At 41.6% G+C, this 66,136-nt stretch overlaps 1 protein-coding gene across 1 annotated transcript; it reads left to right on the plus strand.

Moving 5' to 3' along the window:
• Positions 1 to 2,060: 2,060 nt before the first annotated feature.
• Positions 2,061 to 17,236, plus strand: HHEX (hematopoietically expressed homeobox). Its single transcript, XM_034430435.3, has 4 exons — positions 2,061 to 2,522; positions 9,957 to 10,135; positions 11,788 to 11,838; positions 13,021 to 17,236. Exons 1-4 carry the CDS (start codon positions 2,171 to 2,173, stop codon positions 13,249 to 13,251), a joined length of 813 nt encoding a protein of 270 aa, XP_034286326.1. The 5' UTR covers positions 2,061 to 2,170; the 3' UTR covers positions 13,252 to 17,236.
• Positions 17,237 to 66,136: the final 48,900 nt, after the last annotated feature.

Below are 66,136 nucleotides of genomic sequence, written 5' to 3' on the forward strand. Positions count from 1 at the left end.
CCTAGCAAATCTCATTTTAATGAAGACTTTGAGATTCTGCTGAATTCTGCTAGAGAAATTCCCAAGCCAACATATGTACCTCTTAATTCCAAAGAAGAATTTGACTGACCCAACGGCATGCATTTTCTGACCTGGAGACCCTTCAGTTGTATAGGACTACAACATATCTAGCCTGCTAAAAACTAGAAGCCTGATATATGACCTCCAAGAGGTAAGTTTTCTGTCTGTCTTTGCTGCCATCCAGTGGTCATCTGGATTTTTACAGCCCACTTCTGGTAGGCCTAAATTCTGTCCCACCTATTGAGAAGGCTGCAATTGAGGAAGATTGGAAAAGAGGAAGCTGTGATTCCTGGATGTGTATTACCTATCAGACCATCTTTGCTGGATAGCATTATTGCCTGTTAGGGAATTAAACAACTCTGGATGAATTCAGGGATTAAAACCAAATTTTGAGGTCAAATTTCAAGTAAAAGAGAGACAGACATACAGACTGGTTTCATAAGGCACAATAACTGTGATCATACCCATATATTCACAGGTCAGTTAAAAACTGCCCAGAATCATTGAGAGTTATGCGGCATAACTTATAAGTTACCATCTTTTAGAAGATGCATTAGTACAACATGTTTAATTGGTGTTAACTTGTCTATAGATATTCCAGTGGTTTAGGGTGGTTTATAAATACATTTTGTTCGGGTATGGTTCAACATCCCCAGGGAATGGGTTAATACAGGAAACAAATTGAACCTTTTGTGTGAATGCAATTACTGAACAGAATTGTGTTCAACTGTATTTTAGCTTGTGAAAATCCAACCTTGTGTTTAGTTTAGTGAAAATTTAGAAATTTGGACCGGGTGAACCATGATTGATTTAACCACAATAATTGGGTTGTGAGAAAGAAGACTCCAGAGGTTTAAATTTAGGCTTACCAGAAAGCTACTCTATTGTCCTTCAGCCTTTGCCTCCAACTTATCAAATTAGACTTCCGAACTTGGGTGCCATTTGGATTTGTATAGGAACAGCTGCCACAATCCTGCTTTGTAAAGTGGGAACTGTGGACAGTTCAACAGGTCTAAATAAAGATGTTTGCCCTAGAAAAATGCATTCGAGAGAAACGGGAGACAAAAATCCTTGGTTTGTAGAGCTAAACGCATCCTACACGTGTCCAGAGCATCCCTACGTCTTGCGGGGACCGTCACACCTCCCTAGCTTGGAGATGGTTTTAAAACAGAGGTTAAGTAAATCGGCGGAGAGAATTGCAGGACCCAAGCACGTTCCTTTGCATTTAACCAAGGGGGCTTCACGCCTCCCCCTGTATTGCAGTGTTTCTCAACCTTGGAAGCTTGAAGATGGGTGGACTTCAACTCCCAGAATCCCCCAGCCAGCGTTGCTGGCTGGGGGATTCTGGGAATTGAAGTCCACCCATCTTCAAGCTACCAAGGTTGAGAAACACTGCTGTATTGTATTATCGAGGATGGGGGGGAAAGGGGGTGAAATAGGAAGAAGACTTCTTTTATTTTTGCAGGCAATCAAAACCAGTCCAGGAGTCTTTCAGGAGAAGAAGAATCGGGCAATCTGGCGGGGGAGTGCTCTTAACTCCCTCCCCCCTAGGGACCACTTCCCACTTTTAGAAACGACGGAGGATTCCCAAAAGAGGTTTTTGCCCGCATGGGTTATATTTACCGAGTTGAAACCGATGTATTGGCTACCCACCACTTCTCAAGATTATTGGGATTTTTTAATACTGTGTTATTTTTCAACATAGGCTTGCAAATGATTTTGATTTCGCCGCCCCCTCGCAGGGTCCACAGGGACATCCCCCCCCAAGAGTCCTAGGAATACACTTTAAGGAGCACAGCCGTGCCCCCCCACCCCACCCCATCCGGCGTTCCCTGCGGAGTCGTTCAGTCCGGGGCTGTGGATTGACGCCGCGGGACAGCAGAAAGTCGAGGGGGTGGGCGGGGCCTGTGGGCGTGGCCGGCTTCACCGCCGGCCGTCTCATTGGTTGGACTCGAGGCCCGGGGCAGGAAGCGGCGCTGCCCAGCGGAGCTCCCAGATTGAAACTTGCCGTGCGGGAGGCGGTTCGCCCTGCTGCGGTGGGGTCCCGGCAGAGGAAAGACGGGCCGGGGCCCGAAGCCCGAACGTGGAAAAAGCTCTGCCCAGACCAGCCATGCAATACCAGCCGTCGGGGTCGGCCTCTCTGCCCCCTCTCTACGCGCCCACCCCGATGCTGCAGCCGGTGCACCCCACGCCCTTTTACATCGAAGACATCCTGGGCAGGGGGGTGCCGGGGCCGCCTCCCCCCACCTTGCCGTCGCCCAATTCCTCCTTCACCAGCCTGGTGGCTTCCTACCGGACTCCCATCTACGAGCCGACGCCGATCCACCCGGCCTTCTCACACCCCCTGGCTGCAGCCACCTACGGGAGCGGCCCCTACGGCCCTGCGGCCGGGCCGCCCCTCTACCCGTTTCCCCGCGCAGTCGGCGATTACTCGCACGCCCTCCTCCGCCACGATCCCCTGGGTAAGTCTCGCGGCCCGGGGAATAGGAGGAGGGGTTTTTTTGGGGGGGGAGCCGCCGCCGCCGCCGCCGCCGCCTCCTGGCTCCGGCTGGCCTGCTCCGGGATTAGGGGAAAGGGGAGCGGCGTCCCCCCTCCCACTCCACCGTTTTGGCAGGATCCTGCCGGTTCGCCTGATTCCCGAGACGTCTTTGGCGCTCTGGAATCAGAGCTGATTTATGGGGCGATTCTCAGAGGGTCTTTAAGCCTTTAAATAAAAAAAAAAAAGGTGGCCCTATAAAAGAATCCCTCGGGAAGAGTTTTGCTGTGTTTTGAGTAGGAGAAACGAGCAACGCCCAGCCCAGCGGCTCCAGCGGTTTATCACTTTTCACTTTCGCGAATGAAGCGCCGTCTATAATTCCGGACCGATTTAACGGGGGTCGAATAAATAGGGCATCGTCCCAACTCGCGATTTGCGAGGTCGTCTGGAGTGGTTCCAACAGTGGCGGATGGAGGGGTGGGGGTGGGGAGGACAGCGGACGGAAATGGTCCTCTAACCACGGAAACTTCTAACAAGAGTCCGGTCTTGTTGCTGTCTACTAGGAAATTGTGTGCCAGGCTCTGCAGAGATCGCCTTGACATTTGCTTGCCTGTGGCTTCAACCGAGGGATACTACTGCGATCTCTGAGCTGGAGAAACTGCAGACCAACAAGTAGCGAGTCTTTTCAGGAGGTCTGAAGGCGGGTTAACTCGGACTGGTTTTGCTTCCGAGCCCTCTCTTCTTCCGAAGGCTTTCCTTAGAAGTCGGTTTAGTTGAATGAGTTGCCGCCGAGCACTTTCCCTATCTGGGTTTCCTCGGAAGCCAGCGTCATTGTGACGATCAATTAAGTTGCGCGCAAAGGTGGAAGGGGGCGATGGCTCGGCGGTGGCCGTAAATTGTGGGTGCGGTGGACCCGTGTCCGTAGAATTCATTTCTCCCCGGTATTCCCACCCCCAAATTAGGATACAATAATGGGGAACCCCTGGACAAATCGAAAATATTCCGAGGAGTGCATTTTATCACTTTTCGTATCTTGAACAACAGCAGCTAAAAACAGCCATCAATCAGATCATTTAATTACTAAATTTATCTTGCACAGTTCTACAATCCTAGGAAGGATGTGTGTGTGTGGGGGGGGCAAGCCATACCTATTGCCCCCGAATCCTGTACATCTCAACCTCTTTCCTTGATAAATATATAGTCTGGCTTTGAAAGGGTATATGTGTGTGTTTCCACCGTCTTCCCGCCGTTTCCTACGTCCCATTAAATTATAGGATATTCCTACTTTAGTCTACTTTGGTACAGATTCCAATTTAGGTTAACTTAGAAATCAGTGAGTCGGGCAAGGTCAGAAACTTGGCTTAATTGAGAAAAAGGCGTGCTTCTATTATTTGCGGATAAGCGTGCCTATTGGTAATGGACTACAATGCCCATGTCTTTAAGGATTTCTAGAAATTGGGATTCCAGAACTATTGGAAAAACCCAATCCGGATCTCTACGGATCTTTCGGTCCATCACCCGGTCCGGTTCGACCTCGCGTCTTTGCGAATCGCCGGCTTGGCGTAGGAGTCGGTTCGTGCCGTCTGAGCGAGGTTGGCTGACCCCTTTCCGTTCATACAGGATATCTTGAGCTCTTGATAGGAGCAAATCTGGTTTCAGAAGCTGTAAAGTATTTTCCTGGACGCCCGGAGCTGGCTCGTCTCCGGGAGCCGTGCACGCTGCTGATTATTTTATCGACATCCTCAATACAGACACATTCAGGAAACACTCGGCTTCTGATAGCCCGGATCCGTTTTTCTGATATTGTTCATTTCCTCTGTGTGGGATGGAGCTTTATGACAGCTAAAATAACTCGTTGCTTCCTTTCAAGAAAAGAAAAGAAAAAAAAGAAAAAGGCTGTTTGCACCGAAATTGCTGAATGCCTGACGCAAACAACAATGCTGCATTTTCAAAGGCGCGGAGACAGACAGAAAGCCAAACCGAAGCAGGGGGGGGGGGGCGAGTGGAGGGGAGGGGAGGGAGGCGAGGAGAGACAGACTCTTTGAAACGCGCCCGCTCGGCCTCCTGCCTTCTGGCGCGACCTCGGGATCCCGGACCTGCGTAGTCGGTTCCACCCACTCCAGGGAGACTTCCAAGAGGTGCCGAATTGTCGTTTGTTTCTGCGGCCACCTCAATGTCATTTTCCTCCCAGGAACATCTCAAGAGCTTCAGGCCTCCAAGAAATAAGGAGCGCCCCAAAGGCTACCAAGATTTTTTTTGGGGGGGGGGCACTACAAACGTTCTTGGCTTCCTGGCTGTTTTGGTGCTGGGTTCGAGTCGTAAACACAAATAGCAACCCATCATCGTCCAGACTCCTCAGCCCAGGGGGAATAAGTGCCACTGAAGTGGAAGTGCGTAATTGAAACTGCCCATCCCACTCCTACGGGAGAGAGTCCGCTGAAAAAGAGTGGATTGGGACCTGGAAAGTGGCACCCGATTCCATTCGCCGGATGGGACTGGTTTCTGACTTCTAGACTTCTATACAAATGTGGAAAAAAAAACAGAATGGCTGTTCACGAGACACAGATTAGGCAACCACATTTAGCCCAGGATTTTGGGAAACCCAGATGGGCGATCCATTAATTCAGGGCATCCTGGAAACCGCAACATTGTGTTGAGTGAATGGAGGTCAAGTTAATCAGAAGTGGGGTTTCCAGGGAATCTAAGCTCCGAAGACGTCTGCCTCGGGATTTCGGGGTTTTCTGAAGTTGTTTCCTGATTGTTCTCCCTTGCGGATTTAGTTTGAGAATAGTAATCTCCGTTTCCCTGAGAAGGCAGAAGCTCTCTTCAGAATAAACTCCACGTAAGCAACATAGGGGGAATGGCTGTTTCATATACAGAAAATGTGTGAATTCCCCCTATGGTAGAAGTGTGGGATTGTGGCTCATCTCAAAATTTATCGGGGCATGGGAACCTAAGTCAGCATCTTCTCTTTCCCAACCTTCCCCAGATTGAAACAGAAGCTGAATAGTAAGGATTTGCTCCCAGGTACCGCTCACTTTTTCACACACTGGTATTTTAGTTACCGGTATTTCTAAAGATAAATAAAACAACAAAGCACATCCATACATTTTAATGGGATTTTGTCCTTAAGTGTGTTTGAGTCCAAGGTTAAAATTTTTCAGCTTGCTTCCTTCTGTCTATTTTGTGTAGTTGAGGAGGATTGATTAACTTGGTTTGTTCTGAACAGAGATAATTTAACCAAGTTTCGTGGTATATCCATATGGGTTTTCTGGAGAAGACATTCTGTGAATTACATCTAATTACACACACATTTCTTTTCCTGAATCGATTTACATTCGCAAAAACAAATAATATATATTAAGTATTTGCAAATATAAAAGGTGGGTCTGAAAGTGTGTATTCTGCCTTTTCATTTGTAATTCCACTCATTGATTTATGTTTATACAAATGATCTATAAAAAGACTGGATATTTTTTGGATACTGAACATTCTGCAACAAATATTATTGCTCTGTATGGTTTTTATTGCTTTGTTGATTTACCTCCTGAATTACATTATTTGGAAATAAATCTCCTCCCTTCCTGTAAACCGGAAAACAAGAGCCCAGCTAATCCAATTCGTTTTTATTTGCATCCATAAGGCTTTCAACAAAGGACACACACTATAATTGTGATGTTTTAACCTGGCATTCAACTCACAAATCTCACAAATTCAAAAATAGATGTAACTGCTGAATAAATTGTGTAACTTTTTGCAGGGACATTTACAAAAATTTTAAGAGAATCGCTGAAGTCTCCACAAGGTTTTGACACAAAAACCAATTGCCAGAGGAAAAGGCGATGGGGAGCGATCCTATGCTTGCCTCTTGAGGCAACCAGCAAAGCGAGAAGGGAGGATATAGGATTGCTGTCTAAAGAGACGGAAAGCAGGAACCAGTTGGATATTCCTGGCGAAATAGCTGTTTCTGTAAGGAAATTAGGCAGTAAAACAGCAACAATGACGTTGCCGCACACTTTAAGTAAGGTCATCTAGAGATACAGTCCACAGGCCCTAAACCGGGTGATTTATAAGGTTCCTGTCCTCATGCGCATTATGGTGAAGTTCTGTGCCAATTCCAGGAAAAAAAAAGCCGTTTTCTTCTTGCCTCTTCGATCTTCGTTTGTCAATATCATTTTAAAAGGACAAAGAAAATATTTTATTTTTTACTTACATATATTGTAGTGGGCCGGTGTGTGGGGGGGAGAGAATAATTTTCAAATTAAAATTCGTTTATTTGGCTAGCGGGACCAAATACAATTAGGAGGGCGATTGTGGATTCCCTCCTCCCTTTTTATAATATAAGTCTAAACGGCGAAGTTTTGATCTCCGGTTTTGAACGGTTCCACGTCACTTGGGGCATAATTACTTTTAGAACTGAATTGGTGATCAGAGGTTTCGATGGCTTGAGTCGAGAGCCTGAAGCCGTCAGGTGGGATGTAAAATCCCTTTGGGGCCATTCGTTTAAAAATGGATCCTCCGGACAAGAGCCGCTAAAGTTTTCAACCAAATCGGGGGCACTACAGAATCTATCCGGGCAGGTTCAAAATCGCTTTCTCCCCTCTTGATGGCTGAGATCATGAAAGGACCCAGCCCCCCACTCCCACCCCGCAAACCCACCTGCTGGTTGATAGAACGAGACCTTATGCATGGGGGATAGACTTCTAGAAAGCTGTTAGCCGCGAGCGCATAACGAAACCTCCATGTTTAGGAGTAGTGTACCTCCGAGGACAAAGAATGAGAATAACTCGACAGAGTTCGGCAGAGGGCGATCAGCAGGCGGGCCTGACCCAAGAGGATCGGGCGCGAGATCTGGATCTGGTCTCTTCTGCGCGGGGAGGAAGCGGGGGCGCAATCTTTGCCTTCCAAATTGATGCCCGGGGTTTGTTTGAAGCCGTATTCGAGCTGCAGGGAGGAAGGCTCGGCTCTTTCTTCTCCTTTTGATGCACCAACAGGAAACACATTGACGGAAATGCTGCCCTCGCCTTCTGCGGCCTGCTTCCAGGATCCTCTGCCCCCCGGCGCACGTCAAAAGGCTGGCCCAAGAGAGAACCGCGCCGACTCGGTCCTGCCGCCCACCCAACTCCCGGCAGATTCGGACAACCAGCTGTCCCTTAAAGTCTAGTAGTCCGTCTGAATAGACAAGCCTGCATCTTAAACGGGTGGACTTCGGATTTTAGGAACTCTGGCTGAGTTGAAACCGATTGCCAGTTTTGTGTGCTGTGGTTTTCGACCCCTTGGACGCAACTGATTTGCATTACAACTCCCACGATCCCTTTCAAAGCTGCCTGATGGAAGCTGAAGCAGGTGGAGGGAAGTAGGTTGGGTCCCCCAATCTATAACAGACAGTCTCCTCCAGATGCCCCTACCCCAACCATAAGTTTAATATTTTTTTTATTTTATTTTTTTTATTTTGTCAAGCACGTATTAGATAACAGATATAGGTATAAACATGGTTATTAATACATGAAATGGATACGAATAAAAGAGGATATTAGGACAGGGACGGTAGGCACGCTTTGGCCTATTGTGTATCATCCTGTGCGATTTAGCTTCTGTGCGACCTTCACATCATACAGTTGGGTTGAGTACATGATGAGTAAAGTAATGTGGGATTGCGCGAACACACCCTCCTAATACAGATAGTCCTCGATTTACAACAATTCATTTAGTGACTGTTCAAAGTTACAATGGCACTGAAAAAAGTGACTTATTACCGTTTTTCACACTTATAACTGTTGCAGGATCCCCATGGTCACATGATGAAAATTCAGATGCTTGGCAGCTGGTTCATATTTATGACGACTGCAGTGTCCCAGGGTCATGTGATCAGCTTTTGCGACCTTCTGACAAGCAAAGTCAATGGGAAATCTAGATTCACTTAACAACCATGTTACTTACTTAACAAATGCGATGATTCACTTAACAATTGTGGCATGAAAAGTCGTAAAAAAATGGCAAACTCACTTAACAAATGTTTCACTTGGCAACATAAATTTTGGGCTCAATTGTGTTCGTAACTCAAGGGCTACCTGTAGATATTGCCAGAGTGGGGCTAGACATTCACGAAAACACCTGCACTAGGACCGTGGTTGGGCCCAAAGTGACTTTTAGAAAGCGGACTTCCAATTGTAAAGTTTGTTTCTACCAAAATATTGTGGGAATCTGACTGGGAAACAATCTAGGGCAGCAGCAAAATAAGCAATTTCCCTTCCCACAGTTCTGTCTGTAATCTTCAGGTCTCTCGCTTAATGACGCCTGTGGGCGTTTAAGGTACTGCTGGTGTACCAATTAAATATACCCATCGAAAAGAAGCTACAAATGGGAAATATTTGCTATCCATCTGCTGAGCTCAGACCAGGCCTTCCTCGGCGCGCAGGTGTTTCTTATGACACACCTATGGACAAGTGAGGATTTTTAATGCTGTTTAAAATGCCTTTGGAAAGAAACCCATCAAGTGAAGAAGAACGATCCAGAGAGGGATGTCTTTGCACTCCATACCATTCTCACCGAGTGATTTAAGAATGAAACGCTGGGCTCTTAGTTGAATGTTTTTTGATATGGGACACATTTTATCAATGGCTAGATAACAGGAACAGAAGTTAGAAAGGAGGAGATATAAATGGAGGAAATGGTATTGAGGAGAGTTGTTAAAGATGATGTTAAATGTTAAGTATTATTAAAGTTATTATTTTTGTTGTTAGTTGGGAAGTCAAGTCTGACCCATTGTGACCCCATGGACAATGTTCCTCCAGGCCTTCCTGTCTTCTACCATCCTCTGGAATCCATTTAAGCTCACGCCTATTTTTATATTTTTATATTAATATAATAATATTATATTATATTATAAATAATAATATAATATATTAATTATATTATTATATTATTAATACGATGGTGATGACAATAAAGATGTATAAACATGACTATTTAAACATAACTGTACCCAAAATACACTGTTTGATGAAAATTGAATGTTATATAAATAAAACATGAAAAAAAAAAAGGGATGAAACGCTGGGCTCTTAGCTGCTTCCTCGACGGTCACGTCGGGAGGGTCCGAAATTGCGGGGAGGGGAACCCTTTCCACCCTAAAATGCCTTGCTTTGCAGGGGTAACATGCGGAAGGCTGCCGCTTCCCCCATCTGGGCGGGAGGGAACCGGGACTGCCTCCTTGTTTGTCGGGACCAAAGATCAGTAGAATTACGAACAAGTGTTTTTTTTCCCCCTTGAGTTTAAGCAAGGGAAGGGTAAGTACTCCGAGTTGGAGAAAGCGGAGGAAAGCCAGCCAGGAAAGCGAGAGTCCGTGGCGGAGAAAGGGAGCTCCTGCCGCCCCTCCCTGGTGGTTCCTAACCCCCACCCCGTTTGGTGTCTCTTGCAGGGAAGCCGCTGCTGTGGAGCCCCTTCATGCAGAGGCCGCTGCACAAGCGGAAAGGAGGCCAAGTGCGCTTTTCCAACGACCAAACCATCGAGCTGGAGAAGAAGTTCGAGACGCAGAAATATCTCTCCCCGCCGGAACGGAAGCGCCTGGCGAAAGTGCTGCAGCTCAGCGAGAGGCAGGTGAGAAGGCCGCCAAAAACGTTTCCCGCCAAAACTGAATTCGGGGGTGGTGGTGAAACGGACTTCGCCGGCGGAGGCAGCCAAGTTAGTAGAAGGCTCCTTTTCCCGCGAAGAGCCGCCTTTGGTTTGCTTTGCCTTAAGAATGGAGGCTGGTGGAAGTCGCTGGGTCTCCAAAACCTTGAACCCTTTGGAGGCAACAGGCTCCAAAGTGGGATGCACCAGTTACAGGGCTGCACAATACAGGTAGTCCTCGACTTAACGACCGCGATGGAGCCCAGAATTTATCTTGCTAAGTGAAAAATTTGTTAATGTGAGTTTTGCCCCATTTTAAGACTTTTCTGGCCAAGTTTGTTAAAGCAAATCACTGCTAATATTAAACTAGGAACATGGTGGTTAAGTGAATCTGGCTTCCCCATTGACTTTGCTGGTCAGAAGGTAGCAAAAGGGGATCGGTTGTCAAGCGTCCTAATATAAATCACGTGACCATGGGGATGCTGCAGCAGTCATAAGTGTGAAAAACAGTCATAAGTCACTTTTTTCAGTGCCGTTGTAACTTTGGTCACTAAATGAACTGTTGTAAATCGAGGACTACCGATACAATATCCTGAAGTGTGGGAAAAAAATATGACAATGCCTGATTATATTTTATTTAAAGCAGTGAGTTCTCAAACATTTTGGTCGCTGGGGACCCGTATACGTTCTTAAACTATTGCAGACATTGATTTATGTGGGTTACATCAATCAATATGTACTGTATTAAAACAAATATTTGTTTGACTTTGAGGATCCTTGAAATGGGGTCCCCAGACTATACTTTGAGAACTGCAGATTTAAAGCACATCTAAAGAAAGAAGTTAAGCTGTACAAATAATTTATATTAAGTATAAACAATATGCCAAATATAATGTAATTGGTATGTATGTATATGTTAGTATAGTAATATTTAATTTATAAATAAGCATACATATGTTGAGGTGTGTGCTATTTTTTTTTTTAAACTGATAAGGTGTGAATCAGAAAAATGTGGAGAGGTTCCACTATGGATTACATTCAATCCACAGGTTGTTCATTTGAAAATTAAGTATCAGAAGAATTATTTCCAAATTCCACAAATCCTACCCACTAATCTCCTCTGCAGGCCTCATAAAAGCAAATTGATGTGCGTTTATTATTTGGAACATAGCTGTGCCCTCTCTGTGCAGGATCAATACAGTTAGATGTCTCTGTCATTCTGATAGGCTCTTTTTTTCTTGCTTGAGAAAGTCTCTGAATTTGGGAACAGGAAGGGGATGGGGTAAAGAGACTTTTAAGTGGATGTCATTGCTCTCAAATCTTCCCTTTCAGGGGCCTGAAAAAACAAGACAGTGGCTCCACTTCTCAGGTTGTTAAATACTATAGGCGTGTTTCACTTAACAGGGAGAACTTCCTGTAGACAGGTTAAATCAGAAGTCACATTTGAATTAGGTTCCTTCCTTACTCTGATACTATTAAAAATATCTAGTTTTTGAGTAGGCATTTACAGTATTGCAGTTCCTGATGAGTATCTCAGGCCTATCCATAGCAGATAAGTGTGTATTGGATTGTACTTTTTAGAGGGGTTTTTCCCTCATAATTTTCTCTCATGTAAACTTTTTTCTCCCCCCCCCAATTAGGTTAAAACATGGTTCCAAAACCGGCGAGCAAAATGGAGGCGTTTAAAGCAGGTAAGTGTAATGTTTCCTGCTCCTCAATCTTACTAGCTGTCCCCAGATTCCTGTATTTTAATTAGAGAGATCAGAATCATAGGGAGTGCTTAATTATTTCAGCTTACTTAAGAGGACAAGTGACATTCCGAAACATTACATTTGAAAAGCTCCTGAATCACAGCAACATGTTTGTTTTTACAAAAGTTGTGGCATGTTTAGATATTGTTGACAGTTTCTTGTGCTAAGCGGTACATGCCCTCTGTTCACATGCAGTTATTGAATCCTAATCAAATTAAACTCCTGATGAACACATTTCCTGGGTTCACACATTATCCTCGGCCATGATGTCTTGTTTTAACCATGCATTGATAAGTGAATCATAGTTCACACATTGTGATAAGCTGAAAAATGAACTTTGCAACTAGAAGAGTTATGCACAGATAATGTTTAATCGAAACCAAACCAAGCACATTATACAACATTGGTATGATTTCATTTTGGGATTCACACTTTAATTAAGATGCAGCTTCCTAACTTTGAAACTATATGTCTACTTGATTTCCCATGGAGCAGAACCAACCTAAAATGTAATTTGCCTAATTTTTATGGATTACCTTTCACCCTTTTACCTTTAACAATTCACCTCAGTCATTATTTCCAAATCCCAGTTTGATTTATAGTGCTATAGGTTTCTTAGTGTTTTCTCATACAGATATTAACAGGTCTAATTCTGCTTAGATTTCTGAGCTGAGCCAAGGTCAGGAAGATGTTGCTGACGTCTAGCCTAATGTCTAGCTACTATTTTACCCTAATGTCTAGCTACTATTTTTATTAAAGAGTGAGTGGCTCACTTAATTTTTTATTTTACTCACTATCAAGCGAGTCTAAGCGGATTAAAATCTCATAAATTACAGGGTAACAAATTGGAATGTTAATAACATAGTTAAAACTTAAAACATTAAAATTAACAACAAATTGAATAAAAAGGACTAATATATAAATGGGGTAGAGGTAAGATATTCTCCTAATCTTATAACTGCCTCCAGAATGGGACTGTCCTAAGCCAGTTGGCAGAACTAGGTTTTCAGAAAACTAGATTTCTGTAATGTCCAAAGGAAGCTTGAAATGTCCAATATTTTCCAAACTAGTTGTTTTCTCACCAAATAGTCTTGATTCCATGACTTCTGTGTTTGTTCTCAGGAGACCCCTCAACCCAACAAAAAAGAGTCAGAAAGTGGAGAAAGTCTTCAGACTTCCAAACAAGAAAATTGCTTGAGTCCTGAGATGGATAAGGGAGTTTCTCCACGTAGGCCACAATATACCCCTTCACCTGTCTCCCAAGAAGAGTTGGATTCGGACATCTCAGATGATTCAGATCAAGAGGTGGACATTGAGGGAGACAAAGGCTATTTCAACGGTCCCCATCTGTAGCACTTGAAGATGGACTTTCCCTCTATTTGCACTTTAAGAGGAACTGGCTTGACAAAAACAATCAGTGCTAAAAAAAAGGGGTTTTCTCTTCTCTTTCAGTTGGATGGAGAAAGAGGGAAGGAATAACAAACTCTGTAAATAATTGTCATTGTGTTTGTCGAGACAATCCATTTGATAAAGGAGTAGATCCTTTCATGACTGGAAGGGAATCCTATATTTGCGTTCCTCTATTTGTACTGGGATTGATTTTGTATCCTAGCCCAGAATGCTGCATTCTCCTCCATGAATTTAAACATCAAGATCCTTAGACCACAGGGAGAAAAAAGAACAATTACAACAGGGAACAACACGAAAAAGGAATTTTCTGATGTCTCAAGGAAAATTTTAGTTCTTTGGATGCATCCTTTTGCAGAGATCTCACAAATGTAATAGTATGCAGAATGAAATCAGTTTTGCATGGGTCATAAGAGTATCCTTCATGAAAGTACATATTCCATTAAAATAACCTTTCCTGAGGTATGGAAAATAATGTATGAGACATTTATTAGGTGTGTAGCAAGGTCTTAAATAATACAAATAATAGTAGGAAAATGAAAAGGAACTTTATTTTGGGTTGATTTGAGATATGAACAGTCTAAGGAACTTGATATTGGCCTATACTAACCATGCTCACTAGTCCAAGGTCGGAAGGGAGAAACTATGGTTATACATTCACTTATCATGTTTAGTCATAATATAGATTTTTGGTTTGTAGATCCTAGTTTGTGGTCTGTTTTTTAATCCAACTACTATAGCCTATTCAAGAACCCATGCCTAAAACCATGCCTTTGAATGAATTATGAATCCAGATTGTGTGAAATGATTCTACCTGTGTACAGTATCCTAGAACAAGGAAGAATCCTAAAAAGGCCTTATTCACTAAGATGTTATGTAGTTTGTTTTCTTTTAGCTTAGTGTGATCTATAAGTCAACTATAATGTTGTGTATGATGTAGATCATTAGAGCATGTTCAAAATCCTGGCTGGGTTCCCATTCTTTGTGGCTTAGAATCTTACATTGACACAGCCAGTGTGGTTTATTTAGCAGAGTTTACTTGTTGTATGATTTCAGTAAACAATGGCTAAAGAATACCAGAGACCAACAGATCAGAACGAAGAAGCTTCGTGAATGAGAAGTGAAACATTTTAAAGAAAAAACAAAGTCCAGTTGCCTTTTGAAAAAGCACCTTTGGGACAACTGTGACCTGGATGATTGAGAATCTCCATAAATATTTACCAGATACCTATAGACACTAACTTTGTTTTTTTCAAACTGTTACCCTCCAGATGTGTTGGGCTACAGCTATATCTGTTCCCAAACCACTTCTATAGCCCAATCCATCTGAATGGGAACCAGATTAATGAAGGCTGCAGAGGACAGCACAATGGAAATATTACTATGCACCTCCAAGCAGGTCTTTGTCTTTACAACTAACACTATTACATGTCCATTTAAATATAAGCCCCATTAATTCAGTGGGATTTATGTCCCAGATGTATATAAAATTGAAGGCTATTTTTAAAAATATTCAGTATATATTTCATTTATTTTAATACATTTTTAAAATGTTATATGTATGAGTACATATGTTTATATGTATGCTCTTAAAGATGGAGACTAAAACAAAACTAATGGATTTGGTTACTTGCCCTTTATGTTTTGCTAACTATTTTTATATAAGGATCTGTTGTGTTTAAGTAAAGCTTGCCTACACATTACATTCTGAGAGTCCAGAGAAGCCATGTACGCTAAGAAATGCCTACACAAAAACTTTAATGAGATTGTCTTTCTAAATGTGATAGTCTATTGCCTTTCTTTTGCTTGCACCTATTTGCTCTGCATTTTAAAGAGCCTGGCTCAAAAAGAAGGCATCCTCAATTTAAGCTTTATCTTGCTAACTGCACCCATGAAGGTTCGTAGGTAATCTTACTGAAATAATTTGCCATGCACTTCTTCTGGAACGATTTTTCAACTTCTGCCCAATAGTGATGGATTTCCAACCAGGCCACAAGCAAAATCCTTACCTAGTTGACGATTATGAAACTATCTGATGGATATAAGATGCTGAAAAGAAATTTTCAGCAAATGCATTTAGGGTTTGTCTAATACCAAGTCATACTGTTCAGCCATAAAACATGATCTACAGTATACAGTGGTAATTATGCCAATGAATTCTGGCATCTTGATCTGAGGGGACTGCAAAATGATTGCATATGGCCCTGGAACCAGAGTTTGCTGACTTGGTGAGTTGCTTGTACCACGGTTTTTAAAGTATATTTCTATGGCCAAGAAAACCTGCATCCTGAAACTGGCCACCACGTGGTTCATTCCATGTGGGTGGCCTAACACTCTTTTTGTAACTTCTTAATATCTTGAGGTTGCTGAAATATGGCAGAGTAGGAGTTTTCAGTGGTTCAGTTTTCCCTTCCCCAAAATATAGGATGTGAATAAAGTAGGAAGCAAACTTGTATTCATTTTCCCCATTAAAAAGTTCCAATCTATTAAATATTCTGATTAGATTATTTTGCTGCCAAACTTGGGTGACATAGTTTTGAGGAAGTGAGGGTAGCAGAAGCTAGAAACAAGATTTCTAGAGCCATTTTGATCTAGTGGTTAAGATACAGTACCAGGTTACAAAGCAAGAGATTGTGAGTTTAAGCCCAGCCTTAGCCATGAAAGCCAGCATGGATATGTTTGCTGCCTTGAGTTGTTTGTAAAAATAATAAAGACAGGATATAAATAAATGAACAAAAAAATAGAAATAAGAGTACATTGGCTTCCAGAGGTTGCCATTCCTATCCTTATTCCCCCCCACTCCACCAATTGGATAAAAACAGGCCATTCTTTTGTTTCAGGAGGTTTTAAGAGCAAGAATAGTTTGATTTTCAAATTTCTCTGTTCAATATTCCCATCTTTAAACAACCCTCCTAACAATCAAAAAGGGCTGAAAAAAATAATATTGTTACTGGTCAATGTCCTGCAGTCATCCAAAAAGTTGAGCAGCTGAGTGTGTCTCATTGCCCGCTGCTTATTCATGGCTTAACTCAGGAGTACACATCCTCCCTATCCCAAATATTACAGCTGCCTAAACACTGGTAAAAAAATCAGTCTTGTTTTACTGATAGATGAGAATATTTATAGCTCAGGGTTGAACTGTGGGATCCTTGGTGTTCTCTGAGCTTGGTGCTTTTTCTTTCCTAGTTTCATTATCAAATTAAGTAACAACATCAGTGCTAGAAGGGAGTGGGGGGAGGTTGCCTGTTACATGAAAAAAATCTATGTTGTGTCTTTGTACCTGTTGTACAATAAATAAAATCATAGAAGGGGATCTATCATAACCTATTATGCAGAACCAAAGGTATGGGCAAGAAACCAAAGTTACTGTGCACACTGTCATATTCTTCTGCTCTCTGGTAACCCCTATTTATCCGAGGCCATGTGTGTTCAGATTTAGAGTAGCCACAATTGTTGGTCTGCAAGAACTGGAATTGGAAATAAACTTGACATTCTAATTTCTGCAAACCAAGAACGTGTTGATTAATGAAAGATGAATTAAATCTTGCAACTGTGGGCAGTTGCAGGTGGCAAGGGACTTTGTGTGCATCACAATCTTATCAGACAAATGATGCACAAGACATAATTCGCATCATTTGCTCAAAGATGTGCTATCCATGACATCAAGACTTTTGACCACCTGTGCTTTCATCTTAAAGGACCACTTGCAATAGGGAGTAATTTTACAATGCATTTACTCTTTTAACTTGCTACAGAAATTTAGTTATATGACCATAGCCAAAGAGTAGGATGATAGATACTGTATTTTTATCCTTCCTGCTGCTATTTTTGTTGTGTAATTGTTTCATTTTTATGTTTAATCACAGAAAATTATAATATTGGAGACTTTTGGATTTACTTGTGAAATAAAACTTGGCCAGTGCCCATCCCAGGCAGTTAGTAATATTGTTTAAATAACCAGCCACATATTTCATGGATTATTTGTAATAGATTACTTCCAAATATATTTAAAAGAAAGTATGTATTACTGTATGTATGTGTAGCACAAATACTAGCACAAGTTTCTGGTCCTCCTAGTTTAACTCCTTATAAGTACTAAAGGTTAGAACACTTTGAAAATTTAGAGATGGCAAACTTTGGGCTCGGTAAATCAACATTCCTCAATTGTGTGTGTGTGTGCGTGTGCAGTCAAATCATTGTTTTCTTTTGGTGACTGGATGGATTAGTCCCTGCAGTTTTCTCAGGGACTTATTTTAAAAAGTGGTTTGCCCTTGTTTCATTCCTAGGGCAGATAGAAAGTGGCTGGCTCAAAAGTATCCAGATCACTTCATGCAAGGCAGAACTAGAACCCAGCTCTTCCAGTTTCTTCTGGTACTTTTAACCAAACAGGCTCTCTTCCTTAATTCAGTGGTCTTCAAAAACATCTGGACAGACCACAATAGAGATTACAATACAAGAACCTTCTTTAATTTAGCATTTAACATTTCTTTAAGTCCATGTTTTCAAAAGTTTGTAAGAAGACCATTTTTTCCCGAAACACTATTGTATTTGGGAGAAAACCTTAAGAGAGAGGAGACATGCATGACAAATGTTACAATGTGAGAATATTTAACTGGAAATGTACAGGAGGAAGAAACATCCATGATAGCCTTTGTCGACTTAGTGCCCCACAAAAATGTTAGATAACCAGCTTCCTAATTCCTAGACTCGATGGCAAGGGATTATGGGACTTGCTCTAGATAAGGACATGTTTCTTAGAAAGGTGGTGCTTTTCTGGAAAGGTTACTTTTACTGTATGAAAAGGTCTCTCAATAATCCTGGTCAGCAATGCATGTCAATTCTGCAGTATAGACCATTTGAAGTTACAATGGCACTGGAAAAAAAAAAGACAACCATCACAACATCCCTATAATTTGTGTACTTGGCAACTAGCAATTATTTATAATGGTTGCAGCATCCCAGGGTCACGTGACCATCATTAGTGACTTTTTCAGCTGGCTTCCAACAAAGTCAATGGGTGAGCCTGGATTCACTTAAGGACTGCCTGATTCACTTAAACAGTTGCAGTGATTCCCTTAACGACCATGGCAAAAAAAAAAAAAGGTCAAAATCAGGTGTGATTCTGTCAAGGAGTTGTGCAGCAAGTGTCCAAATGAAGTCGGAGACACTGACACAAACTTGTCGTTTTATATAAATAAAAATATTTAACGTTTTTATTTACAGCAGACAAGATAGTCAGGAACATCATGAGGTAAATCAAACAACATACAGAGTGCGCAGAAGAAAAAGGCGGGAAAAAAGGGAACCCCGCCCTTTACACCCACAGCAACCAATCACAGCGTAGATTGCCTCATGCATGAGCCAGCACTCTCCAATCAATCAACTACAATTGAGTGTTTTGGCCCGTTGTACACTTTACTGTTCCAGCTACTAAATTTAACATTCTAATTTAATTCACTTGATTTCTTTGCTTAGCAATGGAAATTCTGGACCCAATTGACAGAGATCTATGGGATGCATTTCCAAGTGAGGCTATGTAAAGATGCACTCTTGGAATGGATCATATGATTTATGACATCCAACACTCTCACTGTTCATTATTGGGACTGTGCAACCCCAATGTATCATTATACCAGGTTTTTTAATGTATTCAGCCCAGCAAATGAGACAAAACAGCAGTGTACTCCTCTTATGCTTCATGGGTGGCTAAGAGCTCCTATTCCAGGGAGTTCTTGTCTTGCTCACATCTCTGTTTTGAACTTCCAGTATGATGACCTGGTCAAGAGGTGGTTTTAATGCATTTAATTATGCTAACAGTTGACTTTCCACCACTCTGCTTCCTTCAAATTGGGATTCCCCCCTCCAAAATACATGAGGAATAGGAGAGGAGGATTTTTAATCGTTTCTTTTATATTCTGCTTGTGAAAAACGAAAAGATTTTTAGTGGGTTTTTTTTTTTTTTTGTAGGAACAATATGCCTGTTGCTAGATAAGGGACTCGTTTATCTGCCAGTTTAAAAGGATAGTAAGTGATCATTGATTAGCTGAGAGTTTTATCTGCTCAAATATTAGCCAAAAAGCAGCAAGTACTAATTAGCTGAAAGTTCTCTGCAAGCTCTAGCCCAGGGGTGTCAAACTTGTGTCGTCACGTTGTCGTCACGTGATGTATCAAATGAATTTATTTTGAGATAGCTTCGAAACCTGACATCATGACTTTTTCCCCCTTTGCTAAACTGGGTGTGGGTGTGCTTGTGACGCATCCAGCCCTAGGCTGGGAGTTTGACACCCCTGCTCTAGACTCATAACATAAATACACAGCCATGCTTATATTATTATGATGTTCTATAGGTATAGAAAGAGTCAAAGCAAATTGAATCCATGTTTTAAATTGAAAAAAGTTACAAGATCAACAGTCTGTCCAAACAATTTACTTCCCAGGAATTGGCAAAGCCACATGGGGGCGTGTCCCAACCAGTAGCTTTTGCATAACAAAGCTATTCCATGTTTGCTTCATTTTTATTCAGGATGGTAGGAAATATGGGGAAATCACTAATATAAGAAACTGGCATTCAATTTCCAAGCCAAATTCCATGAATATGGCAATGCATTTGCACAATAGAAAACCTGTCTGGAAACATCCTCCTCCTCCTCCTCCTTCCTTTCTAATGGGTATTTTTGTAATTCTTAGTAATAGTGATGTAACATTTCCATGCAGAGTAAATAATATTAGCATTTTTTAGCATTTCCTCCTACCTTCCTCAGATAAAGTTTTATGGAGAAGAAATAAACCTATCTTTTTGGAATTATGTTTTTCTTTTGAATAAGGTTGCAAACTGAAGAGCCCCTTAAGTACAGAATCATGGGGCTGGAAGGGACCTGGGAGGTCTTCCAGTCCAATCCCCTGCTCAAGGAAGAAAGCTTATATCATCCCAGCCAAATGGTTGTCCTATTTTTGAAAACCTCCAGTGATGAAGCACACACAACTCCAGGAGGAAGCTATTCCATTGATCGATTGAATTCTGCATATAAGAAGTGATGGTCTTGCAACTATCAAAATCCCTACTCTAATTTTTGCAGTTATACAGAGTTCTAGTCTTAGAGATAATTCTTTTAATTGATATGTAATGATAATGAGAAATAGATATCCTTGAATTGAACTTGCAAGCATATTCAACACAGAGACTAATAATGAACTAGACAAGGCAATGAATTGAGTTGGGTACAGATATGGAAAGTAACTGGCAAGGAAGTACAGTTGACTTTCACAACTTCTATTCAACTCACAGTTTAGAAGGCATCAACCCACAAACTAGAAATAGGTTCATGCTGCCTCCAACATCATATGATATATGATTTAGCCTCTTTGTTAAGCATCCATGCATACAACATGAACTCCTGCTAGGAGGGAGCATTCAGTTGCTATGTGATCCAGAATCCTGTACTTTCATGAAAAGACCCCTATTATAGCTCTACCTCCCCACTAAACCATCTCTTTTATAGCTCTGCCTCCCCACTAAACCATCTCTTCTATAGCTCTGCCTCCCCACTAAACCATCTCTATAAAGATAACTAACCTACTTCTCATTATATACAAGAATGATTAAATCTGTGTTTTAAAAAAATAAAGGACTTTCCCCCTCTTTTTTGAGTTTGGAATGTGAGCTGTCACATTGTCATAATAATCCATGCTTTGGGCCATCCTTCTTTATAAGTCAATGCTTCTTGCTCCCCAAGCGTCTGGAAATATTTTTAAAAATAAGCATTTTAATATGAACATAATTAATATGATAAACATTTATCATATAAATAAGTATGAAAGATCTAGTTCCAATATATAGGCAATCCTTGACTTACAACAGTCATTGGTCATTTGGTCATTTAGTGATCATTCAAAGTTACAACGGCACGGAAAAAAGTGACTTATGACCGTTTTTCACACTTATGACCTTTGTAGCAGCCCCTTGATCATGCGATCAAAATTCAGATGTTTGGCAACTGGTTCATACTTGTGACCATTGCTGTGTCCCAAGGTCATGTGATCACCTTTTTCAACCTTCTGACAAGCAAAGTCAAGGGGGAAGCCAGATTCATTTAACAACCATGTTACTAACATATCAACTGCAATGATTTACTTAACAACTATGGCAAGAAAGGTCGTAAAATGGGGCAAAACTCACTTAACAAATGTCTCACTTAACAACAGAAATTTTGGGTTGAGTTATGGTTGTAAGTTGAGGACTACGTGTATTTATAATATGAGGCTGGGTGAAAATTTGGCCTCTAATCACAAATGAATGACAATTCTCAGTCACCTCAGCCTAAGACTAATAGTATTAGATTTGGGAATTCTAGTTAAGCAGCATCCCATCTCTGGTTTATTTTTTTGTTCATTTCTACTGTATAACAAGTCACATGTAGGTCCCAGCCTGACTCTACTGTTTCTAACAAAACGTATGAAAGAGATTTAATCTTACTGAATCTATTGATTTTAATGTGAGTTAATCTTCTGCAGTCATTCAAACTAGAAGATCTGGAATTCCAGTTCTGCACCTAATCATCATCTATTTTTCTTAATGCTCTGCTTTGCTTTCTTAGGGGTGCATGCTGTTGCATTTTGATTGAATTGTCATTGACAGTCCTTAGGGTTATACTTCCCATCTTGTTGTGAAACATATTTAATCAGGAGATTCAACTTGAAAACGATTATCATTTGGCAGAAAAACAAACACGAAAGAACATTTTTGTAAGCGAAATGTTAATGATTGGAAGAATTGCACCAATTTCTGTTTGACAGTGTGTGATTAATCTTCTGGGTCAGGTACTTATATTTTTAGCCATTAGGTTCATTGTCCTTTGATAGTCAGAACTCTTTCTAGCCTAATAGGATATTGATTTTTTTGGATAGTGTACTTTGACTCCTTAAACAACACTTTTGAAAACTGTAAACAGTGTCTAACAATTCAGCCAGATCCAAATGCCAGGCATGGAATTTGAAGGTCAATGGAAAAATTAGAATGAATTTCATCCAGGCCATCTTTAACATGTGAAAAGTTTGATTTCTCAATAGGCACATATAAGTAAACTATATATGGACATTTTAAGTCAAAACAGCTTGTGGGTTCCTCATTTTTATTGCAATTCAGCATCTACATCAATACTACAGTGGTTTGATTGTAGCTTATAAAAAACAAGTCCACTTCTGTTCTAAACTCTTAGACCAAGGAAAGCAGTGAAGTACTAATTAACCTATTAACCTATTGTGGAGTTGTTTTATTCCCCAACTTGGGATTTGGAATCAATGTTTTAGTTATCATCCATGCATCTTGCCTAAGACTGGTAAAACTCGCTTTGATATTAGAAAGTCTTAGCTAATAACAGTTTTTAAATCCAACTCAGAGAAGGCTATTGTCTATATTGCAATGTATTATGCTGAAACACGTGATGACAATTTAGAACTGCAGTTAGTTTAAAATATGGCAACAAGATTTGACTAGGAGGGTTTACTACAGGGAGTCTTCACCATGGTATCTCTTGATATCTATTGTTGCAGATATCCTCACCATGGTACATGTGAGCACTTTCAGGCTTCCTGCCTTGCCTATTTTTATTTATTTTTTTAATGGAAAAAGGCATTTGGCAGAGTAAGGCAGCAGTCTGCCACCCCAGCAAAAATTGTATTTCCAAAAATCCCTTTGGACTCCACATAGGCTTATTAAAAATTATTTAAAATTAATATTGTTGGATGCTTGCTGCAGTCCAATTATTTGTTAAGAGGACTTGCCCTCCAAAAAGGCAAGGTAAATTGGGGTGGAAAAGAGTATCGTGGGGGAGATGATAGGGAGCAACCCCAAGGAATTCAGGATTTAGGAAGTTTATTAGCCTCTTTCCCCCATTTCATTCCTTTATTATACCAAACAAAAAGACTCAACTCAAAGTGAATCATCATCATCAGCAATCATTCTAAGGTCTCATTCTCACAGCTTACTAATTGTGGCACAAAGATGCCCCACTAATCATTTTTGGAAGGAGCATTCTTAGGGCACAGGCTTTGTCATATCTCCCATTATCATGGAGGCAGCTTACACATATCTTTAATTCTTCTAATACAAATATTGCTATAGAAACACTAACATCTCATTGTTAATATTGGCAATGACATAGTCAAGGGCTGGGATCTGTCCAGCTTCCTTTGACCATTTTTGGTTGCTGTAGTCATACTTCCCCTCTATTGCTGGCCACTACATTCTAAAGCCATGACTTCAGTTGAATAGAGCAACATTCAGATATCACACAGATTCTTAATATGTATGGCTCTAGCATTCTTCTGGAGAAGTGTTAGTCCTGTTTTAAAAGTCATGTTTAGTGGCCATTTCAAAGAGGGTAGACCTTTGTGCGGAAGGTTGATTTAAACCAGGAAACAGCTAGGTTCTGTCAGCTGTGTGTTATTGAATCTGTCCCAAATGAGTGCATTATGGGTTTTCCATTGCTTCTGCCAACAACGGCAGTGCTTTCTATTGTTTCTAATATTTTCAGTGTATGTGTGGGCATTTGAATGGAATGGAATGGAATGGAATGGAATAATAGAATAGAATAGAATAGAATAGAATAGAATAGAATAGAATAGAATAGAATAGAATAGAATAGAATAGAATAGAATAGAATAGAATTCTTTATTGGCCAAGTGTAATTGGACACACAAGGAATTTGTCTTTGGTGCATATGGTCTCAGTGTACATAAAAAAAAAAGATACATTCGTCAAGAATCATAAGGTACAACACTGAAAGATAGTCATAAGGTACAAATAAGCAATCAAATCATACTAGGAAACAATCAATATAAATCTAAGGATACAAGCAACAGTCACAAGTGGGAGGAGATGGGTGATGGGTGATTTGCCTACTCCAACGTTGTTTTGTGTACTCTATGTGATACTTCTGGGTACTACAACACTTCTGCCAACAATGCCATTCTCTTGCAGCTCTTAATAACTTTGAGAATTGAGAACTGAGGTGAAACTGACAAGAGTTCTGTTAGTTTCTTTTTTTAATCTGTGCCATAAATTTCAAGTTCAGTCAAGGGGTAGGTCCTATGGCATAAAAAGACAACCAGAAAACTCCTCAGAAGCTTTTTGCTCTGTAAATGGTCACATTAAATCTTTCTGAGTATAGGCACACTAGTCTTCTGAGACCAGTAAAGCTATCCTGGGTGGTAGGTATGGAATGGAGCTTTCTGGATATGCCATAGGACGTCATGCTGACCTTACCCTTCTCTCCTATGTCTCACAGACCTCTCAACTGGGATACATGGGGATACAGAAATACCGATCTTCCAAAAGACAGATAGACCTATAATCTGAATGTCATATTTATCCTACTGTCCTGTCACATGAGAAATTTGAAATGTACGGTATCAGTATCCTTTTGGTTGGTTTATGGTTTATGGTTTATTTGATTTGTATACCGCCCTACTCCCGAAGGACTCAGGGCGGTGAACAGCCAACAATAAAATACATAAATACAAAAAATTTAAAAACCAGATAAAATCAAATTAAATCATTTTGGCCCAGACAGATTAAAACACCCCAATAATTTAAAAACAAATTAAAATGACTTTTCCCAGTCATCTACCTGCCATTGCCTCAAATCATCTCCAGACATACTAAGGACAGTGATTAATGGTTGTTTCCCCCATAGATAGGGATGCTATCTAGGGGAGGGAGAAAGCAACCATGGGAATCCACCATTCACTGTCTTTAATTTGTTCCATGTTCAACTTTTAAGACAGTGCTACTCCTTGGCCTTGCAACTGAATCAAAACAGAGTTTGGCTGTTGGAAAAGAGCTAGTCAACCTGGGATACTTTTCTGCTGACTCAGGAACTGGAGGAATCTACCTTAAGGTGGCCGTGAGGAAGAATCATAAGTGGGTTTGATTTCAATCATTAAAAATTCAGCTCATGCTAGATGTTTTCTCAGAGAATTTGGAGAGCCATCAGCTGGGATCTTACAGCCCTCTGTTTTCTTCACTGAGTAAATCTTTATGGTTTGGAACTCCATGATGCTTACAATGGAGATATTACTTTGGGTCTATCTGCCTTCTGAGGGTAGAAGAAAGAGGGCAAACATGGAATAAAGTGATGTCATTATTAATAACTGTTTCATTGACTTCTATAGTCAATAATTTGCAGACTCCTGTGTTCTTTACTTTGATTTTACAGAGTGAGACTTGTCAAGTTCAGCATAGATAACATTATCTGCAAGAACTGATATTTCTTAATTCCTAATCAGCAGGAGAAAAGAACAAAATAATGTAAGTCTATCTGATTGATTAGACCATTAACAGTGCAGTGAGTAACAACAAATGATTTTGGCAATTTAAGATTATACTCTTGAGTTAGACAGCATGGTCACTATTTTTTGCAGTTAAAGTGGTGCACCTTTGCCTTTGTGTAATGTTTGGGCAATATTGCAGCCTTTATCTAAGAACACTTGGCCTAAAGGATGAAAAATTATTTGTCAATTGCACCAGGGAGCAATGTAATGAACGGTTAAATAGAAATGTTAACCACCTTGTGGATTGAGGTCTTATTTCCCTTAGTTGTTTGTGAAATCTACATTCCATTATTTGCAAATTACACCAGATTAATTGAACAAATGCTTTCAAAATGAACCCAGTGTGCTGGTTTAAAAGCATGGAGGAAGTGGTTTCTTAGACAACGGTTTCCCACAAAGAGGGTTGATGGCAGATACCTGGAAGGGGTAAGGTGGTTACATTAATTACAGAACTGTTGATTGTTAAACTGAAGGTTGAGGTTTTATTTAAAGCTTTGCTATTCAATAAACCGCTCTCATTAAGTCTTTAACATTAGCTAAAACACTGTTCTAGCTGAAACAGCTGTGCCTTGTTGTTACATCTTTTAGCACATTGAAAAAATTATTTGATTAATGGTAAATTGCAAGTAGAACAGCTTTGCTCATTAAGCATGTGGGATATTCCTAATGATCACAGTTTACCAGCCAGAAAGGAAGCAAATGAGTTGTTATGTTATATTCCCTTTTAATCTATGGTAGTAGGCCTTGATTGTAAAAAAAAAAAAAGGGGGCACTCCTCGACTTACAACCATTTAGTAACTATTTGAAATTACAACAGCACTGAAAAAAGTGACTTATGACAGTTTTTCACACTTACGACCATTCCACCATCCCCACACTTACATGATCAAAATTTGGGTACTGGGCAATTCACTTGTGTTGATGACAATCACAATGTCCCTCGGGTCTTCTGATCACCAACTGTAACCTTCCCAGCCAGCTTCTGACAAGCAAAGTCAATGGGGGAAGCCAGATTTGCTTAATGACCACAGGATTCACTGAACAACTGCAGTGATTTGCTTAACAACTGTGGCAAAAATAGTTGTAAAATGGAGCAAAACTCACTTAACAGCTTTGTTTAACAATAGAAAAGTTGGGCTCAATTATGGTTATAAATTGAGGACTAGTACGTTTCAGTCTAACCTGACTGCTTGAGACAATATTAACAAATCTGTGTAGTTTTCTTGCCAATAACATGAAAGAGGTTTATTACTGCGTATCACTCTGTGGGGTTTTTTTGTTTTTCTTTTCAGCCTAGTCCATTATCCTGGGTTGACCTCTTCCATTTAAGCTTATTATTCTGTGAAGTTATTGATCAAGATTGACTATATTTCTTTCACCTGTTGCAGCAATCTTCATAACAGCATTACTGTAAGGTATTCTTTAATTGATATCTGCAGTATTGATGCAGGGAGTGAAAGCTAAATATGATAAGGATCCTACCAACAGATCAAGTGAACACAAATGATTTGGCACCAGTAGGGCCATAACAGGTTGAAAGAAAGCTGGGATAGATAACTTTTAATTAATACAGACATTTCATTGTACAGTCCCACTGATCTAAATTGGAGCTGAGTAAGAATATTATTTTTATGGTTTCTATTTCCATGAAATCCCTCTGGAAAAAGTTCCAGGACATTGGAAAGAGAGCAGGGGAGGCCATTTTATTTCTTTTGGAGTGTCAGTGTAACTTTATCTAAGACTTCCTGTTCTCCCCCTACCCCCCCTCCATACAAATATATCTCCAGATGTATCAGATTACTTACTCATCTTATTGTTATAAGCCATAAGGTGGTTGATTTGGTTTTCGTTTAACTTGTTGTATAATCAGACATCATATTCACAACCCATGATTTAGTTTGTTGTACAAAGATGAGCTTAGTATGAAATATGAATTAAGCCTATCTGGGTTCAATTAGATTTGAGACTAAAATCAAACATATTATAGCTTAAGTCAATGTGTGTACCACATTATTTTCAACACAGTCAACACACAGTGAAGGGGTATCTACAATCTCTCTAGATCAGGGGTGTCAAATTGGCAGCCTGTGGGCTGGATGAGTCACATGCAGGCCATGCCCACCCCAGCTCTGTGAAGGGGAAAAACATTGTGATACGTCATGTGACAACAACGTGATGCTGCGAGTTTGACACCCAGGCTCTAGATGAATAGTTTGCTATTTTGTCGCTAAGCGATGTGGTTGCAAAACACAATCTCATTGATTGCATCCCTTAGCCAATACAATCCCAGCAGTCTTGATAGCCATCATTAAGTGAAGTTTGCAAGAAGTTAATGGGCTCTTCATCGAAACTTCTAGCCAGCTTCCAACAATCAAAGTCAGTGGGGAAGCCAACAGGAAGGTGCAAATCCCAGATGGCTTGCAATCAGTCTGGCTGGCAGGCAGGCAGGCAGGCAGGCAGGCAGGCAGGCAGGCAAGTGAATATTGCTGGGCATGCATGGTTGCCTGGCACAGCATAAGCATGGCAGGGCTTGGGTGTGGCAGCTGTAGGATGTGGGATCTCATGAGAGGGGGCACCACATAGTGCAAATGCAGCAGGGCTTAGGGTAGCTGCTATCGGATGTGGGAGACTTACCAAACTGACTTGCAATCTTCCTTGCTGGCTTCCCTCTTGACTTTGTTGTAGGAAGCTGGAGGGTAGGTCACAAACACCAATCATTGGGGCGCTGCAACCATCATATGAGTGAACTGGATTCCAGGTCCAAAATTGTGATAACTTGATCATGGAGGCGCTGGGACAATGGGAACTCCAATGATTGGTTGTAACTATTACTTGTTCAGTGGCTTCATGATTATGAATGGTCACTGAACAAGTGGTTATTAACTGAGGACTACTTGAAGTTCTTTTCTGCCATAATCAGGATGTTTTATATAGTATGTAGAAACTAGCAGAGAATACAGTTGTTTTGTACTTGTAAACATATTTGGCCAAGTATTATGACATCCTATTTCCTTTTTTTTAATACATACTGCAACATCTCTCTAATGTCTTTCATCTTTAACAAACTTTATGTACTAGTAAAGGTTATTCAGAACCATATTGGATGATGCTGATATAATTGCTTTGCCAATATTGCCTTTAAATGAAGCAGCAGATCGCCTTTTAACTCCTAATGAGCTTGAAATTAAATTACCTACAGTGCGTCCTTTGGTAGTACTTATCTCTCAACCTAGATGTCTGTTTATTTAAGCAATCAGAGGACTTAACTGTTTACAGCTCAGGCAAGTGTCTGCAAATAGCCTCACTTATACCATATTAGCACACTCTTTGCAAATGGAGAAATATGAATTAATCATGCGGGTCTTGGTTAGTTCCTCTTTATGCCTGTTTGCTAATACATTTGTAATGTTGTTAGAAAATGAGTCGATGGTAAGCATTAATGAGATGTGAGAAATGGAGCAGAAAAGCCACATTTTAGCTGTTTTAATCAAGAGGAAGCGTCCTAATGTTGGAAACACATTTAATGCAAAACTAAATATTTGACTCAACACAGCTTCTGCTAGTCAATTAACCAATGTTTGTCAGAGTGTGGAAGATGTAGAGCTTAATGCTTCACTGAATATGTCTCTCAGACACAGAGGTGAGTAATGGCCTGCATTTGCGTTTTAGGTAACTCTGGTCTTCCTGCATTAGGGGAGGGAAGGATCTCCAACTATTTTATCACCCACCTTATATTTTTGTCTTTTTAGTATCTACCATGTCTATTTTACAAAGCCCATAGTTATATTTATTTATTTGTATCCCGCCTCTATTATTTTTACAAATAATTCAAGGCAGCAAACATATCCAACACACAGTCCTCTTCCTATTTTCCCAAAAATCACAACCCCGTGACATGAATTGGGCTTACTGAGTGACTGGCCCAAAGTCACCCTTATCCTTCATGGCTAAATTGGAACTAGAACTCATGGTCTCCTGCTTTTTGGGCTGGTGCCTTAACCACTAGACCAGAGGTGTGCAACTTTCAGATCTGTGGAATTCAAAGTCCACAGGTCTTAAAACTGCCAAGGGCAAAACCAGGGGTGAAATCTAACATTTGTTACTACCGGTTCTGTGGGCGTGGCTTGAGGGGGGTAATGTGACTGGGTGGGTGTGGCCAACTTTTTTTTTATAACTTTTAAAAGCATTTTTTTCTACAACCTTAAGAGGTTGCAGAAAAAAATGCTTTTAAAAGCCTCTGATGATCACACAACTCAGCTGGGATTGTCAGAGGCTTTTAAAGGCATTTTTTTTCCTACAACCTCTTCGGCCGAAGAAGTTGTAGAAAAAATGCTTTTAAAAGCCTCTGACAATCCCAGCTGAGCTGCGCGATCATCAGAGGCTTTTTTTTTTACTTTTAAAAGCATTTTTTCGGCCGAAGAGGTTGTAGAAAAAATGCTTTTAAAAGTTAAAAAAAAGCCTCTGATGATCGCTGGGCAGGGGGGCTCAGCTGGGCTCAGCTGGGCATGGGGGAGGGGGCACAGGGATTTTTGCTACCAGTTCTCCGAACCACCCGCCACCATTGCTACCGGATCGGGCAATCGAACTGGGAGCATTTCACCCCTGGGCAGAACCCCCCCCCCAATTAGACCAAACTTGCCTCTATATGGAAGATTTACTTAGGAAGGTATATAAATCTTTCCATCCTCCACTATTCAGTCAGTACTGAAGAAGCTTCTTGGATGAGTAGTGAAGTGTTTTCAAGGAAAATCAAAGTCCAGTTGCCTTTTGAAAAAATACCTTTGGGACAACTATGATCAAGATGACTGAAAATCTCCATAGACAATGCTCAGGAAGGTGTTTACCTCAGAGCAACATAATCCTTGATGGAGTCCTTAGAGCGCTCGTGGATCTTAATACCAAAATTGAACATCCAACTGCTATATAACAGGGGTGTACTTTTCTATGTTTTATTTTTAAAGAAAGCAATAAAATATGCCCATCTTAACTCTACTATGCTTAATGTACTGTTAAAAGTTGATAACATTATCCATCTTGTGGCCTATCTTTTTACAATATAGTAGAAACTATGTCTCCTCCCTCTCACTTTTGATCAGGGAGAGAAAGGTGTCCATTTTTAGACATTGTCACCGTATTTTAAATCTATTTAATACCCTTCACATCAGAGGTGGGTTTCAGCAGGTTCTGACAAGTTCTGGAGAACTGGTAGCAGAAATTTTGAGTAGTTTGGAGAACCGGTAAATACCACCTCTGACTGGCCCTGCTCCCATGTATTCTCTGCCCCCTGAGTCCCAGCTGATCGGGAGGAAATGGGGATTTTGCAGTAACCTTCCCCTGGAGTGGGGTGGGAATGGAGATTTTACAGTATCCTTCCCCTGCCACGCCCACCAAGCCACACCCATCAAGCCATGCCACCAAGCTACACCCACAGAACCGGTAGTAAAAATTTTTGAAAGCCACCACTGCTTCACATGCATTTTTCAGAAGGAAAACTTTCTGATATTTTTTAAAAAAGGGACACTAAAGTCAAGATGATGGCTGTGTCTTCAAAGCCCTACCTCTTTTTAACATGCCAACATATACTAAAAGAGGTGAGCTTTAATTGTGTGGTTGTGATCTCTGCCTTGCCTTTCTTGACATGTGTATACCCTATTTTCTTTTATTTTAGGCATATCTGTGAAGATGCACTGACTCACTGGGTTTTGATTTGATTAGTTTTATCTATACGAGCAGTATTTCCAATACTGTTTATGGCATTGTTCCCCTGTAAGAAAAGGTGGATTTCATGTTCCTAGATTTGTTCTGGTTTCTTCTTGAGCTAGGTGCAAAAACCTGAAGAAACTTCTTTTTTAAAAAAAAAAAATCTCAAACTTTCTCCATTCCAGCAGACAATTTAAAAAGAAGAATTGAGAGATAATTTATCTTTACTACTATATTTTAAACCAAGTGGGAGTCAAATCTTTTCCCCGTTCATTCTGAATAATCTAGAGTTTAAGATTCTCCAGTTATTAGGAATATTACTCTGCTTGCAAGATGTTCCATTGATAAAAAGAGATCTATTGTGCTAAAAAAATCTTTAATAAATAAAGGCACTTAATAAAGGGTCCTAATATTATTTCTCATCACATTTATGATCATTGTCACCCTTCTGGCTTCAAAAATTTTAGCAAGGGGTTCTCTCCCCAGTTGCTGGGTGGGCGTGGCCATGGTGGGCGTGGTCTAGTCGGCCTCCTACACCATGGCAGGGAAGGGGCGTTTTTGCCTTCCCCGGGCTCCGGAGGCTTACTTTGAGCCTCCAGGAGAGCGAAAACGGCCTCCCCAGGCAGGCCCGTTTTTTGCCCTCTCCGAGCCTCCGCACGTGCCATTCACTTACTTGCATCCAAAATGGACTGCATGGGGACTCCTGGGAGGGGAGGGGAGGGGTGGGCAGGGCCAGCCAGGAGTAGGATTTGGGAGTTCTCCGAACTGCACAGAATCTTAGCTAGAGGTTCTCCCGAACCCCTGTGAACCCCTAGCAGCCCACCCCGTCTCTATCTCTGTGCATAATATATGTTGCTTTGTAGTTCTACTTTGATTTGCTGTTTTAGAATGTTTATATATGTTATCCTGAGAGCTGCTAGTGAGATTCATTTTCGAAATAAATAAGACACCACAAGGACTGTTGCTTTCAAAAATATAAATGTTGTTCATTCTATAATTTAGATCGTCATATAATGGGTGTTTGAGTTGTCATTGGAAACACATTATCATAAGCACTTCAAGTAATCCTGCTATTTTAACAGGAATTTCCTGTAATATATAATCCAGTGGCAAAATAACTAGAATTGGGCAAGATAAATATCAAGTAGTTACAATTCTAGTTATTTTGCCATTGGATTATATATTACAGGAAATAGAGGGCAGCATGACTGGCCAGGATGAGGCCTTCAGAAATAACAAATATTGAAATAGTAATAACAACTTTGATCACCAGGTTTTACTGATAGCGTAGTAACTTTTTCCACATAGCTCTGACTAAAAACAGTAATGCCTAATACTGGCTAACTTCCTTTTCAGACAATTGATGAACAATAATATTTTATTCCATCTTTTTTGAATTATCAACGGATGATCTAAAATGCAACAAACAACAAAGCAACAAAGAACGAAGAAGCAATAAGCAAAGAAGTCTCCAAAAAGAAAATGAAAGCAAATATAATAATCAATTTTATAACTGATTATTAAAGCATTTATTGCATATCAGAATAAACTTTTAAAATCAACAGTTCAATTCCAAATGGAACGTCTCAGATATTTGATCTTTGAGTATACAGGTAGTCCTCAACTTACGACCACAGTTGAGCCCAAAATTTATATTGCTAAGCAAGACAGTTATTTAACTGAATTTTTTCCCATTTTACAACCTTTCTTGCTACAATTGTTAAGTGAATCGCTGCAGTTATTAAGTTAATAATAATGGTTGTTAAATGAATCTGGCTTCCTCTTTGACTTTGCTTGTCAGATGGTTGCAAAAGGTGATGATATGATCCAAGGACACATAATATGTCATAAATATAAGTCAGTTGATCATGTGACCATGGTTGTTGCAATAGTCATCAGTGTGAAAAACGGTCATAAGCCACTTTTTTCAGTGACATTGTAACTTTGAATCGTCACTAAATGAACTGTTGTAAGTTGAGGACAACCTGTAAATGGAAATTATTTCATTCTTTATGATGCACCATCATCAGTGTGTATTCTTCCCTCCATGACACAGGAGTATATCTTAGCCCGCTATTTATAACTGAGAATATTACAGTATAATCTTTTGATCACAGGAGAAACTGTTCTAGTTGTGTGGCTGTATTGTCCTTAACAGAATATCAACGAAGGCTATAAATCTGATTTTTACTTGGGATTTAATTTAGTGGAGCTGGCTTTGCAATAGCACATGAAAAGGCATGTTTAAGTTAAGTTAGTAAAATTTTGTTTCACCAACATTTTAAAAAAATCAAATAATGTTTGTATCTGATTAAAATCTAAGGTCCAAAAATAAATTAACAAATATCAACTGATTACATTTTAGGGGCAATTCCCCCTCACCCCCACCAAATTCTCTATCAGCTGCATAGACAAAATACCTCTACTTCATTTAATCAATTTGTGGATAGTATTTTACAGTTTATCCAGCACTGTATGTTAAACAGTACTTGGGGGGAAAAGTAGGGAGGAAAATCCTTTACACATTTAAAAGGAATGCAATTGATTTTAGAAGAAATAACTGTGTAAAAGAGAAGAGGTGGACTGTCCTTGCATTTTCATAGAGGCTAAAGTTCAGGTTTGACTTGAATGATTGCAATTCATTCTGATTAGATAACTGTAAAAATGTCCTAGACTGTCCCAATGTACACATATTTGCTATTTCTAGCCAATCTTCTACCCAGGACTGTTTTCTCTAATATCACGCAACTGACTCATTGATTATCCAGAACATAGCAAGTCTGCCAGGTTAAGAAGAATTTTACAGTAAATCATTCATTCACTTCCATAATGTGTGTTTACTGATCTTTTTGCGCCCAATCTGAAAAGTGGATTGCTGTTTTGTATTTTTGTTTCCCACTGATGCAGTTTACAAAAACAGTTAGAAATTTCTGCTCACAATTGTAATAATAATAGTGATTATAATAACAGGATAACAGGCGAGATTTGAGATTGAAGAAAACATGCAGAAAGAGAGAAAGAGTTGGAAGAGTTGGAAATATAGCACAAAACAGGTATGTATGAATGTTTTCAACATGAGATAGATGAGTCTGTGGATTACATCTAATAGAAAATGATGACTAATCAAGATGGACATATGATTAAATCAAAATATGTATGAATGAAGACTATTTGGCTGATGGTTCTCCTGGTCATGTTGACCTCTACAAACTGCTGCAATCCAGTTGGAATGTTTTGTGTGTGTGTATGTGTGTGCGCGCGCGCACGCAAGCACATGCATGACACACACCTTCAAGTAAGTGTTGATTCCTGGTGTCTGCCTGCAGTTTTCTTGGCAAGATTTCAGAAGTGGTTTGCCGCTGTGTGCTTCCTTGGGCTTGAGAGTAATTGGCCCAAGGTCACCCAACTGGCTTTGTGGCTTAAGGTAGGACTAAAACTCTTGGTCTACCATTTCTACCTTAAACACTACATCAAACTAGCTCTCTTAGAGCTGCACTGATTCTCCATAGGCTTCTACTCTAGGTGCAATTCAAGATGCTAACTGTTACCTCTAAAACTTTTCATGGCATAGCGTTGGTTGACTAGATGGTCTGTCTTTTTTCCGATTGCCTCTCCCATCCCATGACATCTGGTAGAAAGAGCATGCTTCAGACCTATCAGTTAGAGAGTGTCTTCTTATAGGACCCAGGAAGTGGGCGTTTTCTATCACCTTATCACCTGAAATTAGTTGTGTGCCAACCCAGTTTTTGAAAGCTGCTGAGATCTGGGGTTTTTTCCCCCCAGGCCCCCTTGGAGTGACAGGAAGTTAGTTGAATGCAGGTGAGATGGGTGCTGATTACTTTGGTTTGCCATAGTATACTGTTGTCCTTATCTTTAAGTTTCACTTATTTCACCAGGTGTACCATTTTAAAACTTAGTTAGCTGCCCAGAGTCATGTTTGTTAGATGGGCAGGCATATAGGTCAATTGAAATAAATAAATAATAAATCCATTCCCATCAGAGTGTGAATTTCTTCCATATCGGCACAAATTGCAAACTCCAGAACAGAAGGGAGTCAGCCCTTCAGGAACATGCTAATTGTATGCTTGATTCTCCTGGCACAAGATGATAACAGAAAAAGAAATCTCATTTCTAATGGTTGGAGAAGAGGTAGATGCTGCTCATAAAATTCTACCACTAAATGGCAGATGGTTCTGGTCCAGGGTTTGGCTAGCTGTTAAGGTATCCTCCACATAAGAAACAGTATTTTCTTATTGATAGATTGATATTGGAAAATGGGTGTAGCCCAAATGTCTTCCTGTAGCTATGCTTTCTTGACACTCTCAATAAAAATTTTAATTAAGATTTCAGATAACATCAATGACCTAAAATAGTGTTAGCTTGGATCCTTTTCACCTAAGATAAAATATCGGTCTTGGGGGATTTAAGACAGCAGCTGTTTAAACTTTGAATATCATAGTAACTTTGGAATTTTGATGGAAAATCTATTAATAACAATGCTGTTCCTCATTAATTTAGCATCTATAGAGAAGTAAAATTGAAATCAGTTTAAGAATGGGGGGGGGGAATTGATGGATTTTTCCATTCTTCTCAGCAAAACTTGATATTGATAACTTGCCAGACATATATTCAGAAAAGAATTATACCTGAAATTTTCTTATATAGATGTCCCTCTCTCTGGCCTTTGTTTGTTTGTAATGTCATTTTACCTACGCCTACTTAAAAATGACTCCAGACACTGGATTTGCAAAACAAATTCAGAGTGGAGATAAGATTTTAAAAAAGAAAAGCAAAAAAGCCTTCAGGAGTCCATTAGTACTTCTGTGAGCAACCATTAAAGAGGTCAATTGCATTGTTGAGGAACTATCATGCTCATACTAATGTAGTGTTGAAGGAGATTTATTTAGGTGGGGGCAGTTAAGAATAATACAAGGCAAATGACAGACAATCCTTCATAAAGCACCGGATCACCTCAGTGATTTCTAAATAGTACTTTTGAAGTTTCATGTGCAGAAACCTTCAAGGGGTTCAGTCAAGAAGATCTTCTCAAATTACAACCAGAACAACTTTCCTGAGTTCTGTGTGCCTAAGCACTGGAGGTGGTTCTGCTTTTTAAAGGATGTGCAAGTCAATTGTGGGCTCTGTTATTAGTTTTATTTAGTTTCACAGGCTGGAGGGTTTTGACATGCATGGTTAACTGTTGAGCATTCAAAAGAGAGAGGAGTGGGAAGGAAGCTATTATAAAAGTCTCAAGACTGGACTGCACGATTATAATCACCTTGGTATACAAGGTTTTCTTTCTCCTTTTCGATGTTTCAGGTTTTTATGTGCCACTGTTTATGAAATATGCTATTTTGTTGACATCCTTCAAAGCACATTCAGTATTAGGGTAGACCACGAGGTCATCGAAAATGTTGCTTGATGTAGTGGTTAAGATGTTGCACAAGGAATGAGTAGATCTAAGTTCAAATTCTCTCTCAGCCAGGAAACTCACTTGATGATTTTGACTCAATCACCAGTCTGGTTCATGTAGGATATTAAGCCTTGGTTTAACAATAGGTTAGTGAATAAATCACAATTTATCTGTTTTTGCCAAAAGACGCTGATTGCCAGACCCTGGTTTGTAAAAGACACCAGTATTTTGAGTTCAAACAAGTCAGATTCCAGACTCATGCATGTGTGAGCCCAGCTGCTATCTCTCAGCCGAGCATGCCTCCCAGAATCCTTGTGAGGATGGAATTGAAAGGAAGAAAGAACAAGTGTGCCTCCTTAAAAAAACGGTAAAAACACGCCATTAAAAAAACAACAACCATAGTAACTCATGAGCTTTTCTTTGTAGCACCCATGAAGATACCTGCCTTCTGAAAATGATACTTTTGCATTTAATGAGCCCAAATTCTGTTTCTTAATCTTTGAAGATCTTTCTTGTTCTTACCTGACATCCTTTAAACAGAAGATTCCACAGATAGTAACTGGGGGCCTAAGGCATGCAAAGCATGTGGTTTACCACAGGCCTGTAGGTGACATAACTAACGTAACAAGAAGCACGAGGAAAGGCTAAGCAAGGCCTTTTATGCACTTCCTTAATTTAAAACCACAACACTCTTCTTCTCTACTGTAAAAAAAGCTTGTGGAGCTGTTTTGAAGTCTTAGTGGGACTTCAACTGGATTTGTTTGGTTAAGTAGATGTTTCTGATGCAAAGGGCTCTTTCTGCTCCCAAACCTCTTGCTCTTAATATTGTCTCCTCACCAGCATTGTTGTTTTGCAGTCAAAGAAAGCAGTGTCCAATTCAGTCAAACACAGCACTCAAAAGCCATTATAAGATTACACGGCCTTCCAATTGTATCCATACTAAGAATACTACATGGGTTTATTCCTTGATTTGTATTTTTTTCATAAACCAAATGCATTCCTTATCCTTGGTACTTTTGAGTATTTACAGGCAATGGAAAGCTACTGTGAGCTTCACACAGATAGTTGAACTCGGTTCAACAGATGGTAAAGCAAACAGAGCTTTCCTTTGCAGTTGCTCTCACTGCCACTGCCCTTAGTGTAAGTGCTTTTAATTTTAATCCAAGTGAGTAAGTGCTATTGTATTATCGACTGGGAAGGCCTGTGAATTAACTCATCAACATTTCCTGCAAAAACAAGCTTGGAATTTTCTCTGAGTAATAGCGAACCTGATTGTGATGATTTCACTGCAGGCCAAACTCCCCTTAAGTAGGGAAAACGATAAATGGATAGATTGCATTATTTCAGGCATCAGAATGTCTGAATTATTGAGATAAACAATTAGTAAATAAGGAGAAGAATGTGCAAGGGAGCCTCCTCTCAGTTGGAATGGCCAACTAATAGGCCTTCTTAGTAACCAATGACAATACTGAAAATTTTTTTGGAGGAGGCCATTACTTGTTACATTCATCCAACAATTCACCTTAGAATCAGGCCTGTCAAACTGGCGGCCTGCGGGCCGGATGCATCACGCACAGGCCACACCCACCCCGGCTCCGCTACGGCAAAAAACATGATACGTCGCGATACATCACATGACGTGATCGAATTTGACACCTGTGCCTTAGATCACCTAATTCTCTGCTGTTTGAATTTAGTTTTATTTTTCCATTTTGAAAAACAAGATAGGGACGTTAAGTTTTTGAAAAGCCTTACCTACCTATTTGATTACAGTATTTATTTAAGGAAGTTTAGACATTGCACCACTGTAATTGAGGCCAGCTGGGGAAGTGGAAAGTGACTATAGAATAACTGGATTTTGGGCCCATAGCTTGTAAAATGTTACTGCTCAGTTATTGGGATATTGCTATTTTTAGTTTGTTAATTTTTTTAATGTTAATTTTAACACATTCCTGTAAATTCGATTGGGGATGATTAAAACAATGTATAAATCATAAACATAAAAATAAAAATAACAGCTATTTCAAGCAAACTTTTCAATCAGCAAATAATCCTAAGAGGTTAGGTAGAACAATAGCTTTCATTCTGTATCTAGAAATTAGTGCCTGACACCCCTTTGGAGAAAGCTATTATATTATCCAGATATGACATTATTAAAAGTTCTTATAGGCTTTTCGCTTTCAAAAGCAAAAGACCACTGAGAAGCAATTTGGTTGTCAAACTGCAACACACAATTATCAAAAGGTGCTGCTTTTAGATCATTAGGGCTTCAATTTATTGATCTGACTAATCAGCATTGTTTGTCTTTTCCTTTTTCAGTTTTCCTTTAGCGACAGACTTTCCATCAGGCTGTAGCAGAGAATGAAAAAAAAATCTCCACTGAATTAACTGATCACAGGGAACACCAGGAGGTGTATGTTACAACAAAAGTCAAAATGGCAACCACAGCCATGCAATTCAAATCATATGCACGTTTAAAAAAAAAGGTTGTGACTTTGACTGCATGGTTGTGTCCGCCATCTTGAAAAATTGACCCCCCTCTGGGTTTAATTGGCTTCAGTTTGTGTCTCTTTTCTATGAACGTTTAAAAAAAAACACCAGTCCAGCAGTAATATGGACTATTTGTTCCGTGTTCTACTTCTTTGCAATCTGTAGACAAGGAGGGCTTGAATTATTATTTTTTCTTTGACTGATTCTCATCTTAAGAGAGCATTAACTTTAGCTTGTTGACCAGTACTGTCAAAATGCTCTTCTGTAAAGCAAGGGTGACATTATTAGAGGGGAATTTCTCACCCCCATTTTCTTTTTAGTCCAGGAAGTTAGTTAGAATTTGTTTAATGCTAGCTGAATCCATGTGTCAAACCACTTTCCTCCCACTTTTGCATCCATATGTTTGAGAAGGGCGGTTTCCAGTCCCTTGCTTGTGGGTTACAATATGTCAAAGGAGAACGGCGCTTCCTTTTTCCAATGAAAATAACATGTATTCTCTTGAGCTTTTGCAACAGCCACGTGAAGCACAAGAGGTCATCTATTACAGAGTTCCTTTTTAGTTCTGTGGCAATTTGTGGGTCTTTTTTCTTTGCTCTTTTTTTTTCTTTTTCTTTTTCACAGCCGATGGAAAGTGTTATCTCAGGCAGTTTTGTGCAGGAAGTTCTCTTTATCACTTCCTCCCAGTTGCAGTTTGCCTGGGACTTAAATATTAGATCAGATTGCAATGAAATGTGGACCTTTGTGTGCTTAAATCATCAAACGAGGAGATTCTCAACAGACTTGGTATCATTGGGCTGCACACGCAGCCATGTAACAAAACACATCTATCTTAAGAGTGCAGGGTGATTTCTGTTGGTTGGGCAGTGAAGTTAACCCCAGAGAGGGGCTGCTTGGTTTGTAAGGATGGCAGGTATCTGTGCTGTTTCACTTCTTGTTTTCATATTTATCACCCTTTAGAAAAGCAATATGGTTGGCCCGATTTACAGCAAAAACCAAAGTGTTCAATCTACATGGTTTAAAAAGAAATTCGGCTTTCACTTTGAGTAGTCCCACTACCCCCTTCTTTTCCTATTAAAAAGAATTTGTTTCTGTTTTAGTCTGATGGCTTGGAGAAATTCCAACTAATTTATTTTTTTATTCAAATAGGTTTCGATGAAGCCTCAGCTCTGGGTTCATTAGCTGAGGAAGACATGATAGCCTCTAAGAGAGGCCATAGAGAAGATTTAGAAAGCTGTTCTTCCTTGTTTGTGGTTGTTTCTATTTTTTCCCCCCTTCTATCAGAGAAGTTCTCTCTTCCTATCGCAGGCTTGCATTGCCAGATGCTAGCTTATATTGCCAGCCACAGGAAACCCATTCAATTGTGTAGTGGAGCAATACTTCTGCTTCAAGTCAGGGGCCTGCTTTATGCCCTGCTGATTTTGTTATTTTTCCTATTATTACTGTACTCTTAGCCCTCTAATCAGAAAGAACAGCACAATTGTTTAAGTTGTTTTCCATTCTCAAGAATCCTGTAAATCAGTTTTCCCTAATCTGGTGCCTTCTCCAGATCATAGGGTTACAAACTCAGTTGTTCTTAGCTAACATGGACATTGTACTCACACGCATTTCGAGAAGACTCCGTATATAACACACATTATCCAAACCTTTGTAGTGTGATGTACTTTTTTAAAAGTGTAAATTTTGAGGGGGATACTTCTTTGTATTTTAAAAAATCATTTGGTGCATTCATAAAATAGCAACAAGGCATAAGGACAACGATCTTCTAGTTTGAAATATACTCTCAGCATGGCTTTCAGGCCTGAAAATTTGCTAACTTGTGGAAAACACTTATGTCTGGAAAAAAGTGAGATCTTCTTAGAACCATCATGGTAATTGCTTGGTGGCTAGATTCCCACATTGTGCTAAACTATGGTTTGTGTAACTATGTTTTAATAATAAAATGTTACTAAATTTGCACAGTACAGTATGCTGAACCATATAATATGGTTTACAAATGATAATAGCTGGATTAACATATACCTCCTTAAACTGTAATACAGTTTGGATGATCATAGTTTAAAAGTCAATAAGGATATGTGAGAGAGCAAACACTTAGATCAGTGGCGGGATTCAAAAAAATTTACTAGTGGTTCTGTGGGCGTGGCATGGTGGGCGTGGCATGGCTTGGTGGGCATGGCAGGGAAAGTATACTGTAAAATCTCCATTCCCTCCCCACTCCAGTGAAAGATTACTGCAAAATTCTCATTTCCTCCCAATCAGCAGGGATTCGGGAGGCAGAGAATAGATGGGGGCGGGACCAGTCAGAGATGGTATTTACCGGTTCTCCGAACTACTCAAAATTTCTGCTACCAGTTCTCCAGAACTGGTCAGAACCTGCTGAATAACACCTCTGACTTAGACTCACTTTTTAATCCAGCGAAGTATTTTAACATCAGGGTTACAACATACATGGTGGCGAGTTGGTCCACAGATCTTAAAGTTGCCAACTTTAAAAAATACCATTTTGCATTATCAATGTAAATCCAGAAAATTTAGCTGGCATCAGCATCCAGCTTCTCTGGATCTTGTGAAGGTCAAAGCTGCTTGGCGGTGCCTGTTACTGATCTTATCCTGCTGATTTCTTGATCGCCATTCAATGATTAGCACTAAAACATTTCCATTATAGGAAAAGTAAATATTTATCTTGTTGTAAACCATGCAGAATCACTTACATGATCTAGAAATTTAATAAATAAAAACGGCTTAGGGATGTTTATGGTGACATCATTATTATCACAGCATGGGAAGGGTCCAAAGGATTTCTTAAATCTAGGGTCAACTCTGCAGTTGGTTGTAAAAATGGGAATTGTTCAGCTGCCCATCCTGTTGAGCAGGTCCATTGGGTGAGTTGTCATCTTTTTCTACAGTTTTCCATCTGTAACAGAGTCCAATTCAAGGTAACAATGGGTGTACATCCAGATGACCAGTACTAGACTAACCATATAAGTTAAAGTTACTGTAATAGGCTTTGAGAATAACTTTGAAAGACAGAAGGAAGAGCTGCAGCCAGGACAACAGTCAGACAAGGGATACTTCAACCCACATCAGGAATGGGAGTAGAGAAAACATCTCAGAAGGGATCCTTCCTAATTTTCCTGAAAGTAAAGGGAAGGGAAGGGAAGGGAAGGGAAGGGAAGGGAAGGGAAGGGAGAAATACTTTCTGACTTGTAAGATTTTGCTACTGTAACCTTATTGTAACCTTACTGTTACCTCTCATGATTTTGTTTTCTTTTCGGGACCAGAGGTGGGTTTCAGCAGGTTCTGACCAGTTCTGAAGAACTGGTAGTGGAAATTTTGAGTAGTTTGGAGAACCAGTAGTAAAAATTCTGACTGGCCCTGCCCCCATCTATTCTCTGCCTCCCAAGTCCCAGCTGATTGGGAGGAAATGGCGATTTTGCAGTATCCTTCCCCTGGAGTGGGGTGGGAATGGAGATTTTATAGTATCCTTCCCCTGCCACGCCCACCAAGCCATGCCCACCAAGCCACATCACGCCCACCAAGCCACATCCACAGAACCAGTAGTAAAAAATTTTGAAACCCACCACTGATCTGGACTACTTTGAAAGGATAATATTAATCTTATCTCTATCTGTCTGCCTGTCTATCTGAAGGTAAAAGAGACTCTGTGGGCTTTACTCCAAGGGGCAGTGCTCATTTCTGTTTCTTTATTTCATTGATCCAATGCTTTCCGAAAAGTTTCCCCAGTCATGTGGTCAGCATACATCATGCTGCAGCATAAAGTGTATGGTGAAATACGGAATGCTTCCCACCTAAGTGGTGCCTATTTATCTATTATATGACTAATAAATATGACTAATATTAGCATTTACATGCTAGGTTGGCAGGAGCTGAGACAGGAGCTCACTTTGTCACGTGGTGACAGGACTTGAACCGTCAGAGTACAGACCTTCTGTGATGTCTTCTAAGCCATTGAGCCACCCTGCCTCTGGTCTGTCTATTTAAGCACATATAAAATGTTGTAAAAGAGAACCGTTTCCTTGAACAGAAAGAGATTACTTACCGGTAATCTACTTATATTAGCTGTGATGTTAAGAAAAAAAAAAAGATTGGCACGATCTTTGCTAGATATAAGACAGGCAAAGAAAGAATATGAAGTTATCTTTAGTTGCATATTAATTCCTCAGGCACTTTAAGGATATTGACCAGAAAGGTGGGCTAATAACAGCAAATTGGGAGGTGGGAACTACAATCTTCTAGGAGCCAAGGGCTGTTCTTATAATTATTTGGGAAGCTGGCATCTGTAAAGTGGAGCCACATCATATTTTGAGTTGAGTTTGGAGGATAGCGCCTTCCTTCCTGTTACCTATTTAGGATTGTTTTCATCTGTTTCCCAACTCGGAATCAGTGGCGGGTTGCTCCCGGTTCTGTCTGGTTCTATAGAACTGGTAGTAAAACCGTTGGGAGGCTCCGCCCACCTGGCACGACATCATCATTGGTGATCTGTGCATGCGCAGAAGCTTCTGCGCATGTACCGAAGAGCGCACACACGTGCGAGCAAAGCAAGCGCACGTGCGTGATCCCACTGCGAACCGGTAGTAAAGGTAAGTGGAACCCACCCCTGCTTGGAATGCTGAGAAACTGTACCTGTAACTAGTTTTAGCATAGTGAGCGGAAAAAAAACTTGGAAGACCACAAAGTGTTCACAGGTGGTCTTGAGGCTGTTGGTTGTCATCATGCAGACTGCTTGGTTTTATTTAGCAACTTGTAAGACTCTTACAGAACCGGATGATTCCCAGTGGTATCTCTATTTCACTGGTTTCACCTGAATAAAGACTAATATTTTGAGAGCATCTGATCACATTATTAACCTCCTTTCAGTCACCATGGGACCTTGCAATGTAGAAACTGCTTTTGAATGTTGTAATGGGCAGATTCTTTCTGATGGTAAGGTGATGACTATATTTTGCAATAGAGCATTTGCTCATTAACCTCCATCCGACTGGAAGGGATAATGCTCCTGCTGTCTATATCATAATGCAGACTCTTAGAGGTGACTTGTGTCATGGGCCCGGAGTCAGACAATGACTGAAGAAATGGCTCCAGTAGAAACTGTGGAATGACAGCCATAGGAGACACAAAGTCAAAAATCATCTGAGACCGATTAAACACAGACCCCACCTCAACAGCCAGAGTGGTCAGATATGATGATGTAAAGCCTCCAGCCTCCACACCCAGCAAATAGAGTGAAGAGCAGAACAAGGATGTTGTATCAGGCTCCTTGCCAAGCAAGGAAGTAAATCTCTTGATTAAAAGTAGTCTGCAGCCTGATTTAAGAGACAGCCCTGGCCCATGATCCCTTGTTGAAATCAACTGTCTAACCTTCAGCTTTTGCATGATGCTCATGTATGGATTCTCCTTATGAAATTCTTATGAAAATCATAAGATTGCTTATGATCTCTAGACTGGCTGACAACCCTGATCTGGATCTTGAGATTTTTACTATTCTTCTGCACACTCCTGTTAAAAGCAAAACCACTCAAACAAGCTTCTTTCAGAGACTCTGTTTTGGTTTACATTCCTTGTCTGGTCTTATCTCCTTGACCTTGAGTAAACTGCTAATGTCCATAGCAACTTTGTGTGCATGTATATGTAAGTGAAACCAGAAGCAGGACAATGTATTTCTTGCTAGCCTCGCTACCTTTGTTTGTGAATATACTTCTGAATATCATGTCATTCTTCCTGTGTTTTGTTAAAGGCTAGATTCTCTGCTTTTCATAGTTTGTTTGGTATTTTCCATGGACCTTGTTGGGTTATGTGTTTGTTCCTTGAAGAACAGGACTAGGCCTATTTGGTTCATGGAGATCTGTCTACTTGTTTGGCTTCAATGGAATTTCAATTCTTTCTTTTTCAATAAATAATAACAATATTAGAATCAATGGACATATTAAGAGTTGTAGGGGTAGTTGGGGATTAAATACATATAGCATGATACTCCGATTGGAAAAGGAAAAGAAGCATGGCAGCTACCTGCCTATTTTCAATGGCAGCTTGGAGTCTTCTACATGCAAATAAATACATGTTCTTAAAAATATCTTTAAAATAACTGTTGGATTTCTTTTCCCTACAAGCATTCTGGAATGGAAAGAAGTACACAGGTGACAGGCAGAGAAATTGAAATGGCAGATCATAGGAATTGCCTACTAGATATTTCAGTGACAAGTCACATACTGATTGAGATCTGTTGTAGTATACTGTGCATCAGAAACCACATGCTCCTAAAGTCTATCCACAAAGTGCTTCCTTTCGCAGTTTGGTAAATGTGGCCTATCTACAAAAGCTGTGAAGTGTTTCGTATGTGGCTCTCCCCTTAGGTAATTTAATTCAGTTTTTACTCTTGTGTCACATCAAGTTATAGAATCACTTCTTTAATGTAGGTTTCAAATCCCCATCCCTGCAGCTATTGTGCTGATAGCTCCTTTTCAAGTTCTTTGAACTTAAGTCTTCTGTTTGTACAGGTTTACGTCATTTCTTTTAAACAGCAGAATTTTTCTATTTTGTCTTAGTAGCTTTTGAGTTCTACTCCCACCTAATAACGTATGCATATACAACTCCAGGAAACAGTCTGGCCCATTAAAAATAATTCGTAGAATGACCAGAGACATCACTGGAATCTGGTTAAGTTCTTAATGTTGTCCTTTTACATCACAACTCCTTCTGTCTGTAGTTTTATATGTGGCAATGGGGAAGCTGAAGATATCTCACATGTCCAATTGCGCTGCAAGTTCTACAGGAACATCACATCAATGTACATTCTCCTTTTATTACATTTTTTTAGGGAGATCAGATAATTTCTATGGAAATCATCTTCTTCAGGATTCAAATCCAGCCACCAGTCATGCTTTAGTAAAATTTTGTGCTGCTGCAATAATAATAGTTAGGAATAACCAGTTAAAGAAATGAAGATCCTTATTCATATTAATACTTTGCTTAGTTATTTACTAACAATTTTTAGAGAATATATATTTTGAGGTACACTTTTATTGTATTAGTTTTATTAGTATTGGATGGGTGGACAGGGTATTGGTGTGGTGTGGTGTTTGGAGTGTATTTTATTTAATTTGTTTTGTAGTTGCTGGCATGTAGTTACACCTGCTTCTCTTTCTTGATCCTGGTTGTGTTTTCTGCTTTTTATCGCTTATTTTGTTGTTTGATATGGCTGGTCATTGACCAATTAAATAAATAAATTTCAATTTCTCTTTGCAGTTTTAAAAGCTTGGTTTCTCTTAATGCCACTTATATTCTCAAATTTTTCTCAACCTTCAACCTTTTTCTACCTTTAATCTCTAGGTTAGGAAAAAATTCTATTGAATTCCTTTCTAGAGAAAAGAAAAAAAATGCCCTGTACTGTATCTTCTTTTGGGATTTTCCTTTTTAACTAATTTGTTAACAACTATATGGCTACAGGGAGGTAGTTCTATCATTTATCTTCTTCTAAATTGTATTAAATTCACATTTAATATTTCAACATTTACAATTGAAAGGGTGTATGGGTTACATTTTATTTTATTTATAAAAAATAGTGTTTGAATAAAATAACTTTGTTAGATTGGTTTATCCCCTCAAATGAGGAAAAGAAGAGTTAAATCCTCTAGTCCAGGGGTATCCAGACATAGCAATTTTGACTTTAAGACTTTAACTCTCAGAATTCTCCAGCCATTTGTTCCAAAGAGCTTTTATGTACTGATATTAGAAAAAGAATTTGATAAGAATCATGGTGACGCAGTGGTTAGAATGCAGTACTGCCGGCTACTTCTGATGCCTGCCGGCTGCCTGCAGTTCGGCAGTTTGATTCTCACTGGCTCAAGGTTGACTCAGCCTTCTATTCTTCCGAGGTCAGTAAAATGAGGACCCAGATTCTTGAGGGCAATAAGCTGACTCTGTAAAACACTTAGAGAAGGCTATAAAGCACTATAAAGTGGTATATAAGTCTAAGTGCCAGCTATTGCTATAATAAGCTGGTTGATGTTTAGTACTAAACCATAATTCAGTTAGTTTGTTTTGGTTTATATGTGGAAATTCCCCCATTATGGTTTAGAGCTATATATAATTCACTATAGCTTCTTCGGCAAAGAATCATTAAAAACATCTGGATTCATATGTGGAAATAGCCACTGTAAAGAGGAGAATATAAAGTGAGGAATTTGAGGACAGATTGTTTTGATTTAAAATATTATTAACATAATAAGAAAGAGATAAGTAATTATAAATAACTGCTTGTATGGAAAACACCAGGCACCATTTCTTCCCTTTCTCACATAAGAAGTGGCATAGCCTTGTGCTATTTAGCATGATGTTTGAATGTATTCTCCATGTGTAAAGACCACCTCATCTCTCTTTCTTGCCAACATCCAAGGCCTGTATGACAGGAATGTAAGAAGAATCTTCTTGAGGGATCTTCTCAAGCTTTAGCACTTAAGACATGGGCTATGGGAACCTGAGTAGATGCTTTCTTGAAGCTAAGCAAGTCTATTCTGGCCAGTACCTGGATGGAAGATCAATCTCTTCCCCTTTCTCCACCAGAACTTCTGTTGTGGTCCGCCAGCAGCCTGCGGAGCTGGCAGTGGAGTCGGACAGCGATATGAGGCTGAGGAAGAACATGGGCCAGTCCTGGAGGCTGGGGAAGGCCCAGGTGAGGGCTCTGTGTCGGAGGCAAAGATTGGGCCAGGGCCATTGAGGAGTGATGCACGGGCTTCGGAGCCTCCAGAGGCTGACAGTAGAGAGGCAGAGGAACAGGAGGAGCCTTTTCCTAGTGCACGTATGAGAAGAGCTGCCAGAAGGCAGGAGCAGCTGAAGCAGAGAGGATGACTCGGGGGTAGGGCCAAGAGATGATTGGCCCCTCCCATAAGGCTTAAAAGACCAGCAACGGCTCTTGGCCTCTTTGCTGGAAAACAACCGTTGAGAGATTTGCTTCGTGTTTGGATGTATTTCTTTCTTGTCAGCGTCTTCTGTTCCTGAACCGTTGCCAAGAAAAGCCTTTGGCAGTTTGCCTAATTATCCCAAGGTCAGAGATAAACTGAAGGTGTTTTGAAAACTTTGCTTTCATTTAATTTGGAATAAGCTGAGAATGAGTTAAACTCTCAGCTGTTTTAATAAAATCTGTTTGTTTTTTGGAACTGTTTTGCATTTAATATTAGTTAGTTAGTTAGTTTATTAGATTTGTATACCGCCCTACTCCCGAAGGACTCAGGGCGGTGAACAGCCATGAAATAAAACATATCAATACAAAATTTAAAATAGAAATAAAACAAGTTAGATAAATTTGGCTGAACCATATTTAAAACCCCAATAATTTAAAACCAAATTTAAAATTCCCATTTAAAAGAGGAGAAGTTTAGGTCAGGCCGGCTTGCTGGAATAGGAACGTCTTCAGCGTGCGACGGAAGGTACGCAGATCCGGAATCCTCCGTATCTCGGGGGGGAGCTCGTTCCAGATAGTAGGTGCCCCCACAGAGAAGGCTCTCCCCCTGGGGGCCGCCAGTCGACATTGTTTGGCCGACGGCACCCGGAGGAGCCCCTCTCTATGGGAGCGTACTGGTCGGTGGGAGGCTATTGGTGGTAGCAGGCGGTCCCGTAGATAACCAGGTCCTGAGCCATGGAGCGCTCTAAAGGTGATGACCAAAACCTTGAAGCGCACTCGGAAGACCACCGGGAGCCAGTGCAGCTCGCGCAGGAGAGGCGTTACATGGGAGCGCCACGTCGCTCCCATCACCACCCGCGCGGCCGCACTCTGCGCCAGTTGGAGCCTCCGAGTGCTCCTCAAGGGGAGCCCCATGTAGAGAGCGTTACAATAGTCCAGACGGGAGGTGACGAGGGCATGAGTGACCGTGCGTAACGAGTCCCGATCCAGAAAGGGACGCAACTGGCGAATCAGGCGAACCTGATGAAAAATCCTCCCGGTCACGGCCGTCAAGTGCTCTTCTAAAGACAGCCGTGAATCCAGGAGGACACCCAAGTTGCGAGCCCTCTCCGTGGGGGCCAATACTTCGCCCCCAATAGTCAGCGATGGCACCAGCTGACTATATCGGGATGTCGGAAACCACAGCCACTCGGTCTTGGATGGGTTGAGTCTGAGCCTGTTTCTCCCCATCCAGATCCGTACGGCCTCCAGGCACCGGGACATCACTTCAAGGGCATCGTTGGGGTGGTCCGGGGTGGAGATGTACAGCTGGGTGTCGTCAGCGTACTGATGGTACTCCACCCCGAAACCACGGATGATCTCGCCCAACGGCTTCACATAAATGTTGAACAAAAGGGGCGAGAGGACCGATCCTTGTGGCACCCCACATATAAGGGGCCTCGGGGTCGACCTCTGCCCCCCTGTCAACACAGACTGCGACCGGTCGGAGAGAAAGGAGGAGAACCACCGTAGTACGGTGCCTCCCACCCCCAACCCCCCCAACCGGTGCAGCATGATACCATGGTCAATGGTATCAAAAGCCGCTGAGAGATCTAATAGGACCAGGATAGAGGAACAACCTCTGTCCCGAGCCCTCCAGAGATCATCCACCAACGCGACCAATGCCGTTTCCGTGCTGTACCCAGGCCTGAAGCCCGACTGGAACGGATCTAGATACGTCGTTTCATCCAGGTACCGGGGAAACTGTCGTGCCACCACACTCTCAACAATCTTCGCAACAAAGCGAAGGTTGGAGACTGGACGATAATTTGCCAATATTGCCGGGTCCAGGGAAGGCTTCTTGAGGAGAGGTCTCACCACCGCCTCTTTCAAGGCGGCGGGAAAGACACCCTCACTCAATGAAGCATTTATAATCCCCTGGAGCCAGCCTCGCGTCACCTCCCGGGAAGCCAGCACTAACCAGGAGGGGCACGGGTCCAACAAACATGTGGTCGCATTCAGTCTACCCAGAATCCTGTCCACGTCCTCAGGGGTCACAGAGTCAAACTCATCCCAGATAACATTCTCAGGACCTGCCTCCGTCATCCCCACTGGATCTACCCAGTCAGAGTCCAGATCTTCCCGAATCTGAGTGATTTTGTCATACAGATACTGAACAAAATCCTCGGCTCTCCCCTCCAAGGGGTCCTCCCTCGCTTCCTGGTGGAGCAGGGAGCGGGTCACCCTAAACAGGGCGGCCGGGCGGTTATCTGATGACGCGATAAGAGCAGCAAGATGAGTACATTTCGCTGCTTTTATCGCCACTAGGTAATTCTTAATATGAGATCTTACCAGTGTCCGGTCAGATTCAGTGCGACTGGCCCTCCAACTACTCTCTAGGCGTCTTTTCCGGCGCTTCATCTCCCTCAGCTCCTCAGTAAACCAAGGAGCCAGGTGAGATCGGCGCCGGGTCAGAGGCCGCAAAGGCACGACTCGATCCAGAGCTCCAGCGGCCGCCCTATCCCAGGCGGCCACTAAGTCTCCAGTCGAGGCGTGAGCCAAGACCTCAGGCATTGGCCCAAGCTCCGTCTGGAACCTATCAGGTTCCATCAGGCGCCTGGGGCGGTACCATCTTATCGGTTCCGCCTCCCTGCGGCGGGGAGCAGCGGTTCGAAGATCAAGGCGAAGGAGAGAGTGATCCGACCATGACAAGGGCTCGATAACTATGTCCCCTATCTCGAGATCACTCAACCACTGTCCAGAGACAAAAATCAGGTCCAGTGTGTTTCCCCCCATGTGCGTAGGGCCATGAATTAGCTGGGTCAGATCCATAGCCGTCATGGAAGCCATGAACTCCCGAGCCACCTCAGACGTCTCACCCATGGACGGCAGGTTGAAATCCCCCATGACCATAAGTCTGGGGGTATCAACCGCCACCGCGGCAATAACGTTGAGTAGCTCGGGCAGGGCTGCTGCCACGTGGCAGGGAGCCAGGTACGTGATCAGCAAACCCATCTGAACCCCATGACCCCACTTCACAAGGAGGGTCTCACAACCGGCCGTCTGAGGAACAGTGGTCTCCCTCGGCCTAAAACCTTCTCTAATAATAACCGCTACTCCCCCACCCCTTCCCTGAGACCTCGGTTGATGGAATGCGTGGAAGCCTGGTGGGCACATTTCTACCAGAGGGACCCCTCCCTCCAGGCCCAACCAGGTCTCCGTAATACCTGCCAGGTCCGCTCCCCCCTCCTGAACAAGATCACAAATGAGGGGGGCTTTATTTACTGCGGACCTGGCATTGCACAACATCAGCCGAAGGCCCGGGCCCTGAGGATCTGTGCAACCTGGAGAACGAGTGGAGCCTTGGGGGCCGGAGCACGCTACCGCATGGAGACAGCGGGTGCGCGCTCCCTTAACATGATATGGCCCCCTGCTCCCGCCATATCTACCCCTCCCCCTCACAGTACCGATGGTAAAAACACAATCTGGACAGGCTCGACCCCCTCCATTTCCTCCGGAACTCCCACCCCCCCCGCCGCGTATAGTGGCCAGGCCTGACCTTCCCCTTGGTGGGTTATCCCCCGAACCCACTACCCTAGTTCCAATTTTGCCTCCCCCCCCCCTGGGGCCCCTTAAAATTTTTTCCAAAAATTTACATATTTAATTTTTAATTTAATTTAATTTAATTTCCAATTTATATACCGCCCTTCTCCCTGAGGACTCAGGGCGGTGTACAGCCAAGATAAAAAACATAGGATACAAATATTAAAACATTTAAAAATATATATAAATTTTGGCCCGAAAGTTAAGAATCACAGACTAATTAAAAGAATTTAAAAATTTTAAAATTTTAAAAATTTCTTCTTAGGCCAACCCGGCTTGTTGAAAAAGATGGGTTTTCAGGGAACGACGGAAGGCATTGAGGTCCTGGATTCTTCTTATCTCCGGGGGCAACTGATTCCAGAGGGTAGGAGCCCCCACAGAGAAGGCCCTCCCCCTGGGGGCCACCAGCCTACATTGTTTGGCTGATGGCACCCTGAGGAGGCCCTCTCTGTGGGAGCGCACGGGTCGGTGGGAGGTCGTCGGTAGCAGCAGGCGGTCTCGGAGATAGCTAGGCCCTATGCCATGGAGCGCTTTAAAGGTGATAACCAACACCTTGAAGCGCACCCGGAAGACCACCGGGAGCCAGTGCAGCTCGCGCAGGAGCGGTGTTACATGGGAGCGCCATGTTGCTCCCATCACTACCCGCGCTGCTGCATTCTGGACCAGCTGGAGCCTCCGGGTGCTCTTCAAGGGGAGCCCCATGTAGAGAGCGTTACAGTAGTCAAGGCGAGAGGTGACGAGGGCGTGAGTGACTGTGCACAAGGAATCCCGATCAAGAAAGGGCCGCAACTGGCGAATCAGGCGAACCTGATAAAAGGTCCCCCTGGTAACAGCCGTCAGATGTTCCTCCAAAGACAGCTGCCTATCCAGGAGGACTCCCAGATTGCGAGCCCTTTCAGCGGGGGCCAAAGACTCGCCCCCAATAGTCAGTGATGGAGTCAACTGACTATATCGGGATGCCGGGAGCCACAGCCACTCAGTCTTGGAAGGGTTGAGCCTGAGCCTGTTCCTCCCCATCCAGATCCGCACAGCCTCCAGGCACTGGGACATCACTTCAAGGGCATCGTTGGGGTGGCCTGGGGTGGAAACGTACACCTGGGTGTCATCAGCGTACTGGTGGTATCTCACCCCAAAGCCACGGATGATCTCGCCCAGCGGCTTCACATAAATGTTGAACAGAAGGGGCGAGAGGACCGATCCCTGCGGCACTCCACAAATGAGAGGCCTCGAGGTCGACCTCTGCCCCCCTGCCAACACAAACTGCGACCGGTCGGAGAGAAAGGAGGAGAACCACCGTAACACGGTGCCTCCCACCCCCAACTCTTCCAGCCGGTGCAGCATGATACCATGGTCGATGGTATCAAAAGCCGCTGAGAGATCTAATAGGACCAGAACAGAGGAGTAACCCCTGTCCCGAGCCCTCCAGAGATCATCCGCCAACGCGACCAATGCCGTTTCCGTGCTGTGCCCAGACCTGAAACCCGACTGGAACGGATCTAGATAGGATGTTTCCTCCAGGAATTGTGGAAACTGTTGCGCGACCACACTCTCAACAACCTTCGCAATGAAGCGAAGGTTGGAGACAGGACGATAGTTAGCCAATATTGCTGGGTCCAGGGACGGCTTCTTGAGGAGAGGCCTCACCACCGCCTCTTTCAGGGCAGCGGGGAAGTGACCCTCACTCAACGAAGCATTAATGACGCCCTGGAGCCAGCCTCGTGTAACCTCCCGGGAAGCCAGTACCAACCAGGAGGGACACGGGTCCAGTAAACATGTGGCCGCACTAAGTCTCCCCAAAATCCTGTCCACATCATCGGGAGTCACAGCATCAAACTCCTCCCAGATAACATTCTCAAGACTGTTCCTCGTCACCCTGCCCTGATCTACCCAGTCAGAGTCCAAATCCCCCCGGATCTGAGCGATTTTGTCATACAGGTATTGTCCGAAATCCTCCGCCCTGCCTTCTAAGGGATCCTCCCGCACTCCCAGATGGAGCAGGGCGCGGGTCACCCTAAACAGGGCGGCCGGACGATTCCCTGATGACGCAATAGAGGCGGAAAAGTAGTTAGACTTTGCCGTCTTTATCGCCACTAGGTAGGTCTTAATATGCGACCTTACCAGTGTTCGATCAGATTCAGCGAGACTGGCCCTCCAACCGCTCTCCAGGCGTCTTTTCCGGCGCTTCATTTCCCTCAGCTCCTCAGTAAACCAAGGAGCCGCCCGGGATCGGCATCGGGTCAGAGGCCGCAAAGGCACAACTCGGTCCAAGGCCCCACCAGCCGCCCGATCCCAGGCGGCTACCAGGTCCTCGGCCGAGTCATGTGCTAGATCCTCAGGAAATGGCCCAAGCTCCGTCTGGAACCTATCAGGATCCATCAGGCGCCTGGGGCGGATCCATCTAATTGGGTCCGCCTCCCTGCGGCGAGGGGTCGCGGTTCGAAGATCTAGGCGAAGGAGTGAGTGGTCAGTCCATGACAAGGGTTCCATGTCTATATCCCCTATAACAAGACCACTCAACCACTGGCCAGAGACAAAAATCAAATCCAGAGTGTGACCTCCCCTGTGAGTAGGGCCGTGAACTAACTGGGTCAGGTCCATGGCCGTCATGGAAGCCATGAACTCCCGAGCCACCTCAGACGTTTCACCGACGGATGGCAAGTTGAAATCACCCATGACTAAAAGCCTGGGTGTATCTACTGCCACCGTGGCTATCACGTCGAGTAGCTCAGGTAGGGCTGTTGCCACGCGGCAGGGAGCCAGGTACGTAAGCAACAAGCCCATCTGAACCCCACGGCCCCACCTCACAAGGAGGGACTCACATCCGGCTATCTGAGGCACAGTGGTCTCCCTCGGATCCAGATCCTCGTTAATAATAACCGCCACCCCCCCGCCCCTCCCCTGGGCCCTCGGCTGATGGAATGCTCTGAAGCCTGGTGGGCACATTTCAACCAGAGGGACGCCACCCTCCGGGCCCAACCAGGTCTCCGTAATACCCGCCAGGTCCGCTCCTCCCTCTTGTATAAGATCGTGAATGAGGGGGGCCTTATTAACCACGGACCTGGCATTGCATAACATCAGCCGAAGGCCCAGATCCTGAGTGTCTAAGCCACCTAGTCTCCGAGAGGAGCCATGGGGACCGGGGCACGCAATTGCTCTCAAACCGCGAGTGCGAGCCCCCAACACATGATATGGTCCTCTGCTCCCGCCATATCTGCCCCTCCCATCTACCGTGCAGATGGTACAGACCTCATAGGTATCGTCCCCCATCTCTTTCCCAGTCCCTCGACCAACACCTCCCAAATCGTTACCCTGTGCCGGGCTCGGCTCTGACCCTGGTGGATTTCCCCCCCCATCCCCCAGAGTCTTCTTCCCAATTTCTCTAGAAAGATCATTACAAACCCCCCTCCCAGAACCCCTTAAAATCTTTAAAAAATTCCCTAAAAAACCCCACAAATTCTTCCTTGCTCCATGCCATCTCTCTGGACTCCAAAGTCCGTCATCGAGATAGGCCCTCGATAATGTGGAGGGCCAAACCTGCGAGAGGGGAGAATCTCGCAGGGCAAGGAGTTCCGACACCGAATACATATCATCATCAGGGGAGACAAAGTCCAAGGGAAGGGAGTACTGCTGATGTTACAGGCATAGGGAAAAATTCTAGTCCATGGTTAGGCCATCAAGCCCATTGTCCTCTCACGACAATGGCCAAGGAGGTGCATATCCTTCGACCCCGGAGGTTTCCAGGGCAGCCATGCTCTCACCTAGGCCACCTATGGAAACTCTGATGGAAATCCGGGCGTGGGGATAGCCATAGTCCGCCTCCCACTGGCCTTATGTCCATAGAACCAGTATCCCTCCTGGGATTAGTAGCATCCGGGAGACCAAGTATCCTGCTCAGAAGGAGGTTTAAGTTCGTAAATTCACATCGAAGAGATTTTACATGGCAGGGAGTTCAGACAGGCTAGATGTAAAAGGGGGAAATTCGGAATAATTCAGCAGGCCAAAGTAGATGGGTAGTTGTAACCGTAGTAAGGCCCATAGGCCTAAACTCGGTCCAAAGGATGGAAGAGGGAGGGGAAATTCAAGCCGCATAGGTTTGTAGTTCTTTTCCGACCCCTGTAAATCCCTCAACCATTATCTGATGGATAATGCTGCCCAATTTCGTTCCCCCCCCCATCCAGCTTGTCCTGGGGGGGGGTGTCTCTGGGTCCCCATGGAGGTAACCCTTCCCCCAAGGGTCCAACACTCTCCAATCTCCCAGAGCTAAGTCTAAGGCTGCTGCTGAAGAATCCTATGCTGTAATTCAGGTCCGCAAGCCGCTGGGAGCCGCCCCGACATCAGCTGCCATCACCGCCGCCGCCGCCGCCGCCGCGGCTGCCGCCGCCACCATCGTCGCCGTCGCCATCGGCCTCCCCACGGACGCCCCCAGCCGCCCCCTGCCTCTAGATCTTCCTCAAGGCATCCAGGGGCGTGGGGAACCTCCGTAGGGGCCTCAAACGTCGCCGTCGTCAGGGGGCCGCCACCGCCGCCGCCGCGACCGCCCGTAGCCGCCGGTGCTAGTGCCGCCCCCGCAGGCCGCATCCTGCACGCCCTCACCCGCCAGCGCTTCAACGTCGTCCTCCTCGGAGCTGGGGTGGTCCGGAGAGCTAACAAAGCTCTCAATGGGATCCCCAGGTACTCTTTTTCCCAAACGGGGGTCATAGCTGTTCAAAATGACCCCCCCGAAGTCCCCCCGAGCCGAGGCATCGCCCCCCAAGGATCCGGAGTTCAGCGCCGGAACGCCATCTTAGACATGCGCAGAAGAAAAAACCCCTCAACCCCCTCTTCGCCGCATGCCACCTCTCTGGGTCCCAAGACCCGTCATTGAGGTAGGCCCTCGATAACGTGGAGGGCCAGGCTTGCGAGAGGGGGGAGTCTCGCAGTGCAAGAAGCTGTGCTTTTCGGTACATCTAAGCTCTGAGGTAGTGATAAGGTATGGGCCCAGGGCTCCATGATAGTCCAAATTGTCCTGAAATATTAACTATGTGGGCCTGGGTCACAACAATTTCATAGATGCTTACCTTAAATCCCATACTAGAATACAGTCAAGCTATAACTCTGTTGATTAAATAAACTCAGCCACAGAAGTCTGATGGGCTAAAACATTCAGAAAAGTGTTTGGCCTTTAATCTGCATTACGTTTGCTGGGGAGATTTTAACTGCTGAACATTGTTTACTTTTGAAGGTCTTTCCCTGTTGCGGAGCTGAAACTCCATTCACCCAGCCTTGCGTGTTTGTACGGTGCAGGTTAGACAAGGTCATGACAGAAATGATACGTTTCTAACTCATGTATGCTTCAATGAGAGCTTTATTGTTATTTATTATTTTACTATACAGGCAGTCCTTGACTTATGACCACAATTGAGCCTCAAATTTATGTTACTAAGTGAGACATTATTAAGTGGGTTTTGCCCTATTTTGCAACCTTTCCTGCCGCAGTTGTTAAGTGAACCACCACTGCAGTTGTTAAATTAGTAACATAGTTATTAAATGAATCTGGCTTCTGTAGGAGATGACCAGGCTGAGCCTGAAAGAGGGGTCAAACATCTCATCAGTCATGAGACCTTGTGTATCCACAAGAGATCTAAGTCCAGTCCACCTTGAATTCCGTCTACTAAAATTCCTTCTACTATTATCTCCCGCTAATTTCCCTTGGTCGTTAGTAATTCAGATTCTTGTGGATAGCTTAAGCTTGCAATAAATCTTTATATGCATTTGAATTGTCTGGATCTCCTGATTTTCCTTGCACTTGACAGCTTCCCCATGGACTTTGCTTGTCAGAAGGTGATCACGTTTTATATTTATTTATTTATTTTTATTTGATTTATATGCCGCCCTTCTCCGGAGACTCAGGGCGTCTTACAATGCGTTAAGCAATAGCCTTCATACTTTTGTATATATATTTATACAAAGTCACCTTATTGCCCCCACAATTCATTTTACCTACCTTTGAAAGGATGGAAGGCTGAGCCTGGTGAGATTTGAACTTGCAGTAATTGCAGGCAGCTGATGTTAATAACAGTGCTTTAGTCTGCTGCGCCACCAGGGCTCATTACCCCAGGACACTGCAACCCTCATAAATAAGAGTCATTTGCTAAGAATCTGAATTTTGATCGTGTGATCATGGGGATGCAACAACAATTGCAAGCGTGAAAAACGGTCATAAGTAACTTTTTTCAGTGCTTTTGTAACTTTGAATGGTCATTAAATGAACTACTGTAAGTCGAGGACTACCTGTATATGATAATTATTTTATTTATTTACAGCATATATATTATTGTCATTGGCCAACTCAAATACTACTGATCATGACACAACAGAGTAGAAATTAAGCTATTAAATAATAAGCAATTGGAAGGAATGGAGAAATATTAAGGACAGTAAAACCTCGCGGCTTCTCAATAGAATGGCAGGCAACCTACTGAGGACCTGGCCTGTTACCGTAACTGTAGTGAACAAGGGGCTTTTGCAAGTGAGCCATGAAGTAGCTTCAACCAGAGCTAGTCCACAGTGCTGGGCTGGGCCGACACTAGACCAACACTAGTCTTCCCAGCTAGTAAGAAAAATAGGAGTTTATGTCCAATATATCTGGAGGATATGAGGTAGGGGAAATCTGAACTAGGCAAATGTGCTTGCTTACTTAGGATGCTTCTATGTGCTGTGCACTTAACTGTATTATTTGCCACTGCATTAACAGCCAGCTTTTTGTCCATTGTGAAAAACTTGGTTAATTCCATTTAAGCTTTTCAGTATCTGTTCCATCACATCTGCTCTTGACAAATAGGTGTTTTATTTGGAGAGCAATATCAAATACCATGAGCGTGCTGTCATTATAGCTATTACGTGACTGATTCTATTAAGTAAGTGGCATCCTGTGTGAGAATTAATCAGCCAGCAATCGGAAAGTGGTTGCTGTTTACCCACTATTTTAACTAACGGTTAAAATAGTTTAATCAGCGCTTTGCCATTAAATACTTATATAATTAAACAACCAATTTAGATTTCCCTCAACTTCTGCAAAAAAGCCCCTCCCCCAAGTAAAATATAATTTTAAGCTACTAGGTAAGAAGACAAAGCTAGCTTCTCATCAGAAAGTTTGTTTAACTAGTGATTCATTGGTGTTTGTAAAAATAGCTAACTTGACTTGAAACCACTATCCGTATACAAAAGAAAAGCCTTCCATTACCATAACTCATGTAAAGTGAAGATTAAACATTTTAACATAGACAGTGTCTTAATCCCATGAAGCTTATTTATTTCCAAATGTAGTGCTATTGGCAATAAACAGCAATTTGAGAAGTCATAATCCAAGAAAATCATTGTCAAGGAGCATTAGAGCTGCCTATAAATTTTCTCCTGATGACTTGAGTCCTAGTGTACAACTTCAGAGTCAAATATTTGTATTAGAGGTTCCTGCCTTTCACAGACTAATTAAAAAAGATGGAATTCTTTGATTCTATCTCAAATCATTCTGGGTCTAATCTCTCACAAGAAAAAGCTACTCTATAAACTGAAGTCAAGGTATTTTTCCCCCCTTCTCATTCAACCAAGACTTTTACTGTCTTGCAATAAATCCTGGCCCTAAAAAGTAAATGTAACTGAAGTGCTCTTAATGATGTGTCTACAAGACTTCCCATGGAAAATTACAAACTATATAAGAGAATATCAAGTAGAAAATAATGCTATTGAAAAAAAGTTTTTTCGTTTAAAGAATGCTATCGAAAAAAAAGTTATTTCGTTTAAAGAAAACACAGGGTTTTGAGAAAAAGATCTATGTATTTTATATTCAATCAATGCAGATTTTTGGAGACTGCCTAGACAAACCCCTGCAGTTTACTTGGCAAAGTTTTTCAGAAGTGTTTGCCCTTGCCACTTTCTTAGGGTTGAGAGAAAGTGACTGGCCCAAAGACACTCAGCTGGCTTGTACCTAAGTTGGGACAAGAATGCATACTCTCCTGGTTTGTAACCCAGTGTCTTAACCAATATACCAAACTGACTCTCTTATTACAGTAACAGAATCTTGCCCACCTAAAAATACCTTCCCCCTCCCTTTCTTTTACTCTCCCAGAAACTCAATAGGGTCCCTTCTGAATGCTTCTCCATCTCCATCACTTTTTTGGACTCAGATTTCATATATCAGACCATTGTCTAGGATGTTCTTCTTCCTTCCAAGGTCATCCCCAATGGTATTATACGTACTGAGGCAACTGTATTCTCTTAGCCTTGGGACTTCTTAAACTGCTGTGAACTAAACACAGAGTTGTCTCATGAAAAGCAGACACGTTAAATTTGTGTCCTCCTGACCCATATTAAGTTGGCCCCCTTTCCCCTCTTGCTATGATGTTCCTAAGACATAAACTGTGGGTAATTTCCAGGTTAGTTTGCACCCAAAGATCTATCAGGCCACCTCTGCAGCCAAATCAGAGCAAGCATACCTGCAACTCAGTTCAGCTAGCAAACCTGATGCTTATTTATTAAACATCAGCAAATATCAGAAACAGTTAACTGGCAAAATTAGATAAAAGGCAGGCAGAAACAGGGAAAGAGAAAAAACGACAAAAGAGATTTTTTTAAAAAAGGAAAAATTTACACGGTTTATGCACCTATATACCAAATAAAAAGAAAATTTCCAGAGCCACTGGAAACAATACTCTGGGCAATTAGCATGGACAGGCCCAAAGGGATTGGTTCTTGGTTATTCTGGATTTAATCCTTTTAGGGGGCACCATAGAGGTGGGAAGTAGGACACTGGGTGATCCTTCCTCAATTTCGCAGCATGAAGAAACAATCTGGTGGATGGGCATGTTGTATCTGTCACATGGGATTATTCTCTGAAGCAAAAACCAATCTATTAGTGTTCCTGTCTCATATCTCTTAAAGATTATTGCATGTTTGAAAAATAGAAAACATTAGTCCCTTATGCTATCTCTTTCCAAAATGCCTCTCTGTTTCATATGAATCTTGTAATAGAATAGGATAGAATAGAATAGAATTTTTTATTGGCCAAGTGTGATTGGACACACAAGGAATTTGTCTGGGTGCATATGCTCTCAGTGTACATAAAAATGTACATAATCAATCATAGAAAATAAAAATGATGGATGCTTGCAGATTTGTGTGCTTTTGGAAATGTATTCATTGATGTTTGCATATTAATGTGCTGCTTGGGGATTGAGAAGAAAAAAACTAGCACTGGTAGACAGCACACTCACAAACAAAAGATATGGGGTTTTTTTGGGTGGGGGAGCAATATACCACTTCACAGTGCTTTACAGCCCTCTCTAAGCAGTTTACAGATTCAGCATATTGCCCCCAACAATCTGGGTCCTCATTTTACTGACCTCGGAAGGATGGAAGGCTGACTCAACCTTAAGCCAGTCAGGACTGAACTCCTGGCAGTGAACAGTGAATTAGCCTGCAATACTGCATTCTAACAACTGTGCCACCACGGGTAAGTAAAGTTTCCAATTTTCCTTCCAGTAAAGGATTATACTTTGTGACTTACTATGCCTACTATAACAACCATTTTGTAAGAAATCTGGCCAACTGTTCTTACATTTCCAAATGTGATCACTGATAAAAAATTTCATATTTAGCTAGAATATACATACATACATACATACATACACACACATACACATACACACACACACACACATGCACATATATATATACAGTATATGGATGTGTGGTTTACCTACCGAAATTACTTTTTTTATATATTCTTGCCTACTAACACAACCTTTTGCAATGTCCAAATAGTAAAAGTAGAGTAACCAAAAGTTTATCAAGTAGAAACAAAATTAATAATACCAGTTTTAAAACAAAATATACATACCTCAAAAGAATTTTAAAGGTCTGGGGAACAAAAATATCTACCTAATAAGAAAAATCATCAGTGGCATCATTGGGCCTCTTCAGGGACAGTATTCTTGGAACCATAACTAAAAAAGACTTAAGAATCATATTATCTTGGTGGAAAGGCATAACTAGTGCAGTTCTGTTACCAAACAGATACTTAAAAGATAATAGGAAAAACACTGTTAGGATATTAGAAATAACATCTAGCTAAAATTAGTAATAATTGAAAACCCAATTATTTCCTCTATCTTATTGCTTCCCTTGAAAGAATAGATTAGTTATAGATTGTCACGGATCCTTGTGAGGCCAGTCTGTTTCTTTCTCACATCTTCTCTGTTTCTCAGGCCTTCAAGTGTGATTGCGTTTTTGTAACTGTTTCTACAGATTTTTTCCAAAGTTCTTCTGTATGGATGTCTACATAAACCAAACTGCTCTCTAGAATCTCCCTAAAGGAAATCTGATGTTTTTGACTGCTCTATGTTGATGCAAAATTGTATCTGTGTATCGAGAGATGTTATATTCCTTTCTTATTCATGTGCCCTCAATGGACAGTATCAGTAATTCCTTGGTTAGATACAAGAGCTCTGGTCCAAGTGACCTGCTGCATGGACCATCTAGAAATGAGTAACATCAAAAAGGACTTTCCTCTGCTCCAGCAACAGTTTGCACCTTTTGCTAAATAATGACCTCTTGTATTATTTTTCCCATCTGCTATGTAAGAATGCAGACTTATTTTTCCCACCATAAAGTTGGCCATCTTTTGGGCAAACTATGCAATTTACAGGACTGTGTTTCTTTTATTTTTCTTTGAATTTTAGATAACAAGTGTAATGGATTGTATCTTACGAGTATGTGCTTAATAAACATATGAAGGAACAAAGAAAGAGATTCCTGGATTTAGTTACAGTAGCACAAAGATAAAACCTCTGCACTATGCCAATATAAATTAAATGTAAAACACACAGGCAAATACATGCTACCTTTCCTGAAGCTCTTCCAATTACCACAGGTAAGGAATAAATAACAGTGTCTGATGAATAGTATATTATTGGATGAATTGTCAGTTCATCAATATTCAGTATATCAATATTCAGTTAAGGATGCATTAAAATCTTAAATTAAAATATGCCATCTTTGAATTGAATCATAGAAATAGAATCATCACTTTTTTCAATGCCATTGTAACTTTAAACGGTCACTAAATGAAGTGTTGTAAGTCAGGACTACCTGTATTCCCTTTTCTTTGATCCTGTTGCTTGATCAATAACAATAAGAAATCTATCCATATTCTGTGATCCTGGAGTATATGTACATTTTGCTAGCATTTATGTTACTTAAGGAATTGTCTTTTTTTATGCAATAAGCAATATCACAAGGGTCAATTACTGGCATCGTTTACCTAAGAAGGTGAGAACGAGCAAAGAAATTGTAACCTTCCTGACAGACTGTTGTGTGTATTTGCAAAAAAGAAAAAAGAAAAAAGAAAAAGAAAGAAAAGAAAAGAAAAGAAAAGAAAAGAAAAGAAAAGAAAAGAAAAGAAAAGAAAAGTAAAAGGATGGCTGAGACATATAGTGGAGAAAGCCAACAGACCAATTTCTAGAAAATGCTGAAAGGATTTTAAACTAGGAGGTCAACTAGAACTGGGCTTATCACACATTATGTAAAACTAGACTGGATGACTTTCTGGCCATCAGTGCCACATACAGTTCCAGTTGATGGTTTGTGGATCATCCATGTCAGTGCCAACTCATTCTATCATTTACAGACTACTCAAAGACTACTGAGGTACAACTGCCAAGAAGATCCTCTCCCTAATTGTAGCAAGGAGGAATATTGCTATGTTCTATGTTGATAGAACATAGATGGCAGTCTTTCAAATCATGTGACCCACAAACCATGACAATCTTTAGGTCTAGAAGCAACTCAGTGGTTCAATAAAAAGATTACATACATCATTTGCCCGCACCATTTCTGAAAGCAAGGGAAAACAGGATTTGATGATTAGGCAGTATGGTTGGAGTTTCAATGACATGAGACCTCTTCAGACATTGCCCAAACATCAACTCTTAGCTTGATCAATCTTCTCAGTGTGATGCCCTCCAAATGGATTGGGATCACAATTCTCTTAGCCATGCTGGCTGGAAATTCTAGGATTTGTAGTTTCAACAAAATTTGAAATTATTTTAGGAGGTTGAATCCCTGATTGCAAAACAACAAAGTTTAGTCTTATTTTCTTGAAAATAAGCCCCCATTAATTCAGCTGGAATATGCTAAATATATTTATAAAATATAAAGTGTTTTGGGATCCAAACTCTATATAGAGTATTATATATTTTCTATATTGTATATTTCTATTCATTTCATGAACTGTCAAAAAAACTGGACCTAAGAATCAGGAAAAAAATATAAGCAGGAATTGTGGTATATATTGTTTCTCTGGTATGTGGCAGTTGCTCAACTTATAAACCACAGAAACGTTTGGAGTTTGTGATAAGAACCACATATAAAGGATTCAGATAAAGTTCATTTTCAGATGACATGATGTTAAAAAGTCCAATATTTCCTCCTCCTCCAGTCACAAAGATGCTTTTCAGTTGAATTCAGCACCTGATATTCCACGCATCTATCTTAGCAATATTGCAGAACTGGTTTTGCCTCCTTTTGGGCAATGTAAATATTTCTATCTCCTTCCAGGGCAGTCTGTTACACTCTCAAATACGAAGATCTTCATAACAGAATAATGTATGTATGTATGTATGTATGTATGTATGTATGTATGTATGTATGTTTATAAATAAATATTTGGTTGAAATTTGCTTTCTTGTAAATTATAATTTAAACCCTTAGGTTGTGGTCTTCCTGAGACCATGGCTATGTTCTCTCATTGCACTCTGTCATAATGAGAGAAGCAAAAGTTAGGGTTTTAATTGTGGTTTGGTTTGTTGATTGACTTCAATTCATGGAGGCTGTTATTAATTATAGTTTACAAATTACAGTGACTGAATTCATATAAGGTGTTAAGCTGAACAGGGCTTTTCATGGTGTAATGGAATGTGTAGAATGTAACTCTCTGAAAATTGGATCTTGCCATGTATTAGAATGACAGAATTCCCAGTTTCAATGGCTGAGATATTATCAGATAAATTTGTTTGAAGGGCTACAGAGTGGGAAAAGCAGAATGATTTTTTTAAATTAAGATATAAACCCAGCATGTGTGTGTGTGCACAACATAGCAGTCTGTATTGAAATTATTGTTCCTGATAAATGTAAGGCTTGTGGCTACCACATTAAACCAATTTAAGCAACTATGAGTTTTAAAGCTGCATGTGTGAAAACAGCTTAAGCTGTTAATTAAATCTGAAGCCGTTTATCATAATCACCACTTTTTTTTGTAACAGTTTTAAAGACTTCTATCAATCGTAACACAAATGTAAGTCCCACGTAAATCTTATCATGCCTACTAAAATAATGGGATTTTTGTTTACAAGGTGTCAATGAAGGTTTAGAAGCTTTGATAATAATTCCAGACAGTCAATAAATTCAGAGACTTTTACATTGCCAGTAGGAGCCTATCTAATCTTGGAAATGACAGACAACACAATGAACCCTGAACTTAATCTCTTCCAAACACTAAGGATACAGCCAAATGTTTAACATGCTGTTTAAGTTCAGTACCTATTTAGGGGAAAAAAATCATTTGATATCTAAACACCTAGAAACAAAGAGCTGGCTGGAAGGAATGAGATGCTTTTGATTAACCAGTTTCCACAGTGAAAATGCACAAGCTTTTGAATTACATACAATTCTTAGTCCATTGAAATGATGGAAATAGAACACAAAACCATACACTCAGGAATATCCATGGGTACAGAAGAAGATGTGGCAGAAGGTACTAGATAGACTATTAAAGGAGAAAATGACATGTATTTTGGTGAGGTTTCCTTCTTCCAACCCAGTCACCACAACTCTGGCCCTAGATGGCCAAATTGACAGGTGCCATGAATTCCAGATTTGCTGCCGAAGTCTAGGTCTGTGTGGGATAATACCACTTTAGTCCATGAAATGCTGGCAGATGAATGCACAGACTTGACACATATTACTGAGACCTGGTTGGAAATCTGCCTTCTTGGGTTCAGATCCAGAAGAATGTAATGAATGGCTGGGAAGAAGGAGGTGGCAGGGATTGTGTGAGATATTATCATCATGACCAGTAGCATTGCCCTGTAGGTAACTAGCATGAGTGCCTGTGTGTGAAGTCAGGCAACAGACACACTAGTGCTGCTGCTAATGAACTGACTGCCAAGCTGCCATGGATCAGCCATTCATGAGCTCATCTTGTGACTGGTGTTTGAGTTTTCGAGGCACCATCTTGCAGCTCCAGGTGTGTAGATGAATCCAGTCAATAATAAGCGGGGAACTAACCATTACTAGCTCCAGTGTGAGGTGCAGGACTCGGCCTTCTCCTCAGTGTTATTTAAGAAGATGCTAAGAAAGATTGTCAA

This window comes from Pantherophis guttatus, chromosome 6 (assembly GCF_059756535.1).
Source record: "Pantherophis guttatus breed Tessera chromosome 6, ASM5975653v1, whole genome shotgun sequence".
Lineage (NCBI taxonomy): Eukaryota > Metazoa > Chordata > Lepidosauria > Squamata > Colubridae > Pantherophis > Pantherophis guttatus.

Coding starts and splice junctions, on each gene's coding strand:
- HHEX (XM_034430435.3), top strand. CDS start 2,171: ATGCAATACCAGCCGTCGGGGTCGGCCTCTCTGCCCCCTCTCTACGCG. Junction 2,523..9,956: donor CCTCCGCCACGATCCCCTGG/GTAAGTCTCGCG, acceptor TGTCTCTTGCAG/GGAAGCCGCTGCTGTGGAGC. Junction 10,136..11,787: donor TGCAGCTCAGCGAGAGGCAG/GTGAGAAGGCCG, acceptor CCCCCCAATTAG/GTTAAAACATGGTTCCAAAA.